Consider the following 60,948-nt stretch of genomic DNA (forward strand, 5'->3'; position numbering starts at 1 on the left):
TCCAGATTACTGAAAATAATCTAAGGAGCTGTTGTTAACCTACCTTATGGAGGTACTTAAACAAGCCAGGGAGGACAACTGCTTTCCAAAATCTTTCTCTCAAGCTGTGATAAGAGTGATTCACAGGAAAGGGAAAAATGTTAAAGTGCGCCTCCTATAGACCAATCTCTCTCCTTAACACAGATTGTAAACTGGTCACCAAGATGCTATCTAAGAGACTGGAATCATGTCTCCCCCTGTTGGTCAACCCAGATCAGACTGGCTTCGTAATTAATAGACTGTCCTCCAATAATCTCAGAAGGTTCTTTGATATAATTCACCTTGCTAACAAAAACAAAAAGGTTTCCCAATTAACCCCCACCTCTTCGTCCTTGCCATCAAACTGTTGGCTGAGACCATTAGAACGTGCCCTGACATACATGGCTTTGAGGTGGGCCCCCATACCCATAAATGATCACTTTCTGCGGACAACCTTATCTTATTTCTAATGAACCCAGAACATTCCCTCTCATTTATAGAACCTATTAGAGTAGTATAGTTATTTCTCTGGATATACAGTTGAAGTCAGAAGTTTACATACACCTTAGCCAAATACATTTAAACTCAGTTTTTCACACTTCCTGACATTTAATCCTAGTAAAAATGATCTGTTTTAGGTCAGTTAGGATCACCACTTTATTTTAAGAATGTGAAATGTCAGAATAATCATAGAGAGAATGATTTATTTCAGCTTTTATTTCTTTCATCATATTCCCAGTGAGTCAGAAGTTTACATACACTCAATTAGTATTTGGTAGCATTGCCTTTAAATTGTTTCACTTAGGTCAAACATTTTGGGTAGTCTTCCACAAGATTCCCACAATAAGTTGGGTGAATTTTGACCCATTCCTCCTGACAGAGCTGATGTAACTGAGTCAGATTTGTAGGCCTCCTTGCTCGCACCCGCTTTTTCAGTTCTGCCCACAAATGTTCTATAGGATTGAGGTCAGGGCTTTGTGATGGCCACTCCAATACCTTGACTTTGTTGTCCTTAAGCCAATTTGCCACAACCTTGGAATTATGCTTGGGGTCATTGTTCATTTGGAAGACCCATTTGCGACCAAGCTGTAACTTACTGACTGATGTCTTGAGATGTTGCTTCAATATATCCACATCATTTTCTTTCCTCATTATGCCATCTATTTTGTGAAGTGCACCAGTCCCTCCTGCAGCAAAGCACCCCCACAACATTTTATTTTATTTATTTAACCTTTATTTAACCAGGTAGGCTCAAGTTCTCATTTGCAACTGCGACCTGGCCAAGGTAAAGCATAGCAATTCGACACATACAACAACACAGAGTTACACATGGAATAAACAAAACATACAGTAGAACAAAATAAATCAAAAAGTCTATATACAGTGAGTGCAAATGAGGTAAGTTAAGGCAATAAATAGGCCATGGTGGCGAAATAATTACAATATAGCAATTAAACACTGGAATGGTAGATGTGTAGAAGATGAACGTGCAAGTAGAGATACTGGGGTGCAAAGGAGCAAGATAAATAAATACAGTATGGGGATGAGTTAGGTAGATAGATGGGCTGTTTACGGATGGGCTATGTACAGGTGCAGGGATCTGTGAGCTGCTCTGACAGCTGGTGCTTAAAGCTAGTGAGGGAGATTTTAGTCTCCAGCTTCAGAGATTTTAGCATTTTGTTCCAGTCATTGGCAGCAGAGAACTGGAAGGAAAGACAACCAAAGGAGGAATTGGCTTTGGGGGTGACCAGTGAGATATTCCTGCTGGAGCGCGTGCTCCATGATGCTGCCACCCCCGTGCTTCACGGTTGGGATGGTGTTCTCACACTTGCAAGCCTCCCCTTTTTCCTCCAAACATAACGATGGTCATTATGGCCAAACAGTTCTATTTTTGTTTCATCAGACCAGAGGACATTTCTTCAAAAAGTACACTCTTTGTCCCCATGTGCAGTTGCAAACCGTAGTCTGGCTTTTTTATGGAGATTTTGGAGCAGTGGCTTCTTCCTTGCTGAGCGGCCTTTCAGGTTGTGTCAATATAGGACTCGTTTTACTGTGGATATAGATACTTTTGTACCCGTTTCCTCCAGCATCTTCACAAGGTCCTTTGCTGTTGTTCTGAGATTGACTTGCACTTTTCGCACCAAAGTACGTTCATCTCTAGGAGACAGAACGCGTCTCCTTCCTGAGCGGTATGATGGCTGCTTGGTCCCATGGTGTTTATACTTGCATACTATTGTTTGTACAGATGAATGTGGTACCATCAGTTGTTTGGAGGTCTTGTGGAGGTCTACAATTTGTTTTCTGAGGTCTTAGCTGATTTCTTTTGATTTTCCCATGATGTCAAGCAAAGAGGCACTGAGTTTGAAGGTAGGCCTTGAAATACATCCACAGGTACACCTCCAATTCACTCAAATTATGTCAATTAGCCTATCAGAACCTTCTAAGCCAATTTTCCAAGCTGTTTAAAGGCACTGTCAACTTAGTGTATGTAAACTTCTGACCCACTGGAATTGTGATACAGTGAATTATAAGTGAAATAGTCTGTCTGTAAACAATTGTTGGAAAAATTACTTGTGTCATACACAAAGTAGATGTCCTAACCGTCTTGCCAAAACTATAGTTTGTTAACAAGAAATTTGTGCAGTGGTTGAAAAACGAGTTTTAATGACTCCAACCCAAGTGTATGTAAACTTCCGACTTCAACTGTAAGGTCAATTTTGATAAAAGCGAAATATTACTGTTGTCTGTCTTTGACCATCATACCATCAAGCATAAGTTTCCTTTTAGATGGTTTCCTGTGGGCTTCACATACTTGGGAATAATGGTGGATGATAACCTGAACAACCTCTATAAACTCAATCTGGCCAGCTTGTTGAAAACGGTGGAGGGTAACCTGTGTAAATGGATGGATTTGCCTGTCACTCTACTAGGTAAAATTAATGTCATTAAAATGAATGTCCTGCCCAGATTTCTATGTTTGTTTTAATCTCTCCCCTTGCCCACAGCATTCTTTTCCTCTCTCGACAAGCTGACCAGACGGTTTCTCTGGCACGGCAAAGCCCCTAGGGTTATCCTGGACAAACTGACCCTTGATTACGGTCAAGGGGGCTTAAACCTCCCCAATTTCAGAATGTATTACTGGGCTGCATAGTCTAGATTTCTGGCTCAGAGGTTTGATAATGGTCCTTCTCCCTCATGGTTGAACATTGGTCAGTTTGAGATACATGAGGACACTGGGTCAGAATTGTTTTACAAAGGGGACACGAAATCTATAATAACTACCACAGACAGCCCTTTAATTATACGTTCTGTCCTGGCATGGTGCAGACTGCATGAGCTGTTCAGACAAGAGGGATTTCTAAAACCCCTCTATGGAACAATAGATTGATTCCTATGTTTTTCCAGAATAGTCACTTTAGAGCATCGTCTGATAAGGGTATCACTTTTCTGGAACATTGTTATGAGGTAGGAATTCTTATGTCCTTCAACAGCTGAAACAGAAGTACCATTTGTCTAACAACTACAAAGTTTTATTAGGATGAATCTCAAGTGACAGTGGAACCTACCTAAGATGTCACCTATTGAACAACTCCATGCAGACCAACCACTGTTCAAGACCATTTCCTGTGTTTACGATGCTCTTATGTCAGGACTACCACTGCCTGAGCTAGATAAACCCTGACTTAGATGGGAAAAAGATCTGGGTATTAATCTTGATGAGGGACTATGATCCAGTTTAATTTCTTCCATCAGCTCTATATCACCCCATCTAGATTGCACAAGTTCAACCCTGATATCTCCACCCTATGTTTTAGATGTGGCTCAGATGGAGGAACATTCCACTTGGCAGTGTTCAAAACTACACAGTTTCTGGCAAGGGGTAAGCGATACCATATGCTCAATTCATGGGGCTGCATTCCCTTTTAACCCGCAGGTCTGTCTACTGGGTAACTTTACTAATTCCAATCTTAGGCAAAGCCATACTATAAAGCTAACAGAAATATTGCTAGCGATTGCCAAGAAATGTATTGCCTTGAAATGGAAATTGGATTCCCCCCTGCCAGTTGCAGTGTGGCTATCGGAAGTTAATAGTTGTATCCCACTGGAGAAAATCATTTACTGCTTGAGGAATAAGTTAGAGACATTTTACAGAATTTGGCAACCTTTTATTGATTATATGGAGAATCTCCCCTCACATCACATTGATTGCATCTCTATATAATCCTCACGTAATGTTTCACACTTAATGTATAATATGTAGCCTACGGCAGGTGACCATGTGATCCAATGTCTCATTCCTTTTTTATCATTATAGTTTTTTAAATATTCTATATACTATATACTGTATATACTTTTTTTTACTGCACTTACATTATTGTCTGTTGTCTTGTAAGGCTGTCACTTTGTTATATTGTTGTCTAATATCTTCTCATTTTTATTTTGAATGTTCTTAATTGGAAAATGCACAAATAAAATATATATATATTTTTTAAAGACACCTGAGCAGAGTCCCAACATCTGTTTTTCAGGGGAAACGGAAGTTAGGTTGAAAACCGGAAACATCTGCTTTCTTCCGTCCCCGCAGAGAGTGCCTCATTGCTGTTGCTCTAAGAGGGCAACTCAGTGCGAATGCTCATGTGCCAATTGAATCTCATCAAGGAAAATATCAGTGATTGTATTTTGACTAACGTTTCATTAAAAAGCATGGATTTTAACGAACAAAGAAAGGCATTCAACAACAGAAAACAAACATAGGTACGCGGTGAGGGTTTAAGAATTTACATTTTTGAAGTATTGACTGCTAGCAACTTGATTGAGTCCGAGCTTAAATTCTTGGAGTTGAGATCTTGGCTATATATTCCCCATGACCCATGACAAACACATTGCAACACAATCATTATAAGTTAGTAAAGCCTGAAGTCTTTATTGAAATACCAGACATTTGAGATGCTGTACAGTGGAATTGAGAGAAATTATCAAGTTTGTCATATAGCATAGGATTTCAACATAGGGACGGCTGGTGGGGAGTAAGAGGCCAAAATAGGTGAGATAATTAAAATATTTTAGGAATGTCACAGTATATTGTAACTGAAAAGTCAGAATCCAACAAAATTTTGCAACATAGCCTACTGTAACTCATTCTCTTGGCTTGTTTTCCTGAAAGCCAGGTATCCCAATTCCAACAACGTTCAAATATGCAACTCACACACACTCATAAGAATATCAAGCAAGTCCTACGAACTGAGACAGTGAACGCTTGTGCGCAAGGTGGCAGTTAGCCATGGATGACTAGACTGTAATGAAGCTTTATATAAAACAGGCATTATATTATTAAAAGGTCAAATACTGTCATTTTTATCTCAATGTCAAATCATTTCTGGGTAACAATTAAGTACCTTTTACTGGGATTATTTTCAATTAAAATTGTCAAAAAGAAACAAAAATAGCTTTTTACCAAAGAGCAATTTCTCAAGTAAGAATTTTGCTAGGAATGTCTTGGAGTGATCTGAGTGGGGAGGGGAAAACAGAAAACTAGCTGTTATTGGCAGGAAGGTTTGGAACTCTCTTTTTCATTGGTTCATTAACTGATTTCACCAGGCAGGCCAAAACTCCATCCCACCAAAACTGGCTGAAATTTCAGGTGTTTTTTTCCCCTCAAACAGCTCTTACACTAAGAGGACTATCATTTTCACAATTTCACAGTATTATTCCAACCTCATAGTGTGGAATTATATATAAAACACAGGAAATAACGGTTTTGACTGCACTGGGCCTTTAAAGTCATTCATTGTTAGGTAGAAGTACAGTTTGAATGTTGCATCTCTGGTTATACTATAAGTATATACATTACTGTGGCAGTGGAGACAGGTTTAGGACTATGTTTGAGGATAATATTACCTCCTCTTTAATCTATTACCCAAACTAAACTCAACAATGTTGCATACATACATACAGTACATCATGTAGGACGTGAACAGTTAATTGATTAGAGTTGATTAGAGAAACCAAAAAAATATAATTAGGAGAATCGTCCATTTTAGAGAAAGGTACATTTTTCAGACAGTATAAAACAAGTTAATAGCCTAATAAGGTACAGATTTGTTTTTCATACATTTTTCTCAGGTAAAATACATCATATTTATTTTCTAGTTCTCAAAAATATAACTAAACCATAGATGAGAGTGAAAGATAGTAGGAAGAAAAGTGAGTACTTCAGTTGAGGAAATGTAATCAACACTTGATTACAATACTGATTAATTCTGTCTTTAAAAACAGACACACTCCAGTGCAACAGTAGAATGTCCTGTGGCTATGCCAAGGCTAAATGATATGTAAACATTCTCTGTTTTTGGTTGTTCCTGCATGTCAGTCCTTTGAATAGTCTGTGTGCCCTCATCAGTACTACCCTACTGTACATAGAGATGCTTGTAGATGCTTGGAGTCCTACTTGCTGAGGTAAAACATTTATGTTTGTTAGATGTCTCTTCTCTGGTCCCATCATGACTTCAACAGAGAAAAGTGATATATTCCAGTTTTTCCAAGCAGCGATTTATGGTATTGATATATAAACTGGATGTTGGACCCACGTGGTACAGTACAATAGCTTTGCACAGAACAGTGTGGGGCCTTGAGGGTGAGACCTATCGCTCTGACTTGACCTTGTAGCGCAGCACTAGGTAGGTGGCGAATCGGAGAATCACGAAGAAGATCCCCAGAACGATGAAGTCCATGTAGAGCTTGGCATCCTCCACGTCCAACAGTTGGAGGACCTCCTCAGGCTTCTGGAACTTACACACTTTCCCCGGACAATACAGATAGGTACGGTTCATCCCGTATATGGACAGGATCACCCCCTCAAAGCCGTACCTGGGAGGCAACACAGACTAATTGGTCTAAAATCTAGATTAAACCAGATTACAGGTATTGTTATTATTTACAGGTCAATACAATGCAAAGATGGAAATAACCACAGTGTTCCTGTGCATTGGCATATTTTACCCCTCTTTCTTTTCATATTTTATTGAGATAAGCAGGCATGAAGTGAGTAGTGGTGTAACGGTTGTCGTCTGGAATGGAGGACCAAAACGCAGCAGGAATATGGATGCTCATCTTGATATTTATTTTGAACCAAGAAAACACCAAAATAACAAAAGAAGAACTCACAAACAACAAAACAGTCTTGCCATGCTCACACACGCAAAACAAGAAACAATCTCCCACAAACACTAAACCAAACAATTACCCATATATAGGACTCTCAATCAGAGGCAACGAGAAAGCACCTGCCTCCAATTGAGAGTCCAACCCCCCATTAACCTACACATAGAAATACACCAACCCAGATAGAACATAGAAGTACAAAACATAGAACATAAACCAAAACCCGGAAATAATAAATCAAACGCCCTACTAAATAAACCACCACCCCTAACCACATAAAACAAATACCCTCTGCCACGTCCTGACCAAACTACAATAACAAATAACCCTTATACTGGTCAGGACGTGACAAGTGGAGACAATTATAGGTACAGTGGCAAGAAAAAGTATGTGAACCCTTTGGAATTACCTGGATTTCTGCATAAATTTGACATCAAATGTGATCTGATCTTCATCTAAGTCATAACAATAGACAAACGCAGTGTGCTTAAACTAATAACACACAAATTATTGTATTTTTCTTTTCTATATTGAATACATCATTTAAACATTCACAGTTTAGGTTGGGAAAAGTATGTGAACCCCCTAGGCTAATGACTTCTCCAAAAGCTGATTGGAGTCAGAAGTCAGCTAACCTGGAGTCCAATCAATGAGACGAGATTGAAGATGTTGGTTAGAGCTGCCATGCCCTATAAAAAACACTCACAAAACTTGAGTTTGCTGTTCACAAAAAGCAGTGCCTGATGGGAACCATGCCTCGAAAAAAGAGATCTCAGAAGACCTAAGATTAAGATTCTTTGACTTACAGTATATAATGCTAGAAAGAGTTACAAAACTATCTCTAAAGGCCTCGATGTTCATCAGTCCACGGTGAGACAAATTGTCTATAAATGGAGAAAGTTCAACACTGTTGCTACTCTCCCTAGGAGTGGCCGTCCTGCAAAGATGACTACAAGAGCACAGCGCAGAATGCTCAATGAGGTTAAGAAGAATCCTAGAGTGTCAGCTCAAGACTTACAGAAATTTCTGGAAGATGCTAACATCTCTGTTGATGAGTCTACAATATGTAAAACACTAAACAATAATGGTGTTCATGGGAGGACACCATGGAAGAAGCCACTGCTGTCCAAAAAAAACATTGTTGCACGTCTGAAGTTTGCAAAAGAGCACCTGGATGTTCCACAGCGCTACTGGCAAAATTTATTTTGACAGATGAAACTAAAGTTGTGTTGTTTTGAAGGAAAACACACTATGTGTGGAGAGAAAAAGGCACAACACACCAACATCAAAACCTCATCCCAACTGTAAACTATGGTGGAGGGAGCATCATGGTTTGGGACTGCTTTGCTGACCTCAGCTTGCTTTCATCGACGGAAAAATGAATTCCCAAGTTTATCAAGACATTTTGCAGGAGAATGTAAGGCTATCTGTCTGCCAATTGAAGCTCAACAGAAGTTAGGTGATGCAACAGGACAACGACCCAAAACACAGAAGTAAATCAACAATAGAATGGCTTGAACAGAAGAAAATACGACTTCTGGAGTGGCCCAGTCAGAGTCCTGACCTCAACCCGATTGAGATGCTGTGGCATGACCTCAAGAGAGCAGTTCACACCAGACATCCCAAGAATATTGTGGAACTGAAACAGTTTTGTAAAGAGGAATGGTCCAAAATTCCTCCTGACCGTTGTGCAGGTCTGATCCGCAACTACAGAAAACGTTTGTTTGAGGTTATTGATGCCAACGGAGGTTCAACCAGTTATTAAATCCAAGGGTTCACATACTTTTCCCACCCTGCGCTGTGAATGTTTACATGGTGTGTTCAATAAAGACATGTACAATTATAATTGTTTGTGTGTTATTAGTTTAAACAAACTGTGTTTGTCTATTGTTGTGACCTAGATGAAGCTCAGATCAAATTGTATGGCCAAGTTATGCAGAAATCCAGATCATTCTAAAGGGTGTACATACTTTTTCTTCCCACTGTAGAAGGCGTAAAGCGTTGAACTCTGGGGTCGAACCTCCACCGCTAGTGGTCATGTTATGTATAGTTCAAGGTCAGCAGCGCTGCCACTAGACCAGACTACAGCACGAGTGGGACATACCTGACATAGGACACATAGGAGCTCCATTGCAGGTACTTGGGAATGGTGTCAAAGTTGACGAAGAAGCCCGAGAAGAGAAGGACAGGAATGGCAGTGACGGGGCCGACAAAAGTGGCCACCTGTGGACAGATAGGCAGGTAGAGGGGCTAATGGTCTGTACACATTGCAAGTGACAAGTAATTTAATGGTGCTCTTGGACAAAAGTAGATCTGGTTGTTCATGCAAACAGATGGGAAATTAAGTCCCTACATTGTTTAGGTTGCGCTAGGGTAGTACAGACTAGGAGACACATACTCATGAAGGCTACATGTGCCAATGCAAAGTGTTAAGAAAATTAGCTAGATGGTGAAACATTAGCATTAGTTAGTTCCAGCAGGTACCTGGAGGTTGGTGGAGGCAGCACCAACCAGGAGCCCTAGTGACTGGGCTACTAGGGCCGTGCAGATGGACAGGGCCAGGAAGAGCAGGAAGCGGGCGGCCTCCGGAGGCTGATCCGTCATCCAGTACACTATACTGCAGTACATGACGGGACAGAGGACCTGGGGAAGAGCGGGCCGTACTGTACATAAACACTGGGTGGCACTGCTGTATCTATGTTGTATTATGCTGTTGGGCTTTCTGAGACTCAAACGCACACACTTTCTCTTTCCCACTTGCGCGCACACACACACACACATTTTGCTGTGTGCCTGCTTTGTTTGGATGACCAACTCACCTGGAATGGAATGTCAGCCATGGTCTTAGCCAGATAGTAAGCCTTCAGGCTGTACCAGTAGTTTAGATGTTCCCTCAGAAAAACGGACATCTCCAGAGGAACTGCAGGTCAGATATTACGAAACGGCAAGCAATAATTAAATAGTCTGCCTTCTTTAACATACTTACCAATGTCATGGATCCTAGGGGATCCCTGGGAAACAATGACGTTTGTTGCTGAATGGACTATCCAATGGACTACCCTGACTAAATAAATAAAGTTGAATTGACATTGGTTTTAGTTAGCCTAGTAGAGTTAACAAATGCTTATCTGACCCTTCAGGGTAAGCTAGCTTGTTTAAACCTAGGGTTAATGATAGCCCTAGGGCCTAGGCTAAGAACATGCATTGTGAAAAGACTTTGGTTGCATCCCAAATGGCTTTATTATATTCTATTCTCTATTTAGTGCACTACTTTTGACCAGGAAATAGGGTGCCATTTAAGGACGAAACCATTGACTGCAAAGTTCCTCCTGGTGAAACATCAGTACACACTTTGAATGCCTGTAAGCTTAAAACAATACTGATTAACGAACAAGTCCCCCTCACAATTCGGTCAACTCACATGTGAGCACAGTGGGCATCAGAGCTCCGAACATGAGGAAGAGCATGGAGAAGAAGAGGAAGCCGGTGTTGTTGAAGACCTTGCTGGCGTCGTTGCCAATGTTCAAGTAGAGCAAGCCGATCAGTACTCCTATAGAGATGTGGGACATCAGCCTTAGGTGTGTCAACACCTGAAACAGAAATGCTCACAATGACTCACGGTATGCATGCCCTCCTCTCTTATACAATTCACTCATCCTCATGTCACTGATGTATGTATGGGGCAGGTTTATAAGCATGCTCAATGGAGAATCTCATTTAAAAGTGACTTGTCCACTAATCCATGGCTAGGCTTAAGACTAGCCCAAAAAGTTGATGTATACATGCGTGCTATTGCTACCTGTTAGCACCCAGCTACCCGAGGAACCCCTTGTAATTCTAATCACATACCTGGTCTCGACATATTGTTATCAACGTTCTATTGAAGAGAATGCAAAACTGTGTCAAAGTGCTTGTGGCAAATGAATGGCTCTCAATGGCTCCTGAGTCCTGTGAAAAGAGACAGACGGGGGCATGTCAAGACAAAACAGAGTGCCACTGTCTAAAGTCTGCGTGTGAGTGTGTGTGCGTGTGTGTCAGTGAATGGGGCTTATTCCTTAGTGATTCTCAGTTGTATGTAGCATTAATACTCACCTTGAGGCACTTTGTTGGACAAACAGCGGGTGTGTCTTTTTTGTCACATGAGTTCTTCTTCTCCTCTATGGCACACATTCCACCCTGGGCCGCCTCAAACAGAACAGGATTCCAATCTCCATACTCCCCCGATGCCACTTCGATGACTGGGACAGAGAAAATCCTGCTAACAATTTCTATGAATACCCTGTTACTACAATACATTATGCATAGCTAATAATGCCTTAAAAATACAGTTATATTGCCTTATGAAGAGGGTATTAACGCAACCTGGCAGAGGTCTGCAATGTGGGGCAAAAGACAAAGATATTTAACGGATATTAAGTGTATGTGCTCTGTTCTGAGGTCCCATTGAACTCACTGAAATCTGCCGGGTTGTGGTAGGTGGGACAGTGGAGCCCCAGGTTCTTCAGATAGGGGATGAGGTATGGGACGGTGCCTTTGTATATGCACTGGCCCTGACTCAGGATGTACAGCTGTGGAAGGACAAGACAACACATCAGGTGGAGAGAAAGACACAGCTGGTCCGTGGGTGGGGACCGGAGTATTTCCTGATCACGTGACCCTACCAGAAAAAACTCTGGGCTTTTATACAACTAGGGGGGCCTGGAAATGTTGTGGTCTGGTCGGGTTACAGGGTTAGGAAAAACTCCTCTTCCACAACCAGGGGACAACTATCACAGCTCCGTATGGTCTCTCAGTGTTCATGTGTTGTCTAATCATTTGATGGAAGTGGACAGAGAGGCCTGTTTGTACCTTATCAAACATCTCAAAGAGTTTGGCGCTGGGCTGGTGGATGGTGCAGATGATGGTGCGTCCCCCCAGGGCTAGAGATTTCATAAGAGAAACCACTTGGTAACAGGAGGCACTGTCCAGTCCACTGGAAACAACAGACATAGACAGGGAGAGAGTTAGGGAAGCAGGACCAGCAGGATACCGGTGGTTGACAAACAACCGCTATTTCAAATGAATGTGTGTAGCGGGGTGCGTAATTGGCGGCAGAGAAGTCAGGCACAGGAGAGCAGAACTGGGTAATAACCAAAGATTTATTAAGCAAAACCAATGGCAACCAGAACAACAAGATAAATGGGCACAAAAATAACCCGTCGTGCTCTCACGGGGAACGTGCACAAGCACTACAATAAACAATCCCACACAAAGACATGGGGGGGAACAGAGGGTTAAATACACAACAAGTAAATAAGGGGATGGAAACCAGGTGTGAGGAAAACAAGACAAAACAAATGGAAAATGAAAAGTGGATCGATGATGGCTAGAAGACTGGCGACGCCGAGCGCTGCCCGAACAAGGAGAGGACCCGACTTCGGCGGAAGTCGTGACAATATGGAATGTACTTTATAACACTACGAGTTCCCGTGTGGCTCAGTTGGTAGAGCATGGTGTTTGCAATGCCAGGGTTATGGGTTCAATTCCCACGGGGGACCAGTATGGGGAAAAAAATGTATGAAATGTATGCATTCACTACTGTAAATTGCTCTGGATAAGAGCGTCTGCTAAACGACTAAAATGTAAAAAAAAATTGTATGTCCAATTTACTCCAGCCCAAAACTCAGGCTACTGATGGCTAAATAATTAGAATTAAATTCCATACAACTTTATTAATCCCTGAGGGGCAGATAGAAAGGCACTTTCTGTGCATGGCTACATTTCACATATTCTGAAGGAAAAGGGGGATTTAATCCGTGGTGGAGGTCATGTTACATCATCAGTAGTGTCATGCCTACTCCCGCTGCCCCTCTCCAGCGCTCGACATCGCCGGTCTACTAACCAGCGGTCCTGGCACCATCATTACGCACACCTGGACCTCATCATCATCTTCATTACTCTCCCTTTATTTAGCCCTCAGTAGCCTCAGTCATTAGGCAGTACTGGTTTCGTTCACGTTCAGTACGCTTCTCCTGTTTTGTTTATCTCCCTTCTCTTATCATTAAACTTACCTTCTGCACCTGCTTCCTGACTCCAAGCACATACGTTACAAGTAGGACCAGGAGTTTTTCCTCCAGGCCTTAGATCAAGTAACACTGCCACACTACACCACCAACAAGAATGTACAAGGGCTTATCTTGTCCCATAGTTGATGGATCAGGTAGACATGGTGACATAGTGAGCCTCTTACCTGGTTGGCTCATCAAAGAACATGACTGGGGGATTGTTGACTAGCTCAAGGGCGATTGCCAGTCGTTTACACTGCCCCCCAGATAGGGAGCTGGTGCGAGTGTAAGCACACTCCTGGAGCCCTAGAGCAGTCAGGATCTCATTCACCTACACACACACACACGCAAGCACACGCACCCACACACACACATTGTCTACCTTTAGTAGGTTAACACAAATCACAGTCGTATGTATAATTTCACACATCTGCAAGTTGTTCATTTCTGTCCAACTCACCAGTTCTTTTTTCACTTCCATAGTTTCACTGAGCTTCAAGTTGGCCGAAACCTGAAACAACATCAAATCCATAGAATACTGTAATTTAGCTATGTTTTAGCCATGAAAATGTACGATATCCACTTGAAAATGTATGTTTTCCACTATTCACCCTGCAGTACATCCAGTGGATGGCAACAATCACCACTTTCTTCTACACCTCACATTAGTCCATCATTGCTGCATAATAACAAACCACAAACATACAACCTATTCTCCCAATAAGAACATGTGTCTGGTTCATGTTCATTAGGCACCAAATGGAAGAAAACGGACTGAAACAGGGAGGGACTACCCAGATTGGTCCAATAATAATCTTTACTTTTCAGTTACAAAACTCGTTCAACTGTGTGCCCTAATGAACACGACCCTGTTCTCTCACCATCATGGCTTCCCGGACAGTGAGGTGCAGCAGCAGCATGTCATCCTGCATGATATAACAGGACATCTTACGAAACGTGCGGAGATCTCTGGGTTTCCCATTCACCAGGATCTTCCCTTTCATGCCTGTTTCCCTAAGGAGGACACACAGGAGTGGAGAATGGACGAATACAAATGTATTAATTTGACTATTCCTGGTGCAGTAACATGATGATTCATAATAAACACACAGGTTCAATTCTATCAAACCCACATTATCTGTGGCTCTTTTCCCATGGTCAAACACATCACACAATTGTTTAAAACATCCCAAAATGGTTTTGGGTAGTGTGAAAACCTAATACTAGATACTAGACCTTCCTCACAGTTACTTTAGATGCTTCCAGTTTTTACAATAATAATGTTATGTGTGCAGGCAGACGTTTGTAAACAAAGACAATGAGTTAACATTCCACTCACAGTGGAATGAAACAGAGCAGGAAGACGTTTTGGGAAATTGATGTCAGACAAGAGGTGTTAGTTGAAAATGGGGATGAATACTTGAATAAGCAAAAATAAGTGTTTGCAGGTAGTGTAAGCTATGCAAAAGCAGTGCAGAGCCGTTGCTGAGAGGTAACGTTACCCGCTCATATGCACATGTAGGACCCCTAGAGACCGGGATTCCATTCCTGCCTCAACCCTTTACCCTGTTACACCTTTCTCCCTCTCCCTTTCTGATATATCTGAATAGAACATAAAAAATATATGTACGGTAGACTGGTGTTCCATTCTCCTTTAAAACAAAAAACTATGCAAAAGAATGATAACAGCCCTCTCACCTGTAGCCAGCCAGGATGTTCATCAGAGTGGACTTGCCGGCCCCTGAGGGCCCCATGATTCCAATCAGCTCTCGGCTGCAGAACCTCCCTGACAGGCACTTAAGTAAGGCTTTAAAACCTGGAAAAAGACCAGACACTTAGAAAATCCCTCAGAGAGATCAGTGAGATTGTATTGTGTAAGGAATAGGTCCATTTATGCAGTGGTGTAAAGTACTTAAGAAAAAAAATCTTTAAAGTACTACTTAAGTAGTTTTTTTGGTGTCTGTACTTTACTATTTATATTTTTGACAACTTTTAATTTTACTTCACTACATTCCTAAAGAAAGTTATGTACTTTTTATTCCATACATTTTCCCTGACACCCAAAAGTACTCATCACATTTTTAATGCTTAGCAGGACATGAAAATGGTCAAATTCACGCACTAATCAAGAGAACATCCCTGGCGGACTCACGAAACACAAATGCTTCATTTGTAAATTATGTCTGAGTGTTGGAGTGTGCCCCTGGCTATAAGTAAATAAAAAATATTTGCTTAATATTAAGAATTTGAAACGATTTATAATTTTACTTTTACTTTTGATACTTAAGTATATTTTAGCAATTACATTCACTTTTGATACTTAAGTATATTTCAAACCAAATACTTTTAGACTTTTATTCAAGTAGTATTTTACTGGGTGACTCACTTTTACTTGAGTTATTTTCTATTAATGTATCTTTACTTTTACTCAAGTATGAAAATTGGGTACTTTTTCCACCATTACATATAAGTCACAAATGGTATGAGTTAATGCACTGAAGAGTTGATTAATTTCAGTAATAAATCAAATCGTATTAGTCACATGTGCCGAATACAACAGGTGTAAAACTTACAGGGAAATGCTTACTTACAAGCCCCTAACCAACAATGCAGTTAAAAAAAATATGGATATGAATAAGATATATAAGTAACAGTAATTAAAGAGCAGCAGTGAAATAACAATAGCGAGACTATATACAGGGGGGTGCCGGTACAGAGTCAATGTGCATGGGCACCGGTTAGTTGAGGTAATATGTACATGTAGGTATTATTAAAGTGACTATGCATAGTTGATGACAACAGAGAGTAGCAGCGGTGTAAAAGAGGGGGGGGGGGGGGGGTAATGCAAATAGTCAGGGTAGCCATTTGATTAGATGTTCAGGAGTCTTATGGCTTGGGGGTAGAAGCTGTTTAGAAGCCTCTTGGACCTAGACATGGTGCTCCGGTACCGCTTGCCGTGCGGTAGCAGAGAGAACAGTCTATGACTAGAGTGGCTGGAGTCTTTGACAATTTTTAGGGCCTTCCTCTGACCGCCTGGTATAGAGGTCCTGGATGGCAGAAAGCTTGGCCCCAGTGATGTACTGGGCCGTTCGCACTGCTCTCTGTCGTGCCTTGCGGTCGGAGGCCGAGCAGTTGCATACCAGGCAGTGATGCAACCCGTCAGGATGTTCTCGATGGTGCAGCTGTAAAACCTTTTGAGGATCTGAGGACCTACAGTTGAAGTCGGAAGTTTACATACACCTTAGCCAAATACATTTATACTCAGTTTTTCACAATTCCTGACATTTAATCCTCGTAAAAATTCCATGTCTTAGGTCAGTTAGGATCACCACTTTATTTTAAGAATGTGAAATGTCAGAATAATAGTAGAGAGAATGATTTATTTCAGCTTGTATTTCTTTCATCACATTCCCAGTGGGTCAGAAGTTTACATACACTCAATTAGTATTTGGTAGCATTGCCTTTAAATTGTTTCACTTGGGTCAAACATTTCGCGTAGCCTTCCACAAGCTTCCCACAATAAGTTGGGTGAATTTTGGCCCATTCCTCCTGGCAGAGCTGGTGTAACTGAGTCAGGTTTGTAGGCCTCTTTACTCGCACACGCTTTTACAGTTCTGCCCACAAATTTTCTATAGGAGTGAGGTCAGCGTTTTGTGAAGGCCACTCCAATACCTTGACTTTGTTGTCCTTAAGCCATTTTGCCACAACTTTGGAAGTATGCTTGGGGTCATTGTTCATTTGGAAGACCCATTTGCGACCAAGCTGTAACTTCCTGACTGATGTCTTGAGATGTTGCTTCAATATATCCACATAATTTTCTTTCCTCATGATGCCATCTATTTTGTGACATGCACCAGTCCCTCCTGCAGCAAAGCACCCCCAAAACATGATGCTGCCACCCCCGTGCTTCACGGTTGGGATGGTGTTCTTCGGCTTGCAAGCCTCCCCCTTTTTCCTCCAAACATAACGATGGTCATTATGGCCAAGCAGTTCTATTTTCGTTTCATCAGACCAGAGGACATTTCTCCAAAAAGTACGACCTTTGTCCCCATGTGCAGTTGCAAACCGTAGTCTGGCTTTTGTATGGCGGTTTTGGAGCAGTGGCTTCTTCCTTTGTCACGAACCGGCTCGAAGTTCATTACAAAAAGGGAGACAACGTGGAGATAAGGAATAACAAAATATATTTAGTAACTGAAGTAAACTAAATACAATTAACAATGGTGTGTGTAGTCAATAATCAGTAGTGTAAGTGAGTGTTTGCGTGCATAAATGTGATAATGAGGGCTGTTGAAAGGTGCCAAAGCAAACAAACAGCCACAAAAATGCCACAACCAAAATCTATAAGTGTGTCTGCATGGAGAGAGTCTCCTCAACGAATGGGGAAGAGGTGTATTTATCCCGGGACACACCCAGGCCAGGTGTGTCCCATGTCGCTGACGACCCTCCTGGCTCCGCCCACCGGCATCCTATTAAGGAAAACAAGAACAAAGAGAAAGAATTAGGTAGACAGAGTGGGAGGGTCGTCACACTTGCTGAGCGGCCTTTCAGTTTATGTCGATATTGGACTCATTTTACTGTGGATATAAATACTTTTGTACCTGTTTCCTCCAGCATCTTCACAAGGTCGTTTGCTGTTGTTCTGGGATTGATTTGCACTTTTCGCATCAATGTACGTTCATCTCTAGGAGACAGAACGCGTCTCCTTCCTGAGCAGTATGACGGATGCATGGTCCCATGATGTTTATACTTGCGTACTATTGCTTGTACAGATGAACGTGGTACCTTTAGGTGTTTGGAAATTGCTCCCAAGGATGAACCAGACTTGTGGAGGTCTACAATCTTTTTTCTGAGGTCTTGGCTGATTTCTTTTGATTTTCCCATGATGTCAAGCAACGAGGCACTGAGTTTGAAGGTAGGCCTTGAAATACATCCACAGGTACCGCTCCAATTGACTCAAATTATGTCAATTAGCCTATCAGAAGCTTCTAAAGCCATGACATCATTTTCTGGAATTTTCCAGGCTGTTTAAAGGCACAGTCAACTTAGTGTATGTAAACTTCTGACCCACTGCAATTGTGATACAGTGAATTATAAGTAAAATAAACTGTCTGTAAACAATTGTTGGAAAAATTACTTGTGTCACGCACAAAGTAGATATCCTATCCGACTTGGCAAAACTAAAGTTTGTTAACCTGTTAGGGCTAGGGGGCAGTATTTGCACGGCTGAATAAAAAAATGTACCTGATTTAATCTGGTTACTAATCCTACCCAGTAACTAGAATATGCATATACTTATTATATATGGATATAAAACACCCTAAAGTTTCTAAAACTGTTTGAATGGTGTCTGTGAGTATAACAGAACTCATTTGGCAGGCAAAACCCTGAGACATTTTCTGACAGGAAGTGGATACCTGATGTGTTGTATTACCTTTAAACCTATGCCATTGAAAAACACAGGGGCTGAGGAATATTTTGCCACTTCCTATTGCTTCCACTAGATGTCACCAGCCTTTACAAAGTGTTTTGAGTCTTCTGGAGGGAGATCTGACCGAACAAGAGCCATGGAACGATGATGGCCCATTAGACACCTGGCGCGCGAGTTCATGTTGGGTACCCTCGTTCCAATACGTTATAAAAGAGAATGCATTCGTCCACCTTGAATATTATTCATGTTCTGGTTAAAAAAGGCCCTAATGATTTATGCTATACAACGTTTGACATGTTTGAACGAACGTAAATATATTTTTTCCCCTCGTTCATGAAGTGAAGTCCGGCGGGCTTAGATCATGTGCTAACAAGACGGAGATTTTTGGACATAAATGATGAGCTTTTTTGAACAAAACTACATTCGTTATGGACCTGTGATACCTGGAAGTGACATCTGATGAAGAGAATCAAAGGTAATGGATTATTTACATAGTATTTTCGATTTTAGATCTCCCCAACATGGCGGCTAGTCTGTATCGCAACGCGTATTTTTCTGGGCGCAGTGCTCAGATTATTGCAAAGTGTGATTTCCCAGTAAGGTTATTTTTAAATCTGGCAAGTTGATTGCGTTCAAGAGATGTAAATCTATAATTCTTTAAATGACAATATAATATTTTACCAATGTTTTCTAATTTTTATTATTTAATTTGTGGTGCTGACTTGAATGCCGGTTATTGGAGGGAAACGATTTCCTGAACATCAACGCCACAGTAAAACGCTGTTTTTGGATATAAATATGAACTTGATAGAACTAAAAATGCATGCATTGTCTAACACAATGTCCTAGGAGTGTCATCTGTTGGAGATTGTAAAAGGTTAGTGCATAATTTTAGCTGATTTTATGGTTTTGGTGACGCCTGTCTTTGAATTGGCACAACATTACACACAACTCTTGTAAATGTACTGTCCTAACATACTCTAAATTTATGCTTTCGCCGTAAAACCTTTTTGAAATCGTAAAACGTGGTTAGATTAAGGAGATGTTTATCTTTCAAAGGGTGTAAAATAGTTGTATGTTTGAAAAATTTGAATTTTGACATTTATTTGGATTCAAATTTGCCGCTCTTGAAATGCACCTGCTGTTGATGGAGTGCACCACGGGTGGGACGCTTGCGTCCCACCTAGCCCATAGAGGTTAACCTCTCTAGGGTAGGGGGCAGTATTTTCACATCCGGATAAAAAACGTACCCGATTTAATCTGGTTATTACTACTGCCCAGAAATTAGAATATGCATATAATTGTTTGATTTGGATAGAAAACACCCTAAAGTTTCTAAAACTGTTTGAATGGTGTCTGTGAGTATAACAGAACTCATATGGCAGGCCAAAACCTGAGAAGATTCTGTACAGGAAGTGCCCTCTCTGACCATTTCTTGGCCTTCTACACTCTCTTTATCAAAAACAGAGGATCTCTGCTGTAACGTGACACTTTCTAAGGCTCCCATAGGCTCTCAGAAGGCGCCAGAACGTTGAATGATGACTTTGCAGCCCCTGGCTGAAAAACAGTAGCGCATTTGGATAGTGGTTGATCTGAGAACAATAAGACGGGGGCGCGCGTGCATGTGAAGAGGCCATTTTACATTTTCAGTCTTTGAACGAAAAAGACGTCTCCCGGTCGGAATATTATCGCTATTTTACGAGAAAAATCGCATAAAATTGATTTTAAACAGCGTTTGACATGCTTCGAAGTATGGTAATGGAATATTTTGACATTTTTTGTCATGATACGCGTCCGCGCATCACCGTTCGGATAGTGTCTTGAACGCAAGAACAAAACAGAGGATATTTTAACATAACTATGGATTATTTTGAACCAAAACAACATTTGTGGATGAAGTAGAAGTCCTGGGAGTGCATTCTGACAAAGAACAGCAAAGGTAATCCAATTTTTCTTATAGTAATTCTGAGTTTAGTGAACGCCAAACTTGGTGGGTGTCAAATTAGCTAGCCCGTGATGGCGAGCTATCTACTCAGAATATTGCAAAATGTGCTTTTGCCGAAAAGCTATTTTAAAATCTGACACCGCGATTGCATAAAGGAGTTCTGTATCTATAATTCTTAAAATAATTGTTATGTTTTTTGTGAACGTTTATCGTGAGTAATTTAGTAAATTCACCGGAGGTTTTCGGTATGTTTGCTAGTTCTGAACGTCACATGCTAATGTAAAAAGCTGGTTTTTGATATAAATATGAACTTGATTGAACAAAACATGCATGTATTGTATAACATAATGTCCTAGGAGTGTCATCTGATGAAGATCATCAAAGGTTAGTGCTGCATTTAGCTGTGGTTTTGGTTTTTGTGACATTATATGCTAGCTTGAAAAATGGGTGTCTGATTATTTCTGGCTGGGTACTATCCTGACAAAATCTAATGTTTTGCTTTCGTTGTAAAGCCTTTTTGAAATCAGATAATGTGGTTAGATTAACGAGAGTCTTGTCTTTAAAATGGTGTAAAATAGTCATATGTTTGAGAAATTGAAGTAATAGCATTTCTAAGGTATTTGAATATCGCGCCACTCGATTCCACTGGCTGTTGACTAGGCGGGACGATTTCGTCCCACATACCCTAGAGAGGTTAACAAGAAATTTGTGGAGTGGTTGAAAAACAAGTTCTAATGACTCCAACCTAAGTGTATGTAAACTTCCGACTTCAACTGTATTACAAATCTTTTCAGTCTCCTGAGGGGGCTTTGTCGTGCCCTCTTCATGACAGTCTTGGTATGCTTAGACCATGTTAGTTTGTTGGTGATGTGGACTTCAAGGAACTTGAAGCTCTCAACCTGCTCCTCTACAGCCTCCTCTACAGGGAGTACAGGAGGGGACTGAGCACGCACCCCTGAGGGGCCCCTGTGTTGAGGATCAGCGTGGCGGATGTGTTGTTACCTACTCTTACCACCTGGGGGTGGCCCGTCAGGATGCCCTGGATTCAGTTGCAGAGGGAGGTGTTTAGTCCCAGGGTACTTAACTTATTTATGAGCTTTGAGGGCACTATGGTGTTGAACGCTGAGCTGTAGTCAATGAATAGCATTCTCACATAGGTGTTCCTTTTGTCCAGGTGGGAAAGGGCAGTGTGGAGTGCAATAGAGATTGCATCATCTGTAGATCTTTTAGGGTGGTATGCAAATTGGAGTGGGTCTAGGGTTTCTGGGATAAACCCTAGACCCACTCCATTAAGTTTGCTGATGACACAACAGTGGTAGGCCTGATCACTGACAATGATGAGACAGCCTATAAGGAGGAGGTCAGAGAGCTGGCAGTGTGGTGCCAGGACAACAACCTCTCCCTCAATGGAGCTGATCGTGAACTACAGGAAAAGGCGGGCCAAACAGGCCCCCATTAACATCGACAGGGCTGTAGTAGAGCGGGTCGAGAGTTTCAAGTTCCTTGGTGTCCACATCCCCAATGATCTATCATGGTTCAAACACACCAAGACAGTCGTGAAGAGGGCACGACAAAACCTTTTCCCCCTCAGGAGACTGAAAAGATTTGGCATGGGTCCCCAGATCCTCAAAAATTTCTACATCTGCAACATCAAGAACATCCTGACTGGTTGCATCACCGCCTGGTATGGCAACTGCTCGGCATCTGACCGTAAGGCGCTACAGAGGGTAATGCGTACGGCCCAGTACATCACTGGGGCCAAGCTTCCTGCAATCCAGGACCTACAGTATATAAGTGGCGGTGTCCGAGGAAAGCCCATAAAATTGTCAGAGACTCCAGTAACCCAAGTCATAGACTGTTTTCTCTGCTACCGCCTGGCAAGCAGTACCGGAGCACCAAGTCTAGTACCAAAAGGCTCCTTAACAGCTTCTACCACCAAATGGCCACCGGACAATTACATTGACCCCCCTCATTTGTTTTGTACACTGCTGCTACTCGCTGTTTATTATCTATGCATAGTCATCTTACCCCTACCTACATGTACAAATTACCTCTAACCTGTACCCCCACAGACTGACTAGGTACCGGTACCCCCTGTATATAGCCTCGTTATTGTTATGTTATTGTGTTACTTTTTATTATTTACTTTAGTTTATTATTCTTAACTCTTCTTGAAGTGCACTGTTGGTTAAGTTTCACGTTAAGGTCTACACTTGTTGTATTCTGTGCATGTGAAAAATAAAGTTTGATTTGAAATCTAATAAAAAAATGGAATCAAACACTTCATGAGAGCCCATGAGCTGATGTTGCACAACATTTTGTCATGACTCTCCTTGTCGAGGATCCAAGGCCTCAGATCAGCTTGGCAAATGGCCGACAGATAGTCAGACCCCCTCTCTACCACAGGAGAGGAGAGGGGGGGCTGGGCCGGTTTTATGACACCTTCACACCATGTCGTAAATTAAGTGGGAGAGAACTCTCCCTTTGGTCTCTAGTATCAAGATCGGAATGGCTTTGTTACAGAGACATTTTTTGCCGCTCAAAAACTCTAATGTCAATAAAAGTGAATATTGGAACAATATTTGTATGATAGGAATGTTAGGAATGGTCAGTGGGGCCCTAAAGAATAATCAAGTCATATTGTTTATTATTTTGTAATGTTATTAAAAACTGTATGAACCAAATACTGTAACTTAGGAAGGAAACACATTCTAGCTTTCAAGTTTCCATCCAATATGATGTTAGTATAATATGAAGAACGATGGAACTATTTTTGTTCAGATAGGAATATGATTTTGGGTTTCTAATGAGAAAATGTTTTTTCAAGTCCGTTGCACATTAACTAAGCCATGCCCCTAAAAAGGTCAGAAGAGCGTGTCAGTGTGATGGAACCACCTTCCGACCAGAGTGCTTAAGAATTAACATATCAGACCAGCAGACGGACAGCATGAGCTGAACGTTACGAATGGTTGAAACTACCAGACCAGTACATTGCCAGGTTGCTGCTGGCGTGTAGTGGTTGGGAGCTGAACCCTGAATAATCCACCAAAGACTATGCCAGAAGACGTGAGAGCGTGGTCCACACATTGAAATGGTTGGAAACTCTGAAAACCAATATGAAGTGAGAAGATATCCTTCACTACAAGAACAGAAACATTCACAGTATGCAGCTGTGCATGTAAAAGTGGTCCTGAGTTCTATTTGAACACTCTACTACTAGATAAGCTCTACAACTAAGAAGGACATGGTGACTGCTGGTGGACAAGCCGAGCCTTACACCGAAGCATGAACTACAACTACCCCCTCCCCATAGAAGGGTTAATTGTTTCAACAGAGATAGATGATGAACAAAGACATCTACTCGGAAATATATACATTGCATTTCTTATCCAAATGGGCGGTGGTTAGGATGCTAAGTATCCTGATTACTGTGAGTGTAGTTTCCAAATGTATGTACGATAAGTTTGACTCGCAATTTCCCTCTCTCTTCCTAACCCCTTCCTTTTGATAACCAAGCAGTCATGCTGTTGTTAGTCCACTAGGGAACTGTTTCCATTGTATTACGTTTCTAATCAATAACGTTTTCTCACGACGCCAGGACAGCGGAGTCAATCACCACCTTCCGGAGACACCTGAAACCCCACCTCTTTAAGGAATACCTAGGATAGGATAAAGTAATCCTTCTAACCCCCCCCTTAAAAGATTTAGATGCACTATTGTAAAGTGGTTGTTCCACTGGATATCATAAGGTGAATGCACCAATTTGTAAGTCGCTCTGGATAAGAGCGTCTGCTAAATGACTTAAATGTAAATGTAATGTAAATGTGTATGTATTCTGTGTTATTATTTAGTTAGTTAGTAAATAAATAATTAAACAAATTTGTGTTGTACAGAATGATAGTAAGGTTAGGGTTCTTGCGGATCCAAGGATTATGCAACATTCAGAAAGAGACTGATATGAGGTAATGATTAATAAGTGACTGTTATTGATGTAAGAGATATCTATATATCTTCTAGAGTTAATTCAAGAGATGGTAACTCGTTAAAAAAAATCCTGTGGTGCCCCAAATTCCTAATGAGTTAATTGTTACATGATTAATTTAACCGGATGACTATTAAACATAGTTAGTTGATTCGATAAATAACAGTCATCACATTAATGAAAGATTTCAATTTCTATAGGCTATGCAACTGCGTGAGAAAACAGAGTGATGGCCTCTTGTCACGACTTCTGCCGAAGTCGGGTCCTTTCCTTGTTCAGGCAGCGCTCGGCGTTGCTGGTCTTCTAGCCATCATCGATCCACTTTTCATTTTCCATTTGTTTTGTGTTGTTTTCCTCACACCTGGTTTCAATCCCCTCAATCACTTGTTGTGTATTTAACCCCCTGTTCCCCCATGTCTTTGTGTGGGATTGTTTATTGTTTCATGTATGCGCACGTTAGACTGGTTGCGCTGGGTTATGTCAACCCGTATTGTATTTTGTGTTCGTTGTGCCGTGTGTTTTTGATTCGCCTAAAGAAAAGGCTCTGTTTGCTACCAAATATCTGCTCTCCTGCGCCTTACTCCCGTACAGCCATTACGCATACCTGACACCTCTATTAAAAAGAGGAGGATCCCATCAGCTTTCTATAGGCTAGGCCTACTATATTTATTTCAAAACGTTCCTAATATTAAACACAATGCTTCTCTTTAAAACAGGAGTATGGCCTACCTGACTGGCATGAAAATTAACCACGGAAAAGCATCCTCCATTCGCTATTTAAGTGCATAGATGACATGTATTTTTTCCGCTGCCCCTGTTTCGAGACAGGTGCATGATAATGGTCCATTTTAAATCAAAACAAATTTCACACATATTATTTAGTATATGTAAAGACAAGATTAAATCAAGAATAGTGTGATGGGTGACAATATTAGCCTTGTGAATCACTTGTGAATGATATATTATCACTTGTCAATTCACTTGTCAATTATGCCCAGTTTAAGGCAAACAGCACATGCTTTTTTTGTGAGTAACTTTTTCAAATCATAGTCGCACACCCATAGGACTATATGTTTTGATAAGGTATCACAACTAAAGTGGCCAAATAACTGTTGGGGATAGGGGGCAGTATTTGCACGGCCGGATAAAAAACGTACCCGATTTAATCTGGTTACTACTCCTGCCCAGTAACTAGAATATGCATATAATTAGTAGATTTGGATAGAAAACAATGGTGTCTCTAAGTATAACAGAACTCATATGGCAGGCAAAAACCTGAGAAAAAAATACAAGCAGGAAATGAACATTTTGTGGCTGTACTATTTTCAAGTCATTGCCAATAAAACACACAGTGACAAAGGATTCATTTTGCACTTCCTATAGCTTCCACTAGATGTCAACGATCTTTATAAAGTTGTTTGAAGCGTCTATGATGAACAGAGACCGGATGAGAAGGAAGGGAAGTTGATGTCCCTGGGATGTCGTCACTTCATTTTTTTGCGCGCTCATGCGCACTCATGTGCGATGAGACCTTTTTCAAAACGTTTTTCAAGACACAGGAAAGGTCCGGTTGAAATATTACTGATGTTTCACGTTAAAAATGGCCCTAAAGATTGATGCTAAACGTTTGACATGTTTGAACGAACGTAAATAGATTTTTTTTTTTACTTTTCGTTGTGACTTTTCCCTCCCGCGCCCTACATTTTGAGTAGCCTACCGAACGCGCTAACAACACGGAACAACATGGAGTTATTTGGACATAAATTATGAACTTCATCAAAAAAAAACATTTGTTGTGGACCTGAGATTCCTGGAAGTGCCTTCTGATGAAGATTATTAAAGCTAAGGGAATAGTTCTAATGTTATTTATGATTTTAGATGATTCCAACATGGCAGCTATCTGTATTGCGTAGTGTATTTTTCTGACCAGAGTACTCAGATTATTGCAAAGTATGCTTTCCCAGTAAAGTTATTTTGAAATCTGTCAATGCGGTTGCATTCAGGAGGTTAATCTATAATTCTTTGAATAACAGTTTAATACTTTAACCACGTTTTATAATGAGTATTTTTTGTAAATTCACTGGCAGTTTTGGGGGAGACACATTTTCTCAACGACACGCGCCGATGTAAAATGCTGTTTTTGGATATAAATATGAACTTGATAGAACAAAAATGCATGTATTGTCTAACATAATGTCCTAGGAGTGTCATCTGATGAAGATTGTCAAAGGTTAGTGCATAATTTTAGCTGGTGTTCTGCTTTTGGTGACGCCTGTCCTTGAATTGAAAATGGATGTGTGTACTTTTTTGGCTATGTACTCTCCTAACATAATCTAACTTTATGCTTTCGCCGTAAAGCCTCTTTGAAATCGGACAATGTGGTTCGATTAAGGAGATGTTTATCTTTTAAATGGTGTAAAATAGTTGATTGTTTGAGAAATTTAAATTATTAGATTTTTGATGTTTTGAATTTCCTGCCGTGCTAGCAATCCCGTCAGTGGGATTAGGTTAACCTCTATCCCCAAGAGGTTAAAATGAAGCACATGAATGGAATAGGTCAACTTTTGTACTACGGGGAATAGTAGATTGACATAGGCTAGTGCTTTTTCTGTTCATTAGGCTTACTCATTTTGTTGGTTGACGAAAAGTAAATATGGACATTTCTTCCAATATCTTCAATATGTGCCTCGGAATTAGATAAGGACTCACGCAGTTGCTTTCCCGATGTGTTGGTCTTCACTTGTAGCCTGTGAGAAAGGGCGGCAGGTAGCCTAGTGGGTAGAGTGTTGGGCCAGTAACCGAAAGGTCGCTAGATTGAGTCCCCGAGCCGACAAGGTAAAAATCGTATTAATTATTATATACAGCCCAGGGCCATTGGTCGCAAAAGGCAATGATTTTTTTAGGGGGCATTACGGCCACACAAAGCCGGGAAATTCGAGGCATTATCAAGTGCTTGTCAAATTGTGAATGAGAGACTGATGAAGTGTGTACAGCCTATGCAAAAAAACTAGAGCTCATGCCTTTCATTTCTAAAATCATTATTAGAGTCGCATTATGCAGCATTAGAATGTATTAAAAATCAAAACATATATCGAAACATTTTTATCACAACTAAAGTTACATAAATATAGGAGCACCTGTTTCTTTGTTAACCACTCAACACAGCTCAATACAGAATAGCCGCACGTGCGCACTCCCTCAAATCGTTTGGAGAAAATATCCTTTCTATTTTGTTCAACTGTATTCTTCATACTATTCCCACCATACCTTCTCTGCTATGCAATCTGGATTCTGAACTGGTCATGGGTGCACCTCAGCTACGCTCAAGGTCCTAAACGATATCATAACCGCCATCAATAAGAGACAATAGTGTGCAGCTGTATTCATCGACCTGGCCAAGGCTTTCGACTCTGTCAATCACCAAATTCTTATTTGCAGTCCTGGTTTCTCAAATGACTGCCTCGCCTGGTTCACCAACTACTTCTCAGACAGAGTTCAGTGTGTCAAATTGCAGGGCCTGTTGTCTGGACCTCTGGCAGTCTCTATGGGGGTGCCACAGGGTTCAATTCTCGTGCCGACTCTTTTCTCTGGATACATCAATGATGTCGCTCTTGCTGCTGGTGATTCTCTGATCCACCTCCACGCAGACGACACCATTCTGTCTACTTCTGACTCTTCTTTGGACACTGTGTTAACTAACCTCCAGACGAGCTTCAATGCCATACAACTCTCCTTCCGTGGCCTCCAGCTGCTCTTAAATGCAAGTAAAACTAAATGCATGCTCTTCAACCGATCGCTGCCCGCACCTGCCCGCCCGTCCAGCTTCACTACTCTGAACGGTTCTGACTTAGAATATGTGGACAACTACAAATACCTAGGTGTCTGGTTAGACTGTAAACTCTCCTTCCAGACTCACATTAAGCATCTCCAATCCAAAATTAAATCTAGAATTGGCTTCCTATTTCGCAACATGTGTTCAGACTTTCAAATCCAGGCGAAAGAGCATGACCTGAGCTATGGGTTCAGCTAAAAGCCCTACGGTACTAGGGGCTCAATTACAGAGCAGCACAGGAAACTCTTAGTGATCTCTCCAAGAGCTCGGACAAAATGTCAAAGGACTCGGAGCAGCAACCACCAATCACGGGGCGACATTTCCTTTTCATTCTGGTCACAGCAAGTGATTACAGTCCACATCATCATCACCATCAGAGTCAGGTCTACAATGTCATTGTATGCTGTAGCGTTAAGATTTCCCTTTACTGGAACTAAGGGGCCTATCCCGAACCATGAAAAACAGCCCCAGACCATAATTTCTCCACCAAACTTTACAGTTGGCACTATGCATTAGGGCAGGTAGCGTTTTCCTGGCACCCGCCAAACGATTTTATACACCTGTCAGCAACGGGTGTGGCTGAAATAGCTGAATCCACTAATTTGAAGGGGTGTCCACATACTTTTGTATATATAGTGTATGTGTATTTATAGTGTATTTCCAATTAGCTAGTTCCACCTTGTCCTTGATCTCTGTCATGTGAGGTGATGACAGCATGTGATGTCATGTGATGTGAGCACAATACTAAGGCAAGGTCAAAATGACTTACACATGCACATGCATGCACACACAAAGCTATGTTTACGTTACATGTCAAGACTTTTTGGTGAGTAAAATGTATTCCCATTCAAATTTCTATTTTCCCAAATCCCTAAACATAACCCTAACCTTAACCCCAAACCCCTAACCCTAAACCTAAACCTAAAACTAACCTCTAAACCTAACCTTAGCCCTAACCCCAAACCCTAAACCTAACCCTTAAACCTAAAATAGCATTTTCACTTTTCAGGACATGCAAAATGTCCAGATTTTTCATAAATGTTATTATTTTCCTATCATTTCAGGACATTCTGGTCCTGACAAGAAAGGACAACAAGTCCATACACACACACACACACACACACCACACGCACACACACCGCACACACACCGCACACATACACGCACACACACAGAGAGAAAAAGAGGCTGGGAGGTGTTTACACCTTAGTTTTTGCTTTGGAGAACAGTTTAAAGGAAACTGGAATACTAGCAGTGTAAGACATTGTCGCATGCCAAAATATAATGTTGCTATTATGCAGGAAAACAGGTACTTTTCCTGTCTAAGTTAGCTCCCCATGGCTTAAGACCTCTTTAAATTCCAGGAAGCACACTGTTCTATTAACTCTCCACATTATATCCTCACACAGCACAGCAGCTTAGCTGTCTATTTTAAGGAACACCTTTGAGGCAGGATTTCAGCTAGATTTCAGTATTCTACTTATTCACATGCCTTTGTTTAGAAAAGGGCTTATCAGCAGCTAGCTGCACCACATCAATCAATGGCTCACTGAGAGTGTAGTAGATGGATGGATGGATGGATGGATGGTGTGCGTGCACACGTGCATGCGTGGGTCTGTGTGTGTGTGCATGTGTCTGTGTGCATGTGAACCAGACTGAGATATGCATGATGTGCTCCGTGGCTGTGATTGATTTGGAATCTGCCACTTATTCTCGAGTGCTCTCTCCAAAGTCTGATTCAGACTGCAATGCTAAATAAGGCAATGACATTTCAAACAAGCTTCAGTGCAGCTGACATTCCATTATGTAATATCAGACGGCCTGTGTAGAATGAGAGAACCAGCCTAAGTGACACGGACTGGTCCGCACTGCATGAATCTAGGCAGTGATGCTGCTGGACCGAGTGTAAGATGATAAACACTGACAATGGAAAGTGTTCTATTCAAGGTTTGCTCATGGCTTTTTGGAAGGTGCCCGGTTAGTAAGGGGAGTGGAAGAGGTTTTTTTTGTCAAAGATCAGGGCTTTACCAGCTCTGAGCTACAGGTCTACTAGTCTCTGACAGCTAGCGTGAGATTTGATCATGGCTTTGAGAATTCAGATCTTCAGGTCTGCCGTTCATTATTGTACAACTAGTGCCAGGTCATATGGTTAGGAAAAACTCCTGGAAAAACTCCTAGGCCTAATTGTGACTGGGTGATGATGGTAAATCCATGGGTTTCATAACAGTTTACTAGTATGTCTGTGTGCTAGTTGGCATACCTCTGTGTCAGTCATCTATGCTTACCTTGAACCTACGCTCCACTAAACTTTCATCATGTACAGTGGTGCATACAGTACATAAACATACAGTACAAAATCTACACTCAGTCAATTAGTGTAATTCTCTGACCCAGGTATCTATTATCAAAAGATTAGCTGTACTTAAATTCCTTGGCTGTCACACAGCCAAATTCATGTGACTTGTTTGGCAAGAATCAACTGATTTGTTGCTTTTTCCTTGATGATGGGGAACATAAAACAGTTACTATATTGATCATCCCTGTCTGCCAGCAATGTGGATGCAGCCCCAGAGTGAGATGTGGATTAGGGTGGACATAGCCATTCAAAGCAACTGACAACTGTTTGCAAACCTGTCAAACTCCTACGCTAGGCCAGGGGATACTTACACACTCAGTGTGTGGCACCATGACACTCAAATTGACTATGTCTGATTCCCAAATGGCACCCTATTCCCTATATAGTGCACTACTTTTGACCAGAGCCCTGTCTGCCCTGTATAGGGAATAAGGTGCCATTTGGGACGCAGACCTGTGTATACAGATGTAAAGCCACAAGTCCCTTCCCCCAGTAATGATGAGGTCCCCCAAAATTAAACATGTAGGAGGTGTGATCGGTGTTCATGGATTTCAGAGACATCAAAGGCTGAATGAGACAGCTGTATGTATTAGCATGGGGGCTGGCTGTGCTGGCTGAAGGGGATAGTTTCTTTACCACTATACTGCATGGCTTATGAATGTGAGGAACAGTGAGAAGGTAGAGGTAGAGGTAGAGGTAGAGAGAGAGAGAGAGAGAGAGAGAGAGAGAGAGAGAGAGAGAGAGAGAGAGAGAGAGAGAGAGAGAGAGAGAGAGAGAGAGAGAGAGAGAGAGAGAGAGAGAGAGAGAGAGAGAGAGAGAGAGAGAATGAAAAAAGAGAGAGAGAGCAAGAGCCCACTGGACACAGACTTCAATTCAATGTCTATTCCATGTTGGTTCAACGTAATTTCATTGAAGAAACGTGGAAATAACGTTGATTCAACCAGTGTGTGCCCAGTGGGGGGGAGAGAGAGAGAGGGGGAGAAAGAGAGGGAGAGAGCGTGCAAGAGAGATAGAGAATAAAAAGAGTGAAGAGAAAGAGGTAAAGAGTGTGCAGACAGTTCATTAGCTTATCTTGCACACCTGAGAGAATTAAGATGTTACCTGCTTTGTATATGGATTTCTTGCCATGTGAGAGATTTGTAGAGAAAATGTAATGTGACTTTTCTAAATCCGAAATCCTGAGTCAATAGTCAATAGTCAATGGTTCATTTTGGCATGACACTGGTGATGGAATATCATTTTCTTGACCATAAAGCATAAACTGCTCAAATACAGCCCATTTCCTGCAGAGCATTCTGAGGGCCCACAGCTTAGTGTAATGGTGGTGAATTATTTACTGCAATTTCTTCGACAGACGAGCACAGGCAGAACAGGAAAATTCTGCCACTTTTCAACTTCCTATTCATCATCCCCAGCACCATACCAGTGTCTACATGTCTGAAAGTGGCAAGTTTCTATGTTCTGTGGTTTTAAAGATAAGAAGTTCCTAAAAGTTCCTAAAAAAAAATTATTCTCTGTAACATCACAGGGTAGGATTAAAAGAAGGGGGGAAAAAATGCAACAAGTTTCTAGCCAGAGGGAGTGTATTTCGTTTCTCCCCATGTCACCACATATCTCAAAGTGTTTGAAAATCACTGTTTAAAATGTTTGAACGTCTTTGGGTAGAACGTTTGTTCTTTTCTACTTTTCTACAAAACATCGAAATGTGTAGTTTTCACCTATGTAGGTGGTATTGTGGAGAAAATTAAAATGAGGTTGAAAAGTGGTGGAGTTGCCTTTTAATGTCACAGTCCTAATGCACGAGTTATCCTCTCATTAGTGTACTCAGAAGGACCACTCCCACTAGTACAGCACACTGGTAAGTGGAGAGCTCATCTGCTCTCAGTCATTGCTTTTGTCAACATATATCTATTTAATCATGCAATGCAAATCTAGACACTGAGGTATCTCTAATTGTCACCTATTCTGACAGCTATCACCAAAAAACAAATGGTCAATCCAGCAGCCTACTACAAATTGGTCCTAAACAATTCAGGAAGCCTCAAATATGGCAAGGAGCTTTTACTGACAACAAGAACTGACTAGGAAAAGACTCAGGGCCCTAGTTCTATGCCATAACCAAAGTCCAGAGTTTTTCCTGGTCACAGCACGTTGCCAGGAAAAACTCCTGCCCCATACATATTTTCGGATCGTCGACAGACAATGTGGTGTATGTTACTATACCTCTCTTTCTCCAGCACGGCCCTTCCCGGATGGTGTAGGAGAGCTCTGTGAATTCCAGGTCCACCGCCGAACGCTTGGGGAGATGGGAGAAACGCTGGGCCTCTGTGATGTGGTTCTCCACCTTCTTCAGATTTGTCAACAGAGAAGGCTCCTGTGCTCCCCCATTACAGATGGTTTCCTCCATCGGGATGCTGACTGATTCAGGTTCAGGAGGCTTTACGGCCATGCCACTATCAGCCATACCACCGTTCTGCAATGGGGGTGTAGGTGTGTGTTTGAGGCCCTACAGGAGGGAGGAAGAAAAATATTTGCAATTTTTTCCCATATATCTTTTTAGTTATTTTTATTTATATTGTCTATATTTTGTTTTGTGTGTCGTGTATTCATCCTGCCTGCAAACCAAATTCCCATATGGAATAATAAAGATTACCTTTAACCACATGGCGGTGCAATTCCGATAGGATATGGTGATCCAAATGTGCCACACACACACAATCTGGCAATTGTGCAGCTGGTAAGAACATCATCCGACAAAATGTATCCTTCCTTCCTTCCTATCCATAAAGTACAGGTCTGTAAGGTGGATCTGGTCTAGATGTTAGTGGTCTTGCAAGATGCACATACTGTATCTGGTTGCAGTCTAAAGGGGCTGTGCTGATACATAGACATCACTGAGTAGCAGCAAGTCCCAGGAGGTTGTTTTGGGGAGAGGAAACACCACTGGCTAACTGCAGAGGCAATGAACAAACATGTTTGTCTGTCTGTCTGTCCACCCAATCCTCAGAGTCAAACACCATGGATTCTGTCCTGCTCAAGCTGTGCTTGTGATAAGAACTAGCTGTAGTTTCACTTTGATAAGAATTGTAGGATTGTATAACGTTCCCTGGGAACTTGGGAATTACATGTAGGGGTAACTGTATTCCTAGGACTTCCATGTCTCGGAAGATGATGAGCGCCTGAGAAATGCAATATTTTCCATGATCATAACGTGATGAATCCGTTATTATAAAGATGATGGAAATAGAGATATGTAATCTGGATTTTGTTCTTAGAAGAGTCCACTGTAAAGTTCCCAGACGAAGGTGGTATAGTAATTTGTCCTTTTTTTCTGAAGACAGAAGTCACATTTAATCACTCATGGGTTCCTAATCCGTTGAGGATTAACATTTACTTTCTTTTAGCCTTGATCTGGGAGGGCTGGAAGCTGATGCTGGGAGCTAAGGCCTGGAGCTGAGTCTTGGGAAAGTTGCAGCCGTTACAGGTACACTACCAAGCACTGGCATTCCAATAGTGTATGGGAATGGTGTGATCCTCGACTTGCCCTTATTACAAATCTCGGCGCACACATTCTACTGACAGAGGGGAGAGAGGAAACCCTATTGGTCTCAAGGGACCCAGATTTGACAAAAGATACAGCCATGTTACATGGGCCTAATAAGTCATGACAGCCAAACTAGAAACTACAGTACTCTAGGCTAATCCATTCCTGTCCTCTTCTGAACTGACCTCACATATCAGGCCGTAGATCATTCAACCCAAATATGCCATAGCAGGCCTACAGTACATATCTAGTTAGGACCTTATGTAATCCATACCATGGTATCATAACACCTATATCTATTAATGTTCATACATTTTTGTTCAGGAAGATATTAACATCTTACCTGTTATATTTGAATGGCAGGTTAATTGTGTCTCATTTCACAAGTATTTAAATCAGGACAGTTTTTTGGGGTCAGATGTGCATTTTCATCTACACTTTAAAAAAAAGGTTCTAAAAGGTTCTTCAGCATGTCTCTGTAGAAGACCATGTAATGGTTCCAGGTAGAACCCCCTAGAACCTTCTTGGATGACAAAGGTTTCATGTAGAACCCTTGTCCCTGTGTAGAGGAACTTTTGGAACCTTTTTTTCTAATAGTGTCGGACTGTGTGTAAATGTTGGTTAGTTAAGGAAATCAAGAAGGGTTCAATTAAGTTTCTACTTTTAAAACATACCCTAAAGACAGAGCTGGCGAACACAATGGGATGGAGAAATGGATCAACGGGTCTAACCTCTACTGTTGTCATATGAATCATGTCCTATCACATCAATCATACTTTCATATCACATCAATCTAAGTACATTTCTGGATTTTCTTGATCACTATGTTATCACAGGAAGGAGTGCAAAAGATGACCATATTTCAACTAAGAGCTGGGGAAGGCAAGCTTTTTGATAAGTAATGTAGAATCTCCGCCTGAAGAATAATGAGATCAACAGGGAAGTGGGCTTGGTCTCTTATGACTTACTGTAGTCTTCTAGTAAGACCTAAATTCGTAGAAGAGTCTTTGGAGAAAGGCTCACATTCTAACTGTCTGTACAGCACAGCCCCCCACCACATATAGAACACGTAAGATTTGCCACGTTAAAACAGTTGTGTTGAAAGTAGTCGGCTAACCCATGTCATCATGTCCAAATCCATGGAAGTAAACCAAATAATGGCATGACACACTAGGCTAATCAATACGTCCCACTGATGTTACGATATCTTATAAACGGGTACCTGATTGGCTCCATTTCTCACAATTAGGCCCTATCTATTTGATAGCTATATCTACACTGTAAAGGGGTTACCATGAATTTGACAGTATTTTACAGGCAGCTCGTGGCAAGTAAAATGCTGTATTTAATATTACAGTACACCTACTGTAATATAAAAACAGTATCAAAGCAAGTACTGTGTCATGACACATAGTACAATACCGTAGAATGTACTGTATTATACTGTAAAAAGTAAATGTTACCGTAATCAGAATTAATTAATCGATGAATGGATGAATGAATGGATAAAGTAACTAAATTCTGTGAGGGGAGAGGTTTGTATTTCACAGTATTTTACTGTAATTACAAGGGATTGATGCAAGCAGGTTGGCTGCTAGGTAAAGTGTTTACACATTACAGCATATTAATGACTTCTAGACGCCTTAACAAAGGCTTCCAAACTGGCAGCGACTACAGGGCAAAACAGGCCAAAAGGACCAAAATGCTCAACCATTTAAGGTTTAAGACTAGCTGCCACTCCAACCTGTCCCCTATAGATAGATATAGCTCTGTTTGTAGGAATTTTCATACTATCATCCCGTGCCCAAGAAAGGGACAGTAGCTAAACTGAATGACTACCGACCAGCAGCATTCACATCCATCATCCTGAAGTGCTTTGAGAGGCTAGTCAAAGACCACATAACCTCCTCCCTCCGCGACACACTCGACCGTCTCCAAATCGCCTACCATCCCGACAGATCCGCGGATGACCTAATCGCCATTGCACTGCACACTGCCCTCACCCACCTGGACAAAACAAACGCATATGTGAGGATGCTGTTCGTCGACTACAGCTCGGCCTTAAATACCATAGTGCCCTCTAAGCTCACCACAAAGCTCACGGCCCTGGGACTGAGCTGCTCCCTACGCAACTGGGTCCTAGACTTCGTGATGGACCGCCCCTAGGTGGGGAAAGTAGACAACTACCTCCTCCACACTGATCCTCAACACGGGGCCCCCGCAAGGGTGCGTCCTCAGTCCCCTTCTGTACTCCCTGTATACCCACGACTGCATCTAACTCCATCATAAAGTTTGCTAATGACACGACAGTAGTAGGCCTGATTACCAACAACAAGATGGCCTACAGGGAGGAGGTAGGCACTCTGACGGAGTGGTGCAAGGTAAACAACCTCTCCCTCAACATCAGCAAAACAAAGGAACTGATTGTGGACTTCAGGAGGAACCAGGCTGGCCATCCTCATCAACGGGGCCGCCGTGGAGATGGTCAAAAACTTTAAGTTCCTCGGTGTACACATCTCCGGGGAGCTGAAATGGTCAAACTACACAGACACGGTGGTGAAAAAGGAACGACAGCGACTTTTCAACCTCAGGAAGCGGAAAAAATTTGACCTGTCCCTGAGGGACCTCACAGTGTTCTACTGGGGCACCATAGAGAGCATACTGTTGGGCTGCATCACAGCCTGGTACGGCAACTTGGTATCACTGCCGACCACAAGGCGCTACAGAGGGTGTTGCGCTCAGCTGAACGCACCACTGGGTGCACACTGCCTGCCCTCCAGGACACCTACAACACCAGGTGTCGCAGGAAGGCCAGGAAGATCATCAGGGACCCCAGCCATCCGAGCCACGGACTGTTCTCTCTGCTTCCATCACTCAGACGCAGGCAGTATAGGATCATCATGGGAAAAAAACTGAAAGAATGGCCAATAGCTTCGACACCCAGACCATCAGGCTGCCTAATAGCCACCACTAATCAGATACCTGCTCTGCCTGTCCCCCTACTGCACCCATGGACTCCTCCTCTATTGCTCCCCCTATGGAGATCCCCCCAACAGACATTTACCCTGCCCTCACACCAATGGTATTTTACCATGTTACAGTTGTAAATATGTATATATTATTATTGTTATTCTTTTCTTCATTGTTCATTCACTTCCCTTTGACCTGCACTGTTGCAGATCAGAGTTTAAGATTGTCTCTGTACCCTGCATTTACATCTGCAACCTTGTGCATGTGACTAATAAACTCTCGAAATCTCTACATTTTAAATTGATGGGGCACTATAATCCGATATACAAGGCACGCCTCAAAATAAATGAATGAGCCAGAAACAACAATACCATGCACCCACTAGAGGTCAAAAGGTTATTGGTGCTCCAAAGATATGGTACAGTACCCTATTCTGTGGAGTGGAATTACAGTACCATTTTAAAAAGAGCAATTTTCTCGCAATGCACCATAATATACCATAACTTTTTCCCGACAAAGCACTATAACGTTTCAGAGTTGTAGTTTATTTTTTTTACTGTTGATAATACCTAAAATTACCATTTAAATGACCGTTTTCTGTTAGTGTATATGTAATAAATGCATCGGATTAACTTTGATACAATGACAAATGTCATAATACTTCATAATAATAATTTTAAAAATCGTTATAAAATAACTCACCTGAAGTTAACTCAGGATAAGAGGAATGTATTCTGTTCCTTCCTCTATCATGTGAATTAAGACAAGACAGAGGTTAATTTAACAGCTCTTGTAAAAAAACTAATATTGAATCATACAAAATAACAGAAATGACAGGTGACGTTCGATGTCAAGGAGCACATGCGGATTACAATAATGTCTGGTCCATGTTGATGCGTCCTTACGATTAGGATGTGAAGATGGCAACTCGCTCTCTTCTTCTAAATCCTTAGGTGCGCTAGAACTGGCAGATCTGTCCTGAAATAGAAAGATCCGCTCTCATTTCCGAGATGTGACGACTATCAGTCATTCAGAGTCCCATTTCGGAAAGAGACTGAATGGATAGCCCAACCTGGGGTTCTGTGACAAAATGCAACGTTCAACAAAATGAAATGACAACTGATACAATGACAGACCTTACATTCGCGGCTTCCCAATAAGTTTGCTATTCACACTGCGTACCGCAACATAGGCTGCTAGGCTACACCGTCAAGGTATTGCCAGCTTCTAGCATTCAGCGCTCTCTGCCTGTGTCGCTAAGGCGTTCCTTGCGGGCGTTCTGGGTATGGACCAGGGGTCCGTTTTGAGGCGAGATGTTAAAGCGTCAATCAGTAGTTGTAACAATATCAAAGCACACCCCGCCACTGTTTAGCTAAAGAGTTGAGGGATGGGACTCTCAAATTCATAGACAGCTATGGATGCTAGGACTATTTTCTCATGGGAAAAAATCGAGGCCATGCTGCCTGCTACATTGTTCTTGGAAATTCAGATCCATTCATCTTAATTCAGGATGACAAGGGAAGTTATGTAAACTGTATATAATACATCAACGGATAATCTACAGAATAGTCTTATAGTAATAGTTTCTAAATATCTTAGAAATGGAAATTTAATGTAGCTATGCAGGGATAGATTGGCCTATTTATATCCATTTTTTGCCATTTTATAATCTATGTTATGTAGGCCTATGTATAGCCTAAATCAGTTGTATCAGACCAGTCTTGTCCCCCAGCTTGACCCCTTTCTCTGAAACGTAGCCCCACTGTCTGTTAGCCTACATCTCAAAACTATTGCAAACTATGAGGGCTGACAGGAATGAGGAGAATGTCTGTGACATCTTGAATGTTGCACAACTGTCGGTGTGTCTGTGCCTGTGTGTGTATCTGTGTGTGTTTGTAGGTGTCTCTACACATGCATGTGTGTATGTGTTTTATATCTTCAAGCAATGGTCATAATATTGTTGTTCCTTTAGGTTGCTGGAGACAACATTGAATTCCACAGATAAATGCAGGGGTGTGATGATATTGGCAACGTGCCACAGCTAGTTGACTGGGGGCTGCATTTCTAAGAGACAGTCTCAGCCCTCTGAACACTGCATGGCAAGTTGAGGCTTGAACACCTGAAAATGCACGAACGTCCACTGTTGCATTGTTTCGTTGTCATTTCGTGTCCCTCCACAGCTACAGGGCAAGGATTTGTCTGAATTGACTCCTGGTGTGTGTGAGGTGTGGGGAAGATGTACGCCATAATTCAATCAATTGCAGATGAAGGTAAACCACACTCCGGGTTCCCTCAGAACGTACATGCTTTATTCTGAGGACTTGTTGGTTTATGTCCACATCCAATGCCCCTTTAAGGCTGGCTCCTGTTCCATTGATGCTGATGCTGCAGAGTCTAGGTTACTTTGAGTGAGGCTTGAGGTTACTAGAGTTCAGATGACTTCTCAAGTGTATACACCAACACACTATCTAACAATAAAGCATGATCAGATCTACTATATCTTCATAAGTGTATACATAATGTACTGTAGGTTCATATGGAGAAAAGATACAGTATGTACAGTGCATTCGGAAAGTATTCAGACCCCTTTACTTTTTCCACATTTTGTTATGTTAAAGCCTTATTCTAAAATGTATTATATATTTTTTTTACTCATCAATCTACACACATTACCCCATGATGACTAAGCAAAAACAGGTTTACCATTATTATTTTTTTTACTGAAATATCACATTTACATAAGTATTAAGACCCTTTACTCAGTACTTTGTTGATGCACCTTTGGCAGCGATTACAGCCTCGGGTCTTCTTGGGTATGACGCTACAAGCTTGGCACACCTGCATTTGGGGAGTTTCTCCCATTCTTCTCTGCAGATCCTCTCAAGCTCAGTCAGGTTGGATGGGGAGGTGACGCTGCACAGCTATTTTCAGGTCTCTCCAGAGATGTTAGATCGGGTTCAAGTCCGGGCTCTGGCTGGGCCACTCAAGGACATTCAGAGACTTGTCCCGAAGCCACTCCTGCATTGTCTTGGCTGTGTGCTTAGGTTCATTGTCCTGTTGGAAGGTGAACCTTCGCCCCAGTCTGAGGTCCTGAGCATTCTGGAGCAGGTTTTCATCAAGGATCTCTCTGTACATTGCTTCGTTCATCTTTCCCTTGATCCTGACTAGTCTCCCAGTCCCTGCAGCTGAAAAATATCCCCACAGCATGATGCTGCCACCACCATGCTTCACCGTAGGGATGGTGCCAGGTTTCCTCCAGACCTGACACTTGACATTCAGGCCAAAGAGTTCAATCTTGGTTTCATCAGGCCAGAGAATCTTGTTTCTCATGGTCTGAGTCCTTTAGGTGCCTTTTGGCAAACTCCAAGCGGGCTGTCATGTGCTTTCTATTGAGGAGTGGCTTCCGTCTGGCCACTCTACCATAAAGGCCTGATTTGGTGGAGTGCTGCAGAGATGGTTGTCCTCCTGGAATGTTCTCCCATCTCCACAGAGGAACTCTGGAGCTCTGTCAGAGTGACCATCGGGTTCTTGATCACCTCCCTGACCAAGGATCTTCTCCCCTGATTTCTCAGTTTGGCTGGTGGTTCCAAACTTCTTCCATTTAACAATTATGGAGGCCACTGTGTTCTTGGGGACCTTCAATGCTGCAGAAATGTTTTGGTACCCTTCCCCAGATTGGTGCCTCAACACAATCCTGTCTCAGAGCTCTACGGACAATTCTTTCAACCTCATAAATTGGTTTTTCTCTGACATGCACTGTCAGCTGTGGGACCTCATAAAGACAGGCGTGTGCCTTTCCAAATCATGTCCAATCAATTGAATTTACCACAGGTGGACTCCAATCAAGTTGAAGAAACATTTCAAGGATGATTAATGAAAACAGGATGCTCCTGAGCTCAATTTTGAGTCTCATAGCAAAGGGTCTGAATACTTATGTAAACAAGGTATTTCTGTTTACAATGTTTGTTTGTTTTTGTTTGTTTTTTTACCCCTTTTTTTTCTCCCCAATTTCGTGGGATCCAATTGGTAGTAGTTACAGTCTTGTCTCATCGCTGCAACTCCCGTACGGACTCGGGCGAGGCGAAGGTCGAGAGCCATGCGTCCTCCGAAACACAACCCAACCAAGCCGCACTGCTTCTTGACACAATGCACATGCAACCCGGAAGCCAGCCGCACCAATGTGTCAGAGGAAACACCGTACACCTGGTGACCTGGTCAGCGTGCACTGCGCCCGGCCCGCCACAGGATTCACTAGTGCGCGATGAGACAAGGATATCCCTGCCGGCCAAACCCTCCCTAACCCGGACGACGCTGGGCCAATTGTGCGTCGCCCCATGGACCTCCTGGTCGCGGCCGGATGCGACAGAGCCTGGACTCGAACCCAGAGTCTCTGGTGGCCTTAGACCACTGCGCCACCCGGGAGGCCCCCTGTTTTCTATTTTTAATAGATTTTCAAACATTTATAAAAACCTGTTTTTGCTTTGTCATTGTATGGTATTGTGTGTAGATTGATGAGGGGAAAAAAATATTTTATGAATTTTCAATTAAGGCTGTAACATAACAAAATGTGTAAAAAGTCAAGGGGTCTGAATGCTTTCCGAATGCACTGTATATTGCAAAAGGCTGTTTGGTTGGAAATTATTATTATATCTAACAAATCAACATGCTCAGTTTCATAATAAAAAAAATCTTTATTGAGCTACTTTGAATGATTTGGAAGCATGCCTTTATTCAATATCAAAATTGTTGTGGCCCTCCATTTAAGTTGTTACATACTGGAATGGTGACCCCTGGTGGAGAAGCAAAGTTAACTTAAAGAGCCCACTATAGATTTATTTAGAGCCACTATTCAGTGTACATAAAATGGACCTAAGGTAGCATGCTCTTGTTTGGATGGATAAACCACCTCAAAGTATTGATGCTGTTCTATAGAAATGAATTAACTGATTACATCCCTCACCATCCCTGATCCCTGACCTCATCAAAAGGGAGCAGGCTAATTTATTGGTCATTTGTTTAATACGGTCTTAGATTTAGCACTCCTGCCACCAGGTCATGCATGGTTGGTGGTAGGAGTGCTCCTCGGCTTCCAATGTTAGAATGGAAGGTGTTCTTTGGATGAAAGGCTCTTCTGGGCGTAATGAAGCAAACAAGTTCAATGCCACTGTGTAACTCTAAAAAGCCCTCATTAAATTGGTTCATCTTTATCGAAAAGAGATGTGTGTAGATTCAAGAATTCTGTCACGCCCTGATCTGATAGACCAGTCCTTGTACTTGTCTCCACCCCCTCCAGGTGTCGCCCATCTTCCCCATTATCCCAAGTGTATTTATACCTGTGATTTCTGTCTGTCTGTTGCCAGTTCGTGGGCTTTGTCTGGTTGCTGTGACAGTGATTTTCAACCAGTGTAAAAGTTATTTTGTGTGATCATATTGGAACAGAGAGTAGCTTCTGATCAATACTGTTTTGTGATTTGAAAATGTGCCACAGTTTGTCCTAAAATGTATGTAATTCAATTAAGAAAACATGGTTATGAAATAATTCTCGAATTGTTTGAATTCCGTTTAATTTTATGATGAACATTTACTCTGACATCATAGTAAATACGGTGCAAAGGCATGGGTTCCTTGTTCTTTCTTGGTAAAGACCAAGAAGAATGAAGATTGAGGATGAAGAAAATGAAAAGACCTCTTTGAAGACTGTTAAACAAATGTTGAATGAAGAACTATGAATAAAATAAAATATATTTAATTAGACACACAATTAATGAATGTAGATAGCAAAAGCTCAGGTTTCCCAGCCCGGCGGAGATATAATCTTCGACAAAATCATTCGCAAGGAGATTCCTGCTAAAATATTATTTGAAGGGGACGTCTGTGTCTGTCAAGGAGTCTCCTTTTCTTTTGGGGATTGGTTCTCCATGCTTACGCTCTGACATGTTTGGGTGTTGTTTGTATTGATGATATTGGTCGATACGTTTCTCAAGCCTTAAAATGTGTTTTGTGTTGTTATCCATATTGAAGGTTATTGCCCATGAGTATGTGGAGTGAAATGCTAATATTTAGTCAAACTTACAGTTATTGAATATTACGTTTTTATTTTGAGGCATTCCGCACCGCTGTCTTCAGTCTGCCATGGGGGTGATGGTGTTGAGTTACTGTGTTCTTGTGTTGCAGGGGACGTCTTGCAGTCATGCAGCTGCAATACCATGGAAGGTAGCAAGCTAGCTAGCTTTTTGTTTATCATAACTTGCCCTTTCTATAACTGATAAGTTTGTTGTTAGCTAGTTACTTATCTAATTGTGATGATACCATATCACTGACCAGAACTGACAACATTAACTATGGCTGGCAAGCAAATAACTAGCTTGCTAGCTCGCTAGCTGCAACTTTTGGCTATTGATTAATGTATCAAGCTGAAAAAAAAGATAATGCAGGCCTCAGAGGAGGAATCACAAAAGTTGCAAACACTGGTGTAAAATCTGATAATGGAAATGTGAGAGGGCTTTGTTGACCTTTGGTGGCTCTCATATCCACATTCCTGCTGGTACTGCTGCCTGGTAGGTACCTTGTCTACAATGTAATGAAGGCTACAATATAGTCACTATTTTAACATAAATTCCCCTTTGAATGTCATCACGATGCTTCAATATGGTTGGTTACTTGTAGCCCTGGCTCAGTCGGTAGAGCACAGCGCTTAATTGCACCGCCATGGATCATGGGTTCGATTCATGCTGGGTCCAACAACATGAAAAATATACCTGTTGCGCGTAGAAATTGTCTGTCCTCGTTTGCAACACTCACTACAGAGTTCCAAAACTGCATCTGGAAGCAACATCAGTGCAATAACTATTTGTCGGGAGCTTCATGAAATGGGTTTCCATGGCCGCACACAAGCCTAAGATCAGCATGTGCAATGCCAAGCGTCGGCTGGAGCGGTGTAAAGCTTGCCGCCATTGGACTCTGGAGCAGTGGAATCACGTTCTCTGGAGTGATGAATCATGCTTCACCATCTGGCAGTCCGACAGACACATCTGGGTTTGGAGGATGCCAGGAGAATGCTACCTTCCCCAATGCATAGTGCCAACTGTATAGGTTGGTGGAGGAGGAATAATGGTCTGGGGCTGTTTTTTATAGTTATGGCTAGGCCCCTTAGTTCCAGTGACGGAAAATGTTAACGCTACACGTACAATGACATTCTAGGCGATTCTGTGCTTCCAACTTTGTGGCAACAATTTGGGGAAGGCCCTATCCTGTTTCAGCATGACAATGCTCCTGTGCACAAAACAAGGTCCATACAGAAATGGTTTGTCGAGATCGGTGTGGAAGAACTAGACTGGCCTGCACAGAGCTCTGACCTCAACCCCATCGAACACCTTTGGGATGAATTGGAACGCCGACTGCGAGCCAGGCCTAATCGCCCAACATCAGTGCCCGACCTCACTAATGCTCTTGTAGCTGAATGGAAGCAAGTCCTCGCAGCAATGTTCCAACATCTAGTGGAAAGCCTTCCAAGAAGAGTGGAGGATGTTATAGCGGCAAAGGGGGAGACCATCTCCATATTAATGCCCATGAGTTTGAAATGAGATGTTCAACGAGCAGGTGTTCAGTATATGCTTTGTAAACTAACTATATACATAGCTGATCTAGATGTCCCATCAAGCTGATGGTGAGGAACTGCATGTCATATGACCAACATTGCCACCAGCCTGTATGACCGAACAAAGGGATCTGACAAGGAGCCATGTGGAAACTGCAGGGAGTAACTTAAAGTCAGTAGACAATTAAGCCTGGTTCATACTGCAGGCTTTAATGCTCAAATCAGTTTTGTTTCTGAAATCGGTTTAGGAATACTGACTGTCCAAATAGCAAGTTACAAGTGACCAAATCGGATTTGTGTGTGTTCAGACAGCAGTCATATGCTGACATGGCTATGCTAGTTGTTGTAGCAACTAAGCATGTGTGCTCAGTGGTGTAGGCTGATTGCTGCTGGCGCTCATGCTTCCTATCACTCAGAAGTTACGTTGCAAGCTAAGGTGACAACAATGCCTGCCATGGACGTTTACCAGTTGCTTTGAATGTTGAAAATCATAGTGTAAGAACACTTTGCAAGCCTCAAAGGATAAGATTATCCAAGTTTAAAAACGAGTACTTTTTGGCTATCCACAGCAGTCAGCTCGCTAGCCACAGCAGTCAACTCGCTAGCTAGTTAGCGGTTTAGCTTTCTAGCACATTCACTAATTTGTTTGTAAACAATTAACAAGCTAGTTAACTACCACATGTTCTTGTCAAACTGTCAACAGATTCGAATCGGACATGCAAGAAAACATGATTTGAGTCACTTCAAACTGCCAATGTGAACAAGACGTTTCAATTGTCTGATAAACCTGCTGTGGTAGCCCCCACCACTTCTGTTGATTTTTAGCTTCGGTGGCCAAAGTTATCTTAAGTTTGTAGTGGCTATTTAAAGAAAACCTAAACATGGATTAGCTTCTCCTAGGCCAGTTCACTTTTAGGGTGAGGAACCAACCATCTAATGTTAATTTGTAAAATAGTGAACTTTCCCTTTAAAGCTTCAATCAGCAGTTGAAACAATAACTGTGTGTTTTCTCCACGCCTGTTTCGGTAAAAAGCTGAGGGATAGGGTTGTAACCACTCTGAAATTCATAGACAGAGCTATGGATGCAAGGACTGACCATCCATGATATTACAATTATAGTTTTACCCATATTTTGAGGCATGTTTGTTTATATTTACTTTGTTTACAAACATTGGAGTGAAAAAAAAAGCTTATCTTTTGGGTTCTGATGGGGTACGACAGTTGAACTAAGCGTGTGAGGCATTTATAAGTTATATTCTTCAAGAATCAATGGGTACATTTAATTAATTCACAAGTCCCAAAATTGATGAAGCGTTTGCAGACTGTTCTTTTAAGACGAAGAGGAACGAAGAGGATTAAGAAAATGAAAACGCTTATTTGAAAACTCTGCTGCTCTACCAAACATTGGTTGAATAATAAACTATGAATCAAATAAAATACTTTCAATGTACAAGCTAGAGAGTAACAAGTGGCTTTAATTGAGGCTGCCTCCTTTTTATGACACAGAATTAATGAAGGTGACAAAGCAAAGCATCACGCTTTCAGATTGCAATACATTTCCATATTCTGTCATATCATGACGAATGCTGCAATATTGAATGACTAGATGGTATGGCAAGTATCATTTGACCAGCATCTTCTTAAAACGTCTGAGCACTAAAGCGGAAAGCAGAAAGCTGCAAAACAGAAATATGGCACAACCACCCCCTCTATGCCTTTCAAGTATCGATAGTCAAACAACATAACACCACTTAATATAACATGATGCAACATAATGAATTTTGCTAAATATAAGTTAGAGGGGTCACAATGAGGAAAACCTGTGCAGGCTCAAGGGGTACAAGGAAAAGGCAAATTTGTAGATCAAGGTAATAAGGTTGTATTAGGTTGTAAGCAAAGCTGTACACACAGCAGCCATATAGACAGAAACTAAAGTAAGGCACAAAACTATGCTACCTGACAGCATAAGGTTTGTTAACAAATGCCACAACATATCTAAAAGGTAGCCTACAACTATATTACATTCAATTAATTTCTCTATTTTCTTCATAACACACACACACATAGTTACCATATGAGCAATATCTAGTGGGATGGTTATGGAATACTTGTTCAGTTCTGAGGTCGTGGAGTGGTAGGCTGGATCAAGTACACACAGTGAACATACCAAACCTGTGCCCGTATTCATAAAGTGTCTCAGAATAGGAGTGCTGATCTTGGATCAGATTTGCCATAATGAATAAGATTACATGGCCAGAGAGTACCTGATCAGCTCTCCTACTCTGAGACGCTTTATGAATACAGGCCCTGTTTTGAAGTATGCAGATGACGTTTGTTGGGTGTTATTTTACGCTGCTTTATATTCTTAAAATTGGTATAGCAAAACAAGTAAGCAATAAAAATCCTCAAAGGATCAAAACACATTGAACTCATGTGAACACATTGAAAGGAAAATGTCACAGGTATCCAACATTTCGTTTTTGTACGGCATCCAGTGTTTATCGTTTGTTTATATGCAGTGCTTTCCTAATTGTCTTGACATAGTATTCCATCGATCAAGGGGAAAAAATCTATAAAATATACACGTAATAATAATAGGCGCTCTGGTGTTGTAGACAGGTGGCCTTGGGCTTGGTCTGATAGTACTCATGAGCTAGAGTTTGTCACTGTAGCTTGCATGTTCTGGGTCTGTTTAACAGACATCACTAATGTGTCACACACGTCATTCATCAAACAAGATTATCAGAGCTCTGTTGATGAAAGCGGTAGGATGATCCCAACAACAGTTAGAAATGGAGTCCCTCAATGTGTGTACAGGTAACTGCCAAAATAAAGGAAACATAAAGTGTTTTTCGAGAGGGCGTTGGGCCACCACGAGCCAGAACAGCTTTAATGCACCTCTATTAGCAGGAGGCGACAACCTTCTTCCACGATAAATTCCATAATTTGGTGTTTTGTATCCCTCATTTACTCAAGTGTTTCCATTATTTGGCAGTTACCTGTACATTAATGTTCTGGCGCTGAAAGCAGGCTAAATCAAACTCTAAATGAAAACACATACTATTCAAACCCAGGTCTAGTGGTGCTGACAGTGCAATTCTATATCATGAGTCCTCAGTCAGCCATGTGTGAGCTTTAATATTAGTATTGACTACCGGTGAGTGCAGGTTACACCTCCAGACCCAGCTGGGGTCACAGAGTGAGTTTATCGCGCATCGTTGAGCTCCCTGGCCAAGGTAAGGATCTCCTTAGCCCCTTTACTCAGCAGTAGATTGGCCAGGTCTAGACCTAGCTTCTCAGAAGCATCCTGGGCCGGGCCTGGCATGTTGTTCGCTGTGACGCCAACTCGCTGGACCCACTCATCCACTCGCTCTTCCACCTACCACAGAGGAAAGACAGCTTAAATAAACCAAATAAATATGCGCTGAAAAGGGAGCCCCTTGGTGAGCTGATACGTTTAATGAGAGAGGTTCATTTGTGTTCTGACTGGGAGTGAGAAATCAGTAGTCTGACCTTATTGTCTGAAGCAATGCTGGTCTGCATGGTCTCCTTGAGACTGTCTGAACCATCCAGGCTGTACACTGCACCCGTCAGGTAGAGCTTTGGTAAATAGAACACAACAGTTACAAAAGGCATACACGCAAGAATGCAACCATGGATATGCAATGACACACACGTACACGTTAGCAAATGTCATAAGCCCTTACCTGAGAGTCCTTGACTTCAGTGTGGACAGCAACTGGTACACTGCAACCCCCCTCCTACAACAAGCGAAAGTGATTACACTGAAGTGTAGACAGTCAAATATAATGGGACATACAAGAAAATATTGACATTTGGTTAAAGGGGGTAATCTGCAGTTGCTGCATACATTTTTTAAATGCTCAATTAATTAAATTAAATTAAATTGTATTTGTCACATGCTTCGTAAACAATAGGTGTAGACTAACAGTGAAATGCTTGATTAGGACCCCTTCCCAACAATGCAGAGAAAAATAAAATATAGAAATAATAGTAATAATAAATACACAATGAGTAATGATAACTTTGCTATATACACCAGAGTACCAGTACCGAGTCGATGTGCAGGGGTATGAGGTAATTGAGGTAGATATGTACATACCGTATAACTAGGAATAAAGTGATTATTCAACAGGACAGATAATAAACAGTAGCATCGGTGTATGTGATGAGCCAAAAAATGGTCAGATAGTTAAATAATTAACCAATAGCTACCTGGACTAACTATATTGAACATAGATATAAACGTAACATGCAACAATTGCAAAGATTTTACTGAGTTACAGTTCATATAAGGATATCAGTCAATTGAAATAAACTCATTAGGCCCTAATGTGTGAATTTTACATGACTTGCAGGGCATAGGCACACCCACTGGGAAGCCAGGTCCTGCCAATCAGAATGAGTTTTTCCCCACTAAAGGGCTTTAGTACAGACAGAAATACTCCTCAGTATTTTTGTTCAGTTTATTGAGCAGTCTTATGGCTTGGGGGTAGAAGCTTTTCAGGGTCCTGTTGGTTCCAGACTTGGTGCATGCCGTGCGGCAACAATGAGAACAGTTTATGACTTGGGTGGCTGGATGCATGAAGTTTTAGGGCCTTCCTCTGACACCGCCTGAATGGCAGGGTGTTCGGCCCAGTGATGAACTGGTATACTGATGCACTGTAATGATTTATACCCATTTATTCTTGAGGAATATAACTTAGAAATGCCTCATGAGCTTAGGTCAACTGTCGTACCCAATCAGAACACAAAATATAACCTTGTTCTACTCCAATGTTTGTAAACATTGTAAATAAAAACAATTTTAAACATTGTATTGCTTCCAAACATGTTTAAAACTATAATTTTTAAATCTTAGATGGTTAGTCATAGCTCTGTCTATGAATTTGTGAGTGGTTACATTTCTCTAGACCCCTCCATCAGCTTTTTACCAAAATAGAGGTGGGGTGTACGCGTTGTGATTGTTTCAACTCCGGATTGCCGCTTTAAGTAATGTTTATGTGACATAATTATAAAGCCTACCATTACTTTATGTTTTTTTTTTATGTAAAGACTTCTACATTCACTTGCAATTGTACCTCAAAGGCCGGTTTCCGAGGCAAAGATTAAGCCTCGTCCTAGACTAAAAAGCCCTTTCAATGATGATTCTCTGTTGAGCATGCTTTTTAGTCCAGGATTAGGCCTAGGCTAATCTGAGTCTGGGAAACTGGTCCTATACGAGTATCTACATTAAGTAGTATCAACAATCCACTAGCAGCCAACAATTCACAGATACACTGGACACGCTATAATAAAACATCTAGGAGATCTAGAGTGAGACTTACCAGTCGTCTGAGGAAGGCTCGCTCTGCTATACAGCGCAGGACCGTGTTGGGGTCGTGCAGAACAGACACCATCTCCAGGATGTCCTTATCTTTGGCCCGCACCTCAATGGCAATAGCCCCCTGGAACACAGCCAAGCAATGGACCCTCAGTCAGTTAAGACCACGCTGAAAATTCTAATTCTCACATACAGTTAAAGTCGAAAGTTTACATACACTTTAGCCAAATACATTTAAACTCAGTTTTTCACAATTCCTGACATTTAATCCCAATAAAAGTTCCCTGTCTGAGGTCAGTTAGGATCACCACTTTATTTTAAGAATGTGAAATGTCAGAATATCAGTAGAGAGAATGATTTATTTCAGCTTTTATTTCTTTCATCACATTCCCAGTGGGTCAGAAGTTTACATACACTGAATTAGTATTTGGTAGCATTGCCTTTAAATTGTTTCACTTGGGTCAAACATTTCGCGTAGCCTTCCATAAGCTTCCCACAATAAGTTGGGTGAATTTTGGCTCATTCCTCCTGACAGAGCTGGTGTAACTGAGTCAGGTTAGTAGGCCTCCTTGCTCAAACACGCTTTTTCAGTTCTGCCCACAAATTTTCTATAGGAGTGAGGTCAGGCCTTTGTGATGGCCATTCCAAAACCTTGACTTTGTTGTCCTTAAGCCATTTTTCCACAACTTTGGAAGTATGCTTGGGGTCATTGTCCATTTGGAAGACCCATTTGCGACCAAGCTTTAAATTCCTGACTGATTTCTTGAGATGTTGCTTCAATATATCTACATAATTTTATTTCCTCATGATGCCATCTATTTTGTGACATGCACCAGTCCCTCCTGCAGCAAAGTACCCCCACAACATGATGCTGCCACCCCCGTGCTTCATGGTTGGGATGGTGTTCTTCGACTTGCAAGCGTCCCCCTTTTTCCACCAAACATAACGATGGCCAAACAGTTCTATTTTTGTTTCATCAGACCAGAGAACATTTCTACAAAAAGTACGATCTTTGTCCCCATGTGCAGTTGCAAACTGTAGTCTGGCTTTTTTATGGCGGTTTTGGAGCAGTGGCTTCTTCCTTGCTGAGCGGCCTTTCAGGTTATGTTGATATTGGACTCGTTTTTACTGTGGATAGAGATACTTTTGTACCTGTTTCCTCCAGCATCTTCACAAGGTCCTTTGCTGTTGTTCTGGGATTGATTTGCACTTTTCGCACCAAAGTATATTCATCTCTAGGAGACAGAACGCGTCTCCTTCCTGAGCGGTATGACGGCTGCGTGGTCCCATGGTGTTTATACTTGCGTACTATTGTTTGTACAGATGAATGTGGTACCTTCAGGCATTTGGAAATTGCTCCCAAGGATGAACCAGACTTGTGGAGGTCTCCAATTCTTTTTCTGAGGTCTTGGCTGATTTCTTTTGATTTTCCCATGATATCAAGCAAAGAGGCACTGAGTTTGAAGGTAGGCCTTGAAATACATCCACGGGTACACCTCCAATTGAGTCAAACGATGTCAATTAGCCTACCAGAAGCTGTTTAAAGGCACAGTCAACTTAATGTATGTAAACTTCTGATCCACTGGAATTGGGATACAGTGAATTATAAGTGAAATAATCTGTCTGTAAACAATTGTTGGAAAAATGACTTGTGTCATGCACAAAGTAGATGTCCTATCCGACTTGCCAAAACAATAGTTAGTTAACAAGACATTTGTGGAGTGGTTGAAAAACTAGTTTTAATGACTCCAACCCAAGGGTATGTAAACTTCCGACTTCAACTGTATACAGTGCCAAAAGGGGTCTCGGACGAAGGCCTGGGGATAATGGGTTAGCAACGGTGATATACCCTTTCAAGGTAAAATGTTTTTTGTTATTATTACACAATGGAATAAGGACCACAGGTATAAGAGTTAAAGTTGTCACTTTCTCCTTCATAAAATAAATCTACCCACCTGTCCAACAGCGTACATACAGTCCTCAGGGCCCAGGATCTTCAAATGTAAAGACACAAATTAAAGATACAATGAATTCATAAAGTTTTCAGACCCCTTGACTTTTCCACATTTTGTTACGTTACAGCCTTATTCGACAATGGATTCAATCGTTTTTCCCCCCTCATCAAATCTACACACGATGACGTAGCAAAAACTGTTTTTTTTGTATTTCTGCAAATGTATTCAAACTAAAAAACTGAAATATCACATTTACATAAGTATTCAGACCCTTTACTCAGTACTTTGTTGAAGCACCTTTGGTAGCGAATACAGTCTTGAGTCTTCTTGGGTATGACGCTACAAGCTTGGCACACCTGTATTTGGGGAGTTTCTCCCATTCTTCTCTGCAGATCCTCTCAAGCTCTGTCAGGTTGGATGGGGAGCGTTGCTGCACAGCTATTTTCAGGTCTCTCCAGACATGTTTGATCGGGTTCAAGTCCAGGCTCTGGCTGGGCCACTCAAGGACATTCAGAGACTTTCCCCGAAGCCACTCCTGCATTGTCTTGGCTGTGTGCTTAGGGTTGTTGTCCTGTTGGAAGGTGAACCTTTGCCCCAGTCTGAGGTCCTGAGCGCTCTGGGGCAGGTTTTCTTCAAGGATCTCGCTGTACTTGGCTCCGTTCATCTTTGCCACGATCCTGACTAGTCTCCCAGTCGCTGCTGCTGAAAAACATCCCCACAGCATAAATGCTGCCACCACCACTATGCTTCAACGTAGGGATGGTGCCAGGTTTCCACCAGACGTGACGCTTGGCATTCTGGCCAAAGAGATCAATCTTGGTTTCATCAGACCAGAGAATCTTTTCTCATGGTCTGAGAGAATACCTAGGATAGGATAAAGTAATCATTCTAACCCCCCCCTCTTAAAAGATTTAGATGCACTATTGTAAAGTGGTTGTTCCACTGGATATCATAAGGTGAATGCACCAATTTGTAAGTCGCTCTGGATAAGAGCGTCTGCTAAATGACTTAAATGTAAAATGTAAATGAGAGTCTTTAGGTGCCTTTTAGCAAACTCCAAGCAGGCTGTCCGGTGTCTTTTACTGAGGAGTGGCTTCCGTCTGGCCACTCTGCCATAAAGGCCTGATTGGTGGAGTACTGCAGAGATGGCTGTCCATCTGGAAGGTTCTCCTATCTCCACAGAGGAACTCTGGAGCTCTGTCAGAGTCACCATCAGGTTCTTGGTCACCTCCCTGACCAAGGCCCTTCTCCCCCGGTTGCTCAGTTTGGCTGGGCAGCCAGCTCAAGGAAAAAGGTTGGTTAATTACAAACTTCTTCCATTTAAGAATGATGGAGGCCACTGTGTTCTTGGGGATCGTCAATGCTGCAGAAATGTTTTGGTACCCTTCCTCAGATCTGTACCTCGACACAATCCTGTCTCGGAGCTCTACAGACAATTCCTTCAACCTCATGGTTTGGTTTTTGCTTTGACATGCACTGTCAACTGTGGAACGTTATATAGACAGGTGTGCCTTTCCAAATCATGTCCAATCAATTGAATTTACCACAAGTGGACTCCAACCAAGTTGTAGTAACATCTCAAGGATGATCAATGAAAACAGGATGCACCTGGCCTCCATTTCTAGTCTCATAGCAAAGGGTCTGAATACTTATGTAATTAAGGTATTTCTGTTTTTATTTTTAATATATTTGCAAACATTTCTGAAAACCTGTTTGCATTTTGTCATTATGGGGTAGTGTGTAGATTGCTGAGAAAAAAATATTTAATCAATAGGGCTGTAACATAACAAAATGTGGAAAAAGTCAAGGGGTCTGAATGCTTTCTGAAGGCACCGCATACAGTAGGCTTACATATTGTCTATAAACCACATACAATTGAATCTTTATTAATGAAGATAAATCTTGGCTATGGACAAGGTGTTGTGAAGTGGAATGTTGGAAGTAGCTACCTGGCTGACTCGGCTCTCCCAGCCCATGCGACGGAGTCCAGCTGCAGCCAGAATAATGGCAGAGAAGTCGCCCTTTTCATCCAGCTTCTTCAACCTCGTGTTAAGGTTTCCTCGCTGGAAAAAACCCACTAAGGAAACAAACTCACAACCCTCTATAGATATAGTCATTACGGATATGATGTGCATCAGATTTCAAATGAAGATCCTGTTTTGATATTTCGCTATATTGTGAGTGAAAGGATACAATATCTTTAAACTCGAGGTGGGGGAATCTTTTCTTTAGCTGAGCAGCCCGTCGCAGCGAACTTGTGCCTATCACACTATGAAAAAACCCCATCAAGATCAATGTCAAGCCACTCCTTTAAAACAGATAGGAAAAGAATCTTCAAACGGTGTCATGAGTAAAATTCAACTGTGTTTCGTACCTCTTGTCGGGCAGGGTGTCGAGGGATTTGCCCATGTTTTGGGGATGCAAGACCACTGCATCATGGGGGTTCTCCCGCCTTTAAAGAACAGGAAGCAAAACAAATATGTATATATATAATATTTTTTAAATACCTTTATTTAACTAGGCAAGTCAGTTAAGAACAAATTCTTATTTTCAATGACGGCCTAGGAACTGCCTTGTTCAGGGGCAGAACGACAGATTTGTACCTTGTCAGCTCAGGGATTCAATCTTGCAACCTTTCAGTTGCTAGTCCAACGCTCTAACCACTGGGCTACGCTGCCGCCCCTCAAAACAAATATTTACCATTAAAATATTGGAGGCTACTTCATTCCACAGTAGTGGTGAAGACAATCCTACTTCAATAGTAGATATTCAGAAAGTGATACACTCTAGTGCGCTTGGAGTATTCAAAATAAATGTCTACACACGTAGCTAGGCTAGCTAGATCATGATTTCAAATCTACATTGTCAATGAAATCTATTTGTAGTAACCTGAATAAACTTTGAAAGAAAGAACTTTCAATATAGTACAATATGTGAGTAAAACTGATAGTGTTTCAAACCAAATCAGTATGTTCAAAGGTCTGAACACAAACAAAAGAGGCCCAGATGAATTAGGACAGTGTGTTTGATTTCTCTGTGGATCCTTACAGAGGCACTATTGTGTCAACTTACTTTAGCACTGCTCCTATGGTAAAGCCAGGAGGCAGAGTCGTGGGCAAGTCCTTCAAAGAGTGGACCACCAAGTCTACCCTATAGGAGACACAGCACAACAGAGTCATTTATTTTGCAACACTTCAGAGCAAAGACTCTGGACATAAACACCTGCACAAATCAAAGTCTTGAAGACATCAATGGTTTTGTCTGAAGTGTTGAAGCTACTCAAAATGTATGCCATTACGTTGTAACAAAGAAAGTACTTCAACAGTAGTAGCTTTCCAGATTCGGGCTAATAGTAATGTAGCCTACAGTTTGAATGTACAGTGCGTAGTGAACGTCTACACACCCCTTGCACAGTCTCCACATTTTGCTGCCTTTAGATTACATATGAAAATGTATTAAATTATCATTTTTTTCCTACTGATGTACACAACCTACTCCACATTTCCAAAGTGAAAGAAAATTATAGAATATTTTCAAAATGTATGAAAAATAAAAAAACTAAGATGTCTTGATGGCATATGTCTTTACACCCCAGAGTTAATACTTGGTGGAAGCACCTTTGGTAGTAATTACAGCTGTGAAACAATTTAAATCAGATTCTACAAACTTTGCACAACTCTTAGGGTAACATGTATCCATAGTTAAAATTGCTCAAGCTCAGTAAATTTGGTTGGGAGTCATTGATGGACAGCAATATTCCAACCTTGTCTCAGATTTTCAAGCAGATTTACGTCAGGACTGAGACTGGACCATTCAGGAACACTCAACACCTATTGTAAAGCCATTTTGATGCGTTTTTGGCATTACAATTTATGTAATTGTCCCGCTGAAAAATAAAGTTCTATCCCAGGTTTAGGTATTCAGAAGACTAAGGCAGGGTTTCGTGTAACTTTTTATCTGGGCTTTTCTCCTTTCATATTATATATATGTTTTTGTTTGTTTGTGTTTTAGCCCCTTTTTCTCCCCAATTTCAATCTTGTCTCATTGTTTCAACTCCCCAATGGGCTTGGGAGGTGAAGGTTGAGTCATGTGTCCTCCGAAACATGATCCGCCAAACCGTGCTTCTTAACACCCTCCCGTTTAACCTGGAAGCCAGCCGCACCAATGTGTCAGAGAAAACACTATTCACCTGAAGACCGAGGTCAGCCTGTAGGTGCACAGCCCGCCACAAGGAGTCACTAGAGCGCGATGAACCAAGTAAAGCCCCCCGGCCAAACCCTCCCCTAACCCGGACAACGCTGGGCCAATTGTGCACTGCCCGATCACGGCCGGTTGTGAAACAGCCCGGGTTCGAACCCAGATCTGTAGTGGCGCCTAAGACCACTGCGCCATTCGGGAGGCACCTTTCATATTTTTTTTCCTGAAAAACTCCTCAGTCCCTGCCGGTGACAAGCATACCCATAACCTGATGCTGCCACCACAATACTCAAACGCATATTATCAACAATATTGTATTCACTCCACATTACTGGCCCGTATGGTATGACAAAGTGAGACATTTTTTTTGACAAAAACAATGAATAAATGTTGCCCTGAGAGTTGTGCAAAGTTGGTAGAATCTTATTCAAAATGATTCACCACTGTAATGGCAGCCAAAGGTGCTTCCACCAAGTATTAACTCTGGGGTGTGACGACACGTTATCAACACACCAACAATTTTTTTATTCATTTTGAATATTTTCTATAATTTTTCTTTAACTTTGAAAATGTGGAGTGCAACTCTACAGTAGTTTCACTGACACTGGAAAAAATTGTTAAAGTGAGAAAGGACATTACCTGAAATCAACAACAACATAAAATGCAATTTGGTTCCACTCAACCACCAAAGGTATCATACCTGGCTCTTTCGGGTTCCAATTCGTATGACCCGGCTCGATAGGAAAGAAATCAAATATATTCCCATTTGAGATTACATTTTAAGGCAGCAAAATGTGTTGACTGTGCAAAGGGTGTGTAGACTTTCACTAGCGACTGTATATTACAAGGCTTATTCACAGACAAGAGACCACTATAATCACCATTCTTGGCAACATTTTTCTTGACAACACCCAAGCCTGACAAGTGGATCCAACTGAAATGCCAGTTCCAGATGACAAAATTAAACTTACTCGTTCCTCTCCAGAGCAGTCTCCAGTTCTTTGGTGAAAAGGCTCTTCTCTCCAATCTGCATTTAGAAAGCAAATAGGTTGCTAACTGTTAACCCCATAACATGTTCAGTTCAGACCATAAGTTTACATGTACACAATGGAGAAAACAGTGTATATTTTAATGGCAGTGGTTTTTGCACACTACTGAGTCAAGTAAAATGAACAATTTGGGCAACAATTTAGTTCTCATGAGGCACGCTTTAGTATATAAATAGATTTACCTTTGATAACGCTGTGTCAAGAATTTTGTCCCCTGTAGTTGTCATGCCAACTGAAACAGAAAGACAATGACGTAATCAAAGTGATATAGTCATTTAATTACTGTATTGTACATATCTTATTGGTGATGCATCTCTATAGTCAAATGAAGATTACTGCACTATAAGTAACACAACATACATGTAACTGCCAAAATAAAGGAAACATCAACATAATGTGTTTTAATAGGGCGTTGGGCCAAAACAGCTTCAATGCACCTTGGCATATATTCTACAAATGTCTGGAACTCTATTGGAGGAATGCAACACCATTCTTCCACAAGAAATTCCATAATTTGGTGTTTTGGTGATGGTGGTAGAAAACGCTGTCTCAAGAGCCGCTCCAGAATCTCCCATAACTCTTAGATTGGGATGAGATCTGGTGACTGAGACGGCCATGGCATATAGCTTACATCGTTTTCATGCTCATCAAACCATTCAGTGACCACTCGTGCCCTGTGTATGGGGGCATTGTCATCCTATGGGGGCATAGCCATGGTAGCCCAAAAATAGCCTAAATAATGGCCTGCCCAGCCTTTTTATACATGAACCTAAGCATGATGGGATGTTAATTGCTTAATTAACTCAGAAAACACATCTGTGTGGAAGCACCTGCTTTCAATATGCTTTTTATCTCTCATTTACTCAAGTGTTTCTATTATTTTTCCAGTTACTTGTATATACTCTATAAAACCTTTTTTTCAAACACTCTTAGAAAAAAGGGTTCCAAAAGGTTCTTCGGCTGTCCCCATGGGAGAACCCTTATTGGTTTCAGATAGAACCCTTTTGGGTACCAAGTAGAACTATTTTGGTTTCCAAGTAGAATCCTCTGTGGAAAGGCTTCTACATGGAACGCAAAAGGGTTCTTCAAAGGGTTCTCCTATGCGGACCGCCGAACAACCCTTTTTGGTTCTAGATAGCACATTTTTTTCTTAGAGTGTATTGCGGGACACCTGGACTCACCTATTTCTATGTGGACATCAGGGTACAGTCCCTTCAGCTTTTCTGCAACGCTGTCCGTCTGAATACGAGCCAGCTGAGGTCAACAAATGGACAGAAATCAATTCAATTTGGATTACATAATATGTGTGTCTGCATTTTGGATGGTTGGTTTCTAGCTAGTTCACTTCTTGGATAATATTGAATAACATAGGCTATTCAAGAAGCAAATGTTCAGCCGTGAGTTACCAAATCAGTGGGACATGAGCATAAGAAGCTGTAGTAAAAGGCTAGAAATGACAGGAGCAGTGAAATAATCTATCTCTGTTGCAGGAGGTGCAGACGTCCCTGACTGCTGTATCAGAGTGAACGGAGAGGGGAACCTTATCTGATAAGGAGTTGCCACGCTCTCTGCCCCCCCATTCAAAAGCTGTTTCGCCATTCAAAAGTGTAACTCTACAGTAGTTTCACTGACACTGTAAAAATAGTTAAAGTGAGAAATGACATTATCTGAAATCAACAACAACATAAAATGCAATTTGTGTCCACTCAACCACCAAAGGTATCATACCTGGCTGTTTCGGGTTCCAATTCGTATGACCCGGCTAACTTTCCCATTCCCATCCTGTTGGAAAAACATGAAAGCAATACATTTACAACAGCCATTTTTCCAATAATGGAGTTTTTCAACTTCTACTTGTCATTGCAGTTCATGGCAGTTATTCCCTTCGTATTGTGTCAACTCCTTTCACTATAAGCCACATATAACTGCTCCATATAATAATATATATATAAACTCTGATTGAATTGCTTTCCTCTTACCCTAATGTACTTATAAGGTCCCTCCATAGTTCTCAGTAAACCTTAGCTTCTACACGCAGAGAAGCACTTTGTGTCGTCTGTAGAGCTGTGGAAGCCTGCTGTGTCTATGTGGGGAGCAGTGGCAAGTCATATAGCCAAGCCCGAGAGATACTGAACAACTATGCATCTTAACTTCCTACACCCCCATTTCCCTGGTCCTAGCTGATAAGTCAAGAGTGCCGATTCATTGTGTCAGTTATTATGAGCAGGGAGGGGTAGTGATAGACTTTAGAAAGATAATTTGTTTTAGGAATTTTCCAAATGGTTATGAAATTGACATGTACTGTATGTACGTGGAAAGCAACAATATGAAAAGGATAGAGTTTTCTGTTTAAATCTGATCCCATTCAAAGCTGGCAACCTTTAGGTTTTATAGGAGAAGACAAGAGTTGACACACTGGTTGTTGCAGGCATATAATACAGCAGCTATAGAAACTCTGACAGGCAGCAACATCATATTATGCTGTTATTTAGAGTTAGTTTAATGAATGAACACGTAATTTTTACTGCAGGAACTGTCCATCTGCCATTAGAAAGGGACAGCTAAGACATAACATCACATTAGCTTCTAATCTACAGGTTCAATGGATGTGGCTGCTGATGGTGAGGCAGATATTGTTTGTAATGAAACCCTTTGATATATGAGATGTATTCTCCAATGGTAGAGCTCCGAGGTGCAGAAAGGCGCGTGAGTAAACCAATCAGAGCGTTCCGGCTTGGCTGTAATAACGACGCATGCCTCACTGCGCGGAATATTATCAGTGAGGTATGACTGTTAGGCAGAGTCCTAGCTAACTAGCCAAGTCTCTCACCTGGGAATTCTTCTCTCTCGACATCTCAGTGTGGCAGTAACGATCCGCGAGTATTGTCTTTGTCAGTGACAATTGTTCGCGACATGCAATCCTTGAGAATATAGCTAATTCCTTGTAAACAGGGATGAAAATGGCATTTGTACCTAGGATAATTTATTTTATTTTTGTATTATTCATAATACAAAAATCAACTTACATTGCTACATCAAACATGTCTAACAAAACAAAACACAGATATTAACAAGAAAATACTAAAACGTACAAAAAATATCAATAAAATAATTTTTTAAAATAAACTATTCTAGTGCAATTGTATTCATTCTGAAAAAAAAATTGAATTATAATGATTCAGGAAGATTGTTATTCTTGTTGTTATTCACTAGGGATAATGTCTTAACAAGATGATTAAATTCAATCAAAAATATGTGTAATTTTGGTATAGAAATCTGGAATTTTTGTTTGTGTATAAAGTATTTGGCAACAAGAATAAGAAAAATCACAATTATTTCAATGGTCTTGTTATCATTGCAAAGGTAACATATTGTATCCTTCATGTCAAAAACATGGGTAGTGTTCATAATGATGAATAAGTATTCTGCGAGGTTTTCCAAAAATTCTGACACAAATGTACATTCAAAGAACAAGTGAGTCAGATTCTCACCTTTTTCACAGAAAAGGCAGATATCAATAGGCACA

At 41.4% G+C, this 60,948-nt stretch overlaps 2 protein-coding genes across 2 annotated transcripts; both read right to left on the reverse strand.

The window, feature by feature from the left end:
• Window positions 1-4,915: 4,915 nt before the first annotated feature.
• Window positions 4,916-38,543, reverse strand: LOC106612429 (ATP-binding cassette subfamily G member 4). The gene is made up of 16 exons (XM_082966465.1): window positions 38,186-38,543; window positions 37,983-38,026; window positions 32,990-33,272; window positions 14,922-15,039; window positions 14,105-14,237; window positions 13,684-13,734; window positions 13,409-13,554; window positions 12,028-12,151; window positions 11,633-11,747; window positions 11,272-11,417; window positions 11,029-11,127; window positions 10,601-10,769; window positions 9,999-10,099; window positions 9,664-9,822; window positions 9,284-9,402; window positions 4,916-6,885 (listed from the first exon to the last, which is right to left on the reverse strand). Exons 3-16 carry the CDS (start codon window positions 33,228-33,230, stop codon window positions 6,660-6,662), a joined length of 1,947 nt encoding a protein of 648 aa, XP_082822591.1. The 5' UTR covers window positions 33,231-33,272; window positions 37,983-38,026; window positions 38,186-38,543; the 3' UTR covers window positions 4,916-6,659.
• Window positions 38,544-46,332: 7,789 nt separating this feature from the next.
• Window positions 46,333-59,620, reverse strand: LOC123729220 (porphobilinogen deaminase). The gene is made up of 14 exons (XM_045703496.2): window positions 59,402-59,620; window positions 59,151-59,204; window positions 58,604-58,676; window positions 57,605-57,654; window positions 57,345-57,400; window positions 55,249-55,326; window positions 54,551-54,628; window positions 54,370-54,445; window positions 54,126-54,239; window positions 52,177-52,215; window positions 50,226-50,345; window positions 48,585-48,638; window positions 48,391-48,477; window positions 46,333-48,256 (listed from the first exon to the last, which is right to left on the reverse strand). Exons 1-14 carry the CDS (start codon window positions 59,426-59,428, stop codon window positions 48,083-48,085), a joined length of 1,080 nt encoding a protein of 359 aa, XP_045559452.1. The 5' UTR covers window positions 59,429-59,620; the 3' UTR covers window positions 46,333-48,082.
• Window positions 59,621-60,948: the final 1,328 nt, after the last annotated feature.

Source organism: Salmo salar, chromosome 20 (assembly GCF_965601325.2).
Source record: "Salmo salar chromosome 20, fSalSal1, whole genome shotgun sequence".
In the NCBI taxonomy this organism is placed as follows: domain Eukaryota; kingdom Metazoa; phylum Chordata; class Actinopteri; order Salmoniformes; family Salmonidae; genus Salmo; species Salmo salar.

What these genes read in the sequence shown, in the direction of transcription:
- LOC123729220 (XM_045703496.2), bottom strand. Translation starts at nt 59,428, where the DNA reads ATGGAGGGACCTTATAAGTACATTAGG. An exon ending in GACCTTATAAGTACATTAGG is followed by an intron (nt 59,205 to 59,401) that starts GTAAGAGGAAAG and finishes TTTTTCCAACAG; the next exon opens with GATGGGAATGGGAAAGTTAG. An exon ending in ACTGCTCTGGAGAGGAACGA is followed by an intron (nt 55,327 to 57,344) that starts GTAAGTTTAATT and finishes TGTCTCCTATAG; the next exon opens with GGTAGACTTGGTGGTCCACT.
- LOC106612429 (XM_082966465.1), bottom strand. Translation starts at nt 33,230, where the DNA reads ATGGCTGATAGTGGCATGGCCGTAAAGCCTCCTGAACCTGAATCAGTC. An exon ending in CCACAACCCGGCAGATTTCA is followed by an intron (nt 11,418 to 11,632) that starts GTGAGTTCAATG and finishes TCTCTGTCCCAG; the next exon opens with TCATCGAAGTGGCATCGGGG. An exon ending in TGGCTGACATTCCATTCCAG is followed by an intron (nt 9,823 to 9,998) that starts GTGAGTTGGTCA and finishes GCTCTTCCCCAG; the next exon opens with GTCCTCTGTCCCGTCATGTA.